This window comes from Arachis hypogaea, chromosome 15 (genome assembly GCF_003086295.3).
Source record: "Arachis hypogaea cultivar Tifrunner chromosome 15, arahy.Tifrunner.gnm2.J5K5, whole genome shotgun sequence".
Classification (NCBI taxonomy): domain Eukaryota; kingdom Viridiplantae; phylum Streptophyta; class Magnoliopsida; order Fabales; family Fabaceae; genus Arachis; species Arachis hypogaea.
In genome coordinates, this window is record NC_092050.1 from 43,980,572 (window position 1) to 44,052,660 (window position 72,089).

The 72,089-nt window shown below is 38.5% G+C and overlaps 4 non-coding genes across 4 annotated transcripts; all 4 read left to right on the plus strand.

Annotated features, from left to right (window-relative positions):
* Positions 1-16,033: 16,033 nt before the first annotated feature.
* On the plus strand, positions 16,034-16,141 carry LOC112753914 (small nucleolar RNA R71). The gene has a single exon (XR_003178275.1). It is a non-coding gene; the product is annotated as a small nucleolar RNA R71 (small nucleolar RNA).
* Positions 16,142-24,871: 8,730 nt separating this feature from the next.
* Positions 24,872-24,979, plus strand: LOC112753673 (small nucleolar RNA R71). The gene has a single exon (XR_003178047.1). It is a non-coding gene; the product is annotated as a small nucleolar RNA R71 (small nucleolar RNA).
* Positions 24,980-46,753: 21,774 nt separating this feature from the next.
* LOC112752396 (small nucleolar RNA R71) lies at positions 46,754-46,861 on the plus strand. Its single transcript, XR_003176835.1, has one exon. It is a non-coding gene; the product is annotated as a small nucleolar RNA R71 (small nucleolar RNA).
* A 5,985-nt stretch (positions 46,862-52,846) lies between these two features.
* On the plus strand, positions 52,847-52,954 carry LOC112752990 (small nucleolar RNA R71). The gene has a single exon (XR_003177394.1). It is a non-coding gene; the product is annotated as a small nucleolar RNA R71 (small nucleolar RNA).
* The last annotated feature ends 19,135 nt before the right edge of the window (positions 52,955-72,089 follow it).

A 72,089-nucleotide genomic window follows, 5' to 3' on the forward strand; every position in this document is an offset into this window, starting at 1 on the left:
GATCAAGCATTTGATCGATGAAGGACAGTGGGTAGTGGTCCTTACGAGTAGCCTGGTTGAGGCGCCTATAATCAATGCACACCCTCCCGGAGTTCTGCACTCTAGTTTCCATGAGTTTCCCATGCTCATTCTTTATTGTTGTGACGCCAGACTTCTTTGGTACCACCTATACTGGGCTGACCCATTCACTATCCGAGATTGGATAGATGATGTCGGCTTCAAGCAGTCTGGTCACTTCTTTCTTGACAACCTCTAGAATGGTGGGGTTCAACTGCCTTTGAGGTTGACAAACAGGCCTTGCTCCCTCTTCTAAAAATATACGGTGCTCACAGACTTGAGGGCTGATGCCTACTATATTCGCCAAGCTCCACCCAATAGCTCTCTTGTGTCTTTTCAGCACACAAAGCAACTGCTCCTCCTATTGGGAAGTTAGTTCCCTTGCAATAATAACTGGGAGCTTCTGATGATCCTCAAGGTAAGCATACTTGAGGTGGGATGGAAGGGGCTTCAACTCCACTTTTAGCTCATGGCTTGGCACTTGATCATCTGGAGCCATTGGAGGTGGCAAGGTGTCTTTATCTTGTTCAGAGGGCTTCCCCACACTTGCACCTTGCTCCATGTGCGTCTCTTCTACTTCTTCTTGGTGAACTGCAGCTACTGTCTCATCAATAATGTCGCACTGGAAGATGGAGTGATCTTCCGAAGGGTGCTTCATAGCTTCATCTAGGTTGAAGCTCACTGCTCTGCCATCTATCTCAAAAGAGTAAGTTCCTGAGAAGGCATCCAATTTGAACCTTGAAGTCTTCAGAAATGGCCTTCCAAGCAGGATGGAGGATGGTCTTCCTGAGTCATTAGGGGGCATCTCCAAAATGTAGAAGTCGATAGGGAATGTCAACCCCTTAATGCTCACCAACACATCTTCAGCAATCCCTACCACTGAGATTATGCTCTTATCTGCCAAAAAAAAATGTGTTGCCGACCTTTTCAAGGGTGGAAGCCTCAAGGCATCATATACAGATAATGGCATAATACTAACACATGCACCTAAATCACACATGTAGTCAAAAAATTATACACCCTCTATAGTAATAATAAATGCATGGGCCCGGATCACCACATTTTTTCGGTATAACACCCATTAAAGCAGAAATAGAGCTGCCTAGAGGAATAGTTTCTAAATCATGTATTTTATATTTATTCATGCATAAATCTTTTAGAAACTTAGCAAACTTAGGTACCTGGCGAATGGCATAAAAAAGGGGAATAGTTACCTCAATCTTTTTGAAGATCTCTACCATCTTGGGGTCTAGCTCCATCTGCTTCCTAGGTTTCCTAGCATGGTGTGGAAAAGGAATGGGAATGGCTTCTCTTGTAACTTCATCTTCCTTTGGTACTCCATTCCTTGGTTGAGCCGCTTCTTCTTCAACTATGTCTTGTACTTCATCATCTTCTTCAGCATCCTCTACCTCAACAATGTCTTCAACAAGAATGTCTTCTTTTGAGCTCGGCTCCTCATGACTTCTCTCTTGCAGTGTGGCTCTGGATCTCAAATTAATGGCATTAATTCCACCTTTGGGGTTGGGTAAAGGTTGAGAAGGAAGTGCATTGGAGCTTGAAGGTTGATTGTCGGGGGTAGATAATGATTCCATCCGGGAGACGAGAGCTTGTAAAGTAGAGTTCAGACCATTTATGGTAGAGTTAATTGTGTTCTGAATGTCTTTTTGTCCTTGCGCAATAGAGCGAAGCATCTCGACATTGGAAGAGGAAGAGGGGTAAGTAATTTGAGGGGCTTGCTGTTGGTTATTTTGTGGTGCCTGGGCTTGCCTTTGGTGAGGTGCTCGGTAAGGCTGGCCTTGGTTTTGCTATTGGTAAGGAGGGTTCTGTTGATATCGGTTCTACTGATTGTTATTGTTGTTCCACCTCTGATTTCCACCGTTGTCTCTGCCTCCTTGATTGTAGTTGTCCCTCCATCCTTGGTTGGAATTATCTCTCCACCCTTGGTTGGAATTATCTCTCCATCTCTGGTTGGAGTTATCTTGCCAACCTTGATTATAGTTCTCACCTTGGTTTTAATTACCGCCTTGTTGATAATTCCCTTGATTTGGGCGGTTATAGTAGTTGCTAGTAGCTGCCAAGGTTTGTCTTCTTGTTGGAGTTGGGACATTCATCAGTGTAATGAGAATAACAGGCACATATTCCACACACTCTCTGAGGAACCAACTGTTGACACTGTTGTTGTGGAGGAGGTTGAGGTTGTTGTTGATTCAGCTGTAGCTGCTTCAGTATGTTGGTCATCTCTCCCAGAGTCTGTGTGAGAGCAGCAGTCTCACTACTAGAGGAAATCTCCGTAATAGCCTTGGGATGGTTGTTCCTGTGCCTTGCATTCTGGGTAGACTCAGCTAGATCAGCGATCAGTTGCCACGCCTCTGTCGCCGTGTTGTACTTAGTCAGAGAGCCATTACTCGCAGCATATAATATAGTCTTGTCTTGAGGCTTCATGCCTTGTGTGAAATAGCTAATCAACAGTAACTGGTTAATCTTGTGGTGGGGACATGAGTCTAGAAGATTCCTGAAGCGTTTCTAATACTCATAAAAAGTCTCTGATTCGCCTTGGATAATGCAGGAAATTTCTTTCCTCAATCTATCTGTAACTTCAGCCGGAAAGTACTTGTCCGGAAATTCTCTTCTGAGCAGATCCCAATTAGTAACAACTTCTTCAGGTTGAGTGTAGAACCACTCCCTTGCCTTCTCTCAAGAGAAAATGGGAAGGCATATAGCCAAATAGTAGTCTCATCTGCACCATGACGACTAGTAGTTGAGTAGGCTGTCTGAAAATCTCTGAGGTGCTTGATAGGCTCTTGAGCAGGTAAGCCATGAAACTCAGGCAGTAGATTGATTAGCGCAGTCTTCAGTTCAAAATCTACAGCAAGATTTGGGTGACGCGCTTGATACGGTTGCAATGTAAATTCCGGAGCTCCTGCTTCTTGGAGAGTAATCCTTCTGGCCTCCGCCATATTACCTGCGTGTAAATCAACAGAATCAGGAGAAGAGGAGCTTGTTTCTTCCTCAAATGGCGCTTCAGATTTGCCCTCAAATAAGACTGGTGAATTGGTAATAACCACTTCACCACCCTCAGAGGCTAACCGACGCCGAGCTCGCCTAATATGTGAAATAGTTCTTTCAATTTCAGGATCAAATGTGGCTAAGCTTAGATCAGGTAGTGAACGCGTCATTCAATGAAAGAAACATACAGCTCATGGTAATAAAATAAGATATATTAAGAAAAATTAAACTAAAAATAGAATAAAAAATGCAAAAATGCAAATATAAAAATATTTACACCAACCAATAATTTAGCACACTGTTGTAACTCCCCGGCAACGGCGCTAAAAAATGACGTGCAAAAAATATCCGATTAAGAATTTATAATAAGAACAGCGTTGCAAGTACAGTTCTTAACCGATGAAAATTTCGCTTATCAATTTAAAAAGATTTGTCACAATTTAAGAACAAAATACTGGGAGTAGAATTCCAAGGTCGTCTCCCAACGAGTTGACAAAAGAGTGCAATTTATTGGTCAGGAAATTCTCCGAGAAATTTTAGAGGAGAACGGGAAAATAAAATAATTATTAATGAAAGCAATAAAATTTAATAAGAGATTTTATATATTTGAAATAGAAAGCCTTGATTGGGAGAGATTAATCGGAATTTCTATCCTTATTCAAATTCCTCAAGTATAATAGTAAGAGGTTGTTATTCTACTTAGTTATCCTTTACTTAATAAAGGAAATTCAAGTAACCAACCAACTCTGATTCACAAGTCCTAATCCTCTCCTAGGGAAGGATTAGAGTAAGTGACTAGAGAGTCAGCCAACAACTTCCAATTACAAATTAACACTTGAGTATTCCAACTCAAGGGTTTTCTATCAATCAACTCCCAAGTCAAGTTGGAAGTCTACTCCATTGATATGAGTGCCATTTTCATAAACATAAAAAGGGAGTGAAAAGAAGACATGGTAATTCAAATAAAGTAATAACAGAAAATTAATTAAAGGTAAAAATAACTCTTTGCATTAATAATTTCCAAAATCGAAGATATCCATATGTAACTCTGAACAAACTGAATGGAAAGTAAAAGAGTAAGGAAATAAGAAAGCAAACTATAATGATAGAGACTTCAAATAGAGGTAGTAACTCTTCTCAATATCCAAATCAAAAGCATAAAACTATAAATCTATGAATGTGAAGAACCCTAGAGGAACTAGTAGTTTTCTCTCTAGGATTCCAAACTAAAAACTAAAAATTGTGTTAGACTGAATGTATGTTGAGTCTCTGCTTGTTCCCTGGCTCTAGTCTGTGTTTTTTGGCCGAAAACTGGGTCAAAAGCCAGCCCAAAATCACCCCCAGTGTTTTCTGTAATTTCTGCACGTGACGCACGTCACGCGTACGTGTCGATAGTCTTCTACGCGTGTCACGCGTGCGCGTCAGTCACGCGTACGCGTCGATATACGACTTCACTGGTCATGCATACGCATCGCTTTGAAAAGCTCCAAGTCATGCGCACGCGTGAGCATGCGTGCACGTCGATCCTTGCTGGTCATCTCCTTCATTTCTTGTGTTCCTTCCATTTTTACAAGCTTCCTCTCCATCCTTCAAGCCATTCCTGCCCTATACAGCCTGAAAATACTTAACGCATGGATCACGTCATCGAATGGTATAAAGAGGAATTAAAAATAAACAATTTAAAGGCTCAGGAAGCAAGTTTTCAACCATAGAACAAAATTGGGAAGGATTTGTAAAACCATGCAAATTGTATAAATAAGTGTGTAAAGAATTGATAAAAACCACTCAATTTAGCACAAGATAAACCATAAAATAGTGGTTTATCACCACTCTCTGTAATGGAGAAGTTGGGAATCTTTAAGGTACAAGCTGCAAGAATCTCACTAGAGATGGCAGACAGGTCAATGAAGAAAGCTTATGGTCGTGTAGAGGATGTCTTAGTAAAGGTTGAGAACCTTTACATCCCTGCAGATTTCATAATCTTGGATATTGGGGAGGAAGAGGATGAATCCATCATCCTTGGAAGACCCTTGCTAGCCACTGCCAATGCCATCATTGATGTAGCAAAGGGTGAGCTGATTCTACAGTTATGGGAGGACCACATCTTGTTCAAGATGCCTAACCCTAACTCTCCCTCTGACAATAGAGAAACAGTTGTGCAACACTTAGCGTTCCAACCCTCTCTCTCAGTATAGAGATATACAGAGCCCCCAGACACCAACTCTAAGTTTAGTGTGGGGCAACCATTATCAAGCTTTGAGTTGAATGGCAGTAAGAAAGTGCCCAAGGGCTGGAGGGATAAGGAAATCCCCACTGAAAGGCTCTCACCTGGCATGAGAGTTGTCTTCAGAAACAATCAAGTCATTCCACACACTGTGAATAAGATCCTGTCTCTGGAACATGTGGAACTTATGCATGAGAGCACAGGCAAGAAGTTCATTGTAAGGGGCGAAATTCTGAGACCCTATCCATCTCCGTAAGGAGCTAACCGTCAAGCTAGTGACATTAAAGAAGCACTTGTTGGGAGGCAACCTATCAATAATTAATATTTTCTTGTTTTTCTTTGAGTTTATTTAAGTTATTTCAGTTTAATTTTCATATTTGTTTAAGTTTGTGATCATGTGTAGTAGTTAGAACAGAAACAGAAATAGCCAGAGCTAGAAACAGAACACCCTGGAGCAGAAATACTGCTGCCGTTAAATGCCAGCCAGGGAGCCTGAAGCTACCGTTGAACGCCAGTCAGGGGGCAGAACCTGGGCGTTCAACGCCCCAACAGAGGCACAGACCTGGCGTTGAACGCTAGGAAGGAGGTCCCTCAAAGGCGTTCAACGCCCACAAGGGGGCAAAGAACCTGAATTCCCTAGCCTCTCAGGATTAGTGGATCCCACAGAATCTCCACCTATCCCATTGTCTTTTCACTTTTCCTCACAAACTCTTCCCTATAAACCCTAACCCAATCACATCCATATCACTTCCCAAAACCATCATAACTCCCACCAACCCCCACCCACTTTAAATTCAAAATTTCCCACCCAATTCCCACCCATTCATTCGAACCCTACCCTATTCCACTCCTATAAATACTCGTTCTTCCTACCCTTCATACACACACCGTTCATACCCTAAAGCCCACTTGGCCGAATCCTTCTGATGTGAGGATTTATACCGGTTCGGAATTTAACAAAATAATTTCGTTGTGAGCATAGCCCAAGCGGACAATCGATCCTCAAATCAAAGTTTATATTTTGGTTGTCACAAATCTAACCCAATAAAAGTAACCGAGAGTATTAGTCCCAGGTCGTTCTCCCTAGGAATTGCAATCGAGTGCCTAATTATTGGTTATGAAGTTCAAGGGGGTTGGGTTGATAAAAGGGCAAGAAAATAAAGAAAACAACTAAAGAAAGCAATTAATAAAGAGAGACATTCATGGTAAGGATTGAGAATCAAGACTTTCTATCCTAGTCATTAATTGTCATACAATGATTAACAAGAGCTAATCCTATTTAGTCATCTCTAATATAGGAAGAAGGTATAATGTTATCTTCACATTGAGAGAAAGTCAAATAAGACTAGTTAATCTCAATCCAAAAGTACTAATCAACTTACTTCTTGGATTAGCAAGAGATTAGAGTCAATGGAAACAATATTAACTAACAACTCTAGATCACCAATATAAGTTGGATATTAATGACTCAAGATTGCTTAATTTCTCTTTCCAAGCCAAGAATGCTCAAAAGCTACTCTAAACCTAAGCCAAGCATTTTATCAAATACTTAGAAGGCATAAAAGGAAGACATAGTAAAATTGCAAGAGATGTAAATCTACAACTACCCAATGCAAGAAAAGTAAGAATAACAACTCAATTAAATAATAAAGGAACATAAAACATAAATTCCATTAAATGAAATGGGAAATTAACAAGAGTGTTCATAAACTAAAAAGTAACCAAAATGAGAAATTAACAAGAAGAAATAGGGAAATTGAAGGAAACCAACAAGTAAACATAAGGGAAACTAAATCAAAACAAGAAATTAAACCTAAATCTAAGATGAAAATAAACTAAGAACCCTAATTTCTAGAGAGAAGAATGAGCTTCTCTCTCTAGAACTAACCAAAAGCATGCTTCCTAACCTAAACTAATTGCTCCCCTCTTGATCCATCTTGAATTCTGCATGAAATAGCCTCAGAAATGAGTTGGACTAGGGCCTGGGAAGCTCAGAAATCGCCCCCAGTGAATTCACTTTAATGAGGTCACGTGATCAACGTCACGCGTGGGTGAAGCGTACACGTGAGGGGTTGGAAACTTGGGGGTCACGGGTACGTGTGGTTGGGTGCTCTATTTTTCTAAATGTTTTTCAAGTTCTAGCACCAAACTAAACATTCCAAACCTCCAAACAGCTATCAAAACACCATAAAACCTTATTTAACATACTAGACTACTAAATAAACTAAACAAACAAAACTAAACATGAAATTAAACTTATTTTACCACTATATACAAAAAAGAAAAATGAAAAGATGCTACCATGGTGGGGTGTCTCCCTCCTATCACTTTTATTTATTGTCCTTAAGTTGGATTTATGCGGAGCTTTCATTGTCAAGGTGGGTTGTGCTTGTATTCTTCCTTGAACTCCCACCAATGGTTGAATCTCCAATAAGCTCCATCATTCAAAATTAGTAGCTCCAAGCTTTGATGGAGTTCCACACAAGCTAAGGGCTCCCAAAATTGATCCACATCTTGTAATCTGGGATCCCAATCCTTGTTTTCACACCCGTCTTCAAATTGATCATCATGATTCCCTCCGGGTGGTAGGCGAGCCGAATTCTCAATGAAGTCTCCAAACAACTTCCTAGACCCAAGCAATCTAGCTCTACACTAAACCTTGTAATCAAACTTTGAACATGCAACCATCATGAACCAAGAGTGATGTTTCCAACTACTAACCATCTCCCTTTTGCTCTTTAAGCCACAAAGAGCTCTAAGTTGACCATCCGTCTCAAGCAAACCATATTCAAGTGGGATAATAAAGCTAAGAGTAATGATTTTTACCCCCTCAAATGAAGGATTGGATGGCAACTTAGGTAGAGAGGTTCGCAATGATCTTGATAAAGCACGTTCCACTCCCGTCCATCCTTTTCTAGGGGCTTTGATGCACGAAATTGTGATCATCAATGGCGCCAACAACTTGGTACGCACAATTGTAATCTCAACTCTTTATCACAACTTCGCACAACTAACCATCAAGTGCACTTGGATCGTCCAAGTAATAAACCTTACGTGAGTAAGGGTCGATCCCACGGATATTGTCGGCCTGAAGCAAGCTATGGTCACCTTGTAAATCTTAGTCAGGTGGATTCAAATGGTTATGGTGAATTGATAATAAAAACATAAATAAAATATAAACTAGGATAGAGATACTTATGTAATTCATTGGTGAGAATTTCAGATAAGCGTATATAGGTGCTTTCATTCCTCCTGAACCTCTGCTTTCCTGCTGTCTTCATCCAATCATTCCTACTCCTTTCTATGGCAAGCTTTATGTAGGACATCACCGTTGTCAATGGCTACATCCCATCCTCTCTGTGAAAATGGTCCAATGCGCTGTCACTGCATGGCTAATCATCTGTCGGTTCTCGATCATACTAGAATAGGATTTACTATCCTTTTGCGTCTGTCACTACGACCAGCACTCGCGAGTTTGAAGCTCGTCACAGCCATCCCTTCCCAAATCCTACTCAGAATACCACAGACAAGGTTTAGACTTTTCGGATCTCAGGAATGGCCGTCCATGGGTTCTAACTTATACCACGAAGATTCTAATATCTCAGACTCGGTCCTCTGTATTAGATATCTAAGAGATATTCATTCTAGCTTGTTTGCATGTAGAATGGAAGTGTTTGTCAGGCACGTGTTCATAAGTGAGAATGATGATGAGCGTCACATAATCATCACATTCATCATGTTCTTGGGTGCGAATGAACATCTTAGAATAGGAATAAGCTTGAATTGAATAGAAAAACAATAGTACTTTGAATTAATTCATGAGGAACAACAGAGCTCCACACCTTAATCTATGGTGTGTAGAAACTCTACCGTTGAAAATACATAAGTGATGAAGGTCCAGGCATGGCCGAATGGCCAGCCCCCATAAAGGTCTAAGATAGCATAAAACTGATCAAAGATCTGATCCGAAGATGTAAATACAGTAGTAAAAAGTCCTATTTATACTAAACTAGTTACTAGGGTTTACAGAAATGAGTAAATGATGCAGAAATCCACTTTTGGGGCCCACTTGGTGTGTGCTTGGGCTGAGCATTGAGATTTACATGTGTAGAGGCTTCTCTTGGAGTTGAACGCCAGTTTGTAACCTGTTTCTGGCGTTTAACTCCACTTTGCAACCTGTTTCTGGCGTTTAACTCCAGAATGCAGCATGGAACTGGCGTTGAACGACAGTTTGCATCGTCTAAACTCGGGCAAAGCATAGACTATTATATATTGCTGGAAATCCCTGGATGTATACTTTCTAACTCAATTGAGAGCGCACCATTTGGAGTTCTGTAGATCTAGAAAATCCACTTTGAGTGTAGGGAGGTCAGAATCCAACAGCATCTGCAGTCCTTCTTCAACCTCTGAATCTGAATTTTGCTCAAGTCCCTTGGTGTACGAAATTTTGACCATTAATAATGGCGCCAAAGACTTCGAGCTCTCAAATGTGAATCACACTTTGTCACAATTCCGCACAACTAACCAGCAAGTGCCCTGGGTCATCCAAGTAATAAACCTTACGTGAGTAAGGGTCGATCCCACAGAGACTGTCGGCTTGAAGCAACCTATGGTCACCTTGTAAATCTCAGTCAGGCTAATTCAGATGGTGATGGAGAATTGATAATTAAAAGATAAATAAAACATAAGATAAAGATAGAGATACTTATGTAATTCTTTGGTTGGAATTTCACCTAAGCGTATGAAGATGCTTTGTTCCTCCTGAACCTCTGCTTTCCTATTGCCTTCTTCCAATCATTCATACTCCTTTCCATGGCAAGCTTTATGTTGGGCATCACCGTTGTCAATGGCTACTTCCTGTCCTCTCAGTGAAAACGTTCCAAATGCGCTGTCACCGCACGGCTAATCATCTGTCGGTTCTCGATCATGTCGGAATAGGATCCATTGATCCTGTTGCGTATGTCACACGCCCCACAATCGCGAGTTTGAAGCTCGTCACAGTCATCCCTTCCCAGATCCTAGTCATAATACCACAGACAAGGTTTAGACGTTCCAGATCTCAGGAATGGCCGCCAATAATTCTAGCCTATACCACGAAGGTTCCAATCTTAGATTAGAAACCCAAGAGATATGAATTCAAGCCAGTGCTAGTAGAACAGAGGTGGTTGTCAGGCACATGTTCATATGTGAGAATGATGATGAGTGTCATGGATCATCACATTCATCAAGATAAAGAAAGAATGAATATCTTGGAGAAGAAATAGACTTGAGTTGAATAGAAAAATAATAGTACTTTGTATTAAATCATGAAGAACAGCAGAGCTCCACACCTTAATCTATGGTGTGTAGAAACTCCACCGTTGAGAATATATAAGAACAAGGTCTAGGAATGGCCAGCCTCCCAAAGAGGGTTCAATCATCAAAACATGATTCCAGGATGATCAAAAGATGTAAATACAATAGCAAAAGGTCCTATTTATAGAGAACTAGTAGCCTAGGGTTTACAGAAATTAGTAATTAATGCAGAAATCTTCTTCCGGGCCCACTTGGTATGTGCTTGGCCTGAGCATTGAAGCTTCCATGTGTAGAGACTTTTCTTGGAGTTAAACGCCAGCTTTTGTGCCAGTTTGGGCGTTTAACTCCATCTTTTGTACCAGTTTTGGAGTTAAACGCCAGAATTCTTGAGCTGACTTGGAATGCCGGTTTGGGCCATCAAATCTTGGCCAAAGTATAAACTATTATACATTGCTGGAAAGCCCAGGATGTCTACTTTCCAACGCAATTAAGAGCGCGCCAATTGGCTTTCTGTAGCTCCAGAAAATCCACTTCAAGTGCAGGGAGGTCAGAATCCAACAGCATGTGCAGTCCTTTTTCAGCCTCTGAATCAGATTTTTGCTCAGGTCCCTCAATTTCAATCAGAAAATACCTGAAATCACAGAAAAACACAAACTCATAGAAAAGTCCAGAAGAGTGATTTTTATTTAAAAAATAATAAAAATATAATAAAAACTAATCAAAATATACTAAAAACATACTAAAAACAATGCCAAAAAGCGTATAAATTATCCGCTCATCACAACACCAAACTTTAATTGTTGCTTGTCCTCAAGCAACTGAAAATCAAATAGGATAAAAAGAAGAGAATATACAATGAATTCCAAAAACATCTATAAAGATCAGTATTAATTAGATGAGCGGTGCTTTTAGCTCTTTGCTTCTGAACAGTTTTGGCATCTCACTTTATTCCTTGAAGTTCAGAATGATTGGCATCTATAGGAACTCAGAATCCAGATAGTGTTATTGATTCTCCTAGTTAAGTATGTTGATTCTTGAACACAGCTACTTTATGAGTCTTGGCCGTTGCCCAAAGCACTTTGTTTTCCAGTATTACCACTGGATACATAAATGCCACAGACACATAACTGGGTGAACCTTTTCAGATTGTGACTCAGCTTTGCTAGAGTCCCCAATTAGAGGTGTCCAGGGTTCTTAAGCACACTCTTCTTTTTGCTTTGGACCTCGACTTTAACTGCTCAGTCTCAAGTTTTCACTTGACACCTTCACGCCACAAGCACATGGTTAGGGATAGCTTGGTTTAGCCGCTTAGGCCAGGATTTTATTCCTGTGGGCCCTCCTATCCCCTGATGCTCAAAGCCTTGGATCCTTTTTATCACCCTTGCCTTTGGTTTAAAGGGGTATTGGCTTTTTTTGCTTGCTTTTCTTTTCTTTTTTTTTTTTTGCAAGCTTTTCACTGCTTTTTCTTGCTTCAAGAATCAATTTTATGATTTTTCAGATCATCAGATAACATTTCTCCTTTTCCCATCATTCTTTCAAGAGCCAACAATTTTAACATTCATAAACAACAAATTCAAAAATATGCACTGTTCAAGCATTCATTCAGAAGAACAATAGTATTGCCACCACATCAAAATAATTAAACTGTTTTAAAATTCGAAATTCATGCACTTCTTTTTCTCTTTTAATTAAAAATATTTTTCATTTAAGAAAGGTGATGGATTCGTTTTCATAGCTTCAAGGCATAGACACTAAGACACTAATGATCATGTAATAAAGACACAAACATAAACATAAAGCACAATTTTCGAAAAACAGAAAATAAAGAACAAGGAAATTAAAGAACGGGTCCACCTTAGTGATGGCGGCTTGTTCTTCCTCTTGAAGATCTTATGGAGTGCTTGAGCTCCTCAATGTCTCTTCCTTGCCTTTGTTGCTCCTCTCTCATAGTTCTTTGGTCTTCTCTAATTTCATGGAGGAGGATGGAATGCTCTTGGTGCTCCACCCTTAGTTGTCCAATGTTGGAACTTAATTCTCCTAAGGAGGTGTTGATTTGCTTCCAATAGTTTTGTGGAGGAAATTGCATCCCTTGAGGCATCTCAGGGATTTCATGATGAGGAAATTCCTCATGCTCTTGGTGAGGTTCTCTCACTTGCTCCATCCTTTTCTTAGTGATGGACTTGTCCTCATCAATAAGGATGTCTTCCTCTATGTCAATTCCAGCTAAATTACAGAGGTGACAAATGATATGAGGGAAGGCTAACCTTGCCACAGTAGAGGACTTGTCCGCTACCTTGTAGAGTTCTTGGGATATAACCTCATGAACTTCTACTTCTTCTTTAATCATGATGCTATGAATCATGATAGTCCAGTCTATAGTAACTTCAGATCGGTTGCTTGTAGGAATGATTGAGCGTTAGATGAACTCCAACCATCCCCTAGCCACGGGCTTGAGGTCATGCCTTCTTAGTTGAACCGGCTTTCCTCTTGAATCACTCTTCCATTGAGCGCCCTCTTCACATATATCCATGAGGACTTGGTCCAACCTTTGATCAAAGTTGACCCTTCTAGTGTAGGGGTGTGCATCTCCTTGCATCATGGGCAAGTTGAATGCCAACCTTACATTTTCCGGACTAAAATCCAAGTATTTCCCTCGGACCATTGTAAGCCAATTCTTGGGGTCCAGTTTTACACTTTGATCATGGTTCTTGGTGATCCATGCATTGGTATAGAACTCTTGAACCATTAAGATTCTGACTTGTTGAATAGGGTTAGTGAGAACTTCCCAACCTCTTCTTCGGATCTCATGTTGGATCTCGGGATATTCGCCCTTTTTGAGCTTAAAAGGGACCTCGGGGATCACCTTCTTCTTGGCCACAACTTCATAGAAGTGGTCTTGATGCACCCTTGAGAGGAATCTCTCCATCTCCCATGACTCGGAGGTGGAAGCTTTTGCCTTCCCTTTCCTCTTTCTAGAGGTTTCTCCGGCCTTTGGTGCCATTAATGGTTATGGAAAAACAAAAAAAGCTTTAGCTTTTACCACACCAAACTTAGAAGGTTGCTCGTCTTCGAGCAAAAGAAGAAAGAAGAGAGTAGAAGAAGAAGAAATAGAGGAGATGGAGTGGGCTATGTGTTTCGGCCAAGGGGGATAGGTGGTGTGTATGTTGTGTGAAAATGACGGAGTGAAGATGGGTTTATATAGGTGAGGGGTTTTTTAGGGAAGAGGTATTGAGGTGATTGGTGAATGGGTGAAGAAGAGAGAGAGAAGTGGGGTAGGTGGGGATCCTGTGGGGTCCACAGATCCTGAGGTGTCAAGGATTTTGCATCCCTGCACCATGTGGCGTGTGAAACGCCCCTTGTTACCAATCCTGGCATTAAACGCCAGGCTGCTGCCCATTTCTGGCGTTTAACGCCAGCTTCTTGCCCATTCCTGGCGTTAAACGCCAGTCTGGTGCCCATTTCTGGTGTTAAACGCTCAATGGTGCCAGATTGGGCGTTTAACGCCCATTCTGCTACCCTTACTTGCGTTTAAACGCCAGTAAGTTTCTCCTCCAGGGTGTTCTATTTTTCATTCTGTTTTTCCTTCTGTTTTTGCTTTTTCAATTATTTTTGTGACTTCACATGATTATTAACCTACAGAAAACATAAAATAACAAAATAAAATAGAAATTTAACATAGATAAGTAAAGATTGGGTTGCCTCCCAACAAGCACTTCTTTAATGTCAATAGCTTGACAGTGGCTCTCATGGAGCCTCACTGATGTTCAGAGCAATGTTGGAACCTCCCAACACCAAACTTAGAGTTTGAATGTGGGGGTTCAACACCAAACTTAAAGTTTGGTTGTGGCCTCCCAACACCAAACTTAGAGTTTAACTGTGGCGCTCTGTTTGACTTTGTATTGAGAGAAGTTCTTCATGCTTCCTCTCTATGGTGACAGAGGGATATCCTTGAACTTTAAACACAAGGGAGTTTTCATTCACTTGAATGATCAATTCTCCTCTGTCAACATTAATCACAGCTTTTGCTGTGGCTAGGAAGGGTCTGCCAAGGATGATGGATTCATCCATACACTTCCCAGTCTCTAGGATTATGAAATCAGCAGGGATGTAATGGCCTTCAACTTTTACCAAGACATCCTCTACAAGTCTATAAGCCTGTTTCTTTGAATTGTCTGCCATCTCCAGTGAGATTCCTATAGCTTGTACCTGAATGATCCCTAGCTTCTCTATTACAGAGAGAGGCATGAGGTTTATGCTTGACCCTAGGTCACACAGAGCCTTCTCAAAGGTCATGGTGCTTATGGTACAAGGTATTGAGAACTTTCCAGGATCTTGTCTCTTCAGAGGTAATCTCTGCCTAGTCAAGTCATCCAGTTCTTTGATGAGCAATGGAGGTTCATCCTCCCAAGTCTCATTACCAGACAACTTTGCATTTATCTTCATGATTGCTCCAAGGGACTTAGCAATTTGTTCTTCAGTAACATCTTCATCCTCTTCAGAGGAGGAATACTCATCAGAGCTCATGAATGGCAAAAGTAAATTCACTGGAATCTCTATGGTCTCAGTGTGAGCCTTAGATTCCCATGGTTCCTCTTTAGGGAACTCCATGGAGGTCAGTAGACATCAATTGAGGTCTTCCTCAGTGGAGATCATTGCCTCTTCCTCCTCTCCAAGTTCGGCCATGTGGGTTGTGGTTATGGCCTTGCACTCTCTTTTTGGATTCTCTTCTGTGTTGCTTGGGAGAGTACTAGGAGGGAGTTCAGTAATTTTCTTACTCAGTTGACCCACTTGTGCCTCCAAATTTCTAATAGAGGACCTTGTTTCAGTCATGAAACTTTGAGTGGTTTTGATTAGATCAGAGACAATGGTTGCTAAGTCAGAGTGGCTTTGCTTAGAATTCTCTGTCTGTTGCTGAAAAGATGATGGAAAAGGCTTGCTATTGCTAAACCTGTTTCTTCCACCATTATTGTTGTTGAAACCTTGTTGGGGTCTTTGTTGATCCTTCCATGAGAGATTTGGATGATTTCTCCACGAAGGATTATAGGTGTTTCCATAGGGTTCTCCCATGTAATTCACCTCTTCTATTGTTGGGTTCTCAGGATCATAAGCTTCTTCTTCAGAGGAAGCGTCCTTAGTACTGCCTGTTGCTGCTTGCATTCCAGACAGACTCTGAGAAATCATATTGACTTGTTGGGTCAATATTTTATTCTGAGCCAATATGGCATTCAGAGTATCAATCTCAAGAACTTCTTTTTTCTGAGCTATCCCATTATTCACAGGATTCCTTTCAGAACTGTACATGAATTGGTTATTTGCAACCATTTCAATGAGTTCCTGAGCTTCTGCAGGCGTCTTCTTCAGATGAAGAGATCCTCCAGCAGAGCTATCTAATGACATCTTGGATAGTTCAGACAGACCATCATAGAAAATACCTATGATGCTCTATTCAGAAAGCATGTCAGAAGGACATCTTCTGATCAATTGCTTGTATCTCTCCCAAGCTTCATAGAGGGATTCACCTTCCTTCTGTCTGAAGGTTTGGACTTCCACTCTAAGCTTGCTCAATTTTTGAGGTGGAAAGAACTTTGCCAAGAAGGCATTAACTAGCTTTTCCCAAGAGTTCAGGCTTTCTTTAGGTTGTGAATCCAACCATGTCCTAGCTCTGTCTCTGACAGCAAAAGGAAAAAGCATAAGTCTGTAGACTTTAGGGTCAACCCCATTGGTCTTGACAGTGTCACAAATTTGCAAGAATTCAGCTAAGAACTGATGAGGATCTTCCAATGGAAGTCTATGAAACTTGCAATTCTGTTGCATTAGAGAAACTAATTGAGGCTTAAGCTCAAAGTTGTTTGCTCCAATGGCAGGGATTGAGATGCTTCTCCCATAGAAGTCGGGAGTAGGTGCAGTAAAGTCACCAAGCACCTTCCTTGCATTGTTGGCATTGTTGTTTTCGGCTGTCATGGTTTCTTCTTCCTTGAAGAGCTCTGTTAGGCCCTCTAAAGAGAATTGTGCTTTAACTTCTCTTAGCTTTCTCTTCAAGGTCCTTTCAGATTCAGGATCATCTTGAACAAATATGCCTTTATCTTTGCTTCTGCTCATATGAAAGAGAAGAGAACAAGAACGTAGGGAATCCTCTATGTCACAGTATAGAGATTCCTTGAGGTGTTAGAGGAAAAGAAGAATAGAAGGAGGAGGTAGATGGAAGAGAATTCGAACATATAAAGAAGGATAGAGTTCGAATTTCACCTTGAGGAGGAGTGTTAGTCCCTTAAATAGAAGGATGTGAGAAGAGGGGAAGAATTTTCGAAAATTAAAGTAAAAGATTTTGAAATAATTAAAAGAAAATTTTGAAAATTTGATTGATGATTTTCGAAAACTAAAATTGGGAAAGAAATTAAGTGATTTTTGAAAAAGATTTTGAAATTAGAAATCAAGAAGATATGATTGAGAGTTAATTTTGAAAAAGATGTGATTGAAAAGATATGATTGAGAAGATATGATTGAAAATCAAATTAAAAAGAGAAAGTTTTAAAATTAAAGTTGATTACTTGACTAACAAGAAATTAAAAGATATGATTCTAAAATTTAAAGTTTGATCATCTCTTAATAGGCAAGTAATAACTTGAAAATTTTTGAAGTAAATCATTAAATTTAGCAAGGATTTTCGAAAATAGTAATAAATAAAAAATGGAAAGAAATTGATTTTGAAAAATTATGAAGATTTGAAAAAAATTTGAATTAAAAACAAAATCTTCCCTCTTGTGTCATCCTGGCGTTAAATGCCCATAATGGCATCCATTCTGGCGTTTAACGCCCAAAATCCTACCTTTTTGGGCGTTAAACGCCAGTTTTCCTTCTTCACTGGTTGTTTTGAACGCCCAGCTTTTTCTGTTTGATTCCTCTGCTGAATGTTCTGAATCTTCAATTCTATGTATTATTGACTTGAAAAGACATAGTTTTGAAAATATTTTTGGATTTTTAATGATGAGAAACAATAAAAATTTTAACTAAGATCAAATAAACAATGCATGCAAGACACCAAACTTAAATATTTTCATATAAGAGACACTAACAAATTGAGAATGCATATGAGAAACAACAAAACTCACAAAACAAGAGAATTTAAAGATCAGAGCACTGAAATCATCAAGAACAACTTGAAGATCAATGAAGAACATAATGCATATATTCGAAAAATGCAAGAAGAATAAAAATATGCAATTGACACCAAACTTAAAAATTGATACTAGACTCAAACAAGAAACATAAAATATTTTTGATTTTTATGGTTTTATAAATTTTTTTTTGTGATTTTCGAAACTTATATGGAAAAGAAAATAAAGAGATTCAAAACTTTTAATAAGAATTCTTGGAATCATGCAATGTTAGTCTAAAGCTTCAGTCTAAAAAGATTAGACATGTTTGGCTAAGCTTCAGCAGGACATTACATTCAGCAACTAAATTGATGAGAATCAATCAGCTTTTGTGATGATAAGAACATCACCTTGAAACTCTAGAATTCATTCTTAAAAATTCTGAAAAGTACCTAATCTAAGCAACAAGATGAACCGTCAGTTGTCCAAACTCGAACAATCCCCGGCAACGGCACCAAAAACTTGGTGCACGAAATTGTGATCATCAACAATGGCGCCAAAGACTTGGAGCTCTCAAACATGAATCACACTTTGTCACAATTCCGCATAACTAACCAGCAAGTGCACTGGTTCGTCCAAGTAATAAACCTTACGTGAGTAAGGGTCGATCCCACGGAGACTGTCGGCTTGAAGCAAGCTATGGTCACCTTGTAAATCTCAGTCAGGCTAATTCAGATGGTGATGGAGAATTGATAATTAAAAGATAAATAAAACATAAGATAAAGATAGAGATACTTATGTAATTCTTTGGTTGGAATTTCAGATAAGCGTATGAAGATGCTTTGTTCCTCCTGAACCTCTGCTTTCCTATTGCCTTCTTCCAATCATTCACACTCCTTTCCATGGCAAGCTTTATGTTGGGCATCACCGTTGTCAATGGCTACTTCCTGTCCTCTCAGTGAAAACGTTCCAAATGCGCTATCACCGCACGGCTAATCATCTGTCGGTTCTCGATCATGTCGGAATAGGATCCATTGATCCTTTTTGCGTCTGTCACACGCCCCACAATCGCGAGTTTGAAGCTCATCACAGTCATCCCTTCCCAGATCCTACTCAGAATACCACAGACAAGGTTTAGACATTCCGGATCTCAGGAATGGCCGCCAATAATTCTAGCCTATACCACGAAGGTTCCAATCTTATATTAGAAACCCAAGAGATACGCATTCAAGCCATTGCTAGTAGAACAGAGTTGGTTGTCAGGCACATGTTCATATGTGAGAATGATGATGAGTGTCATGGATCATCACATTCATCAAGTTGAAGAACGAATGAATATCTTGGAGAAGAAATAGACTTGAGTTGAATAGAAAAACAATAGTACTTTGTATTAATTCATGAAGAACAGCAGAGCTTCACACCTTAATCTATGGTGTGCAGAAACTCCACTGTTGAGAAAACATAAGAACAAGGTCTAGGCATGGCCGAATGGCCAGCCTCCCAAAGAGGGTTCAATCATCAAAACATGATTCCAGGATGATCAAAAGATGTAAATACAATAGCAAAAGGTCATATTTATAGAGAACTAGTAGCCTAGGATTTACAGAAATCAGTAATTAATGAAGAAATCTTCTTCCGGGCCCACTTTGTGTGTGCTTAGGCTGAGCATTGAAGCTTCCATGTGTAGAGACTTTTCTTGGAGTGAAACGCCAGCTTTTGTGCTAGTTTGGGCGTTTAACTCCAGCTTTTGTGCCAGTTTTGGAGTTAAACGCCAGAATTCTTGAGCTGACTTGAAACGCCGGTTTGGGCCATCAAATCTTGGGCAAAGCATGAACTATTATAGATTGCTGGAAAGCCCAGGATGTCTACTTTCCAACGCAATTGAGAGCGTGCCAATTGGGCTTCTGTAGCTCCAGAAAATCCACTTCGAGGGCAGAGAGGTCAGAATCCAACAGCATCTGCAGTCCTTTTTCAGCCTCTGAATCAGATTTTTGCTCAGGTCCCTCAATTTCATCTAGAAAATACCTGAAATCATAGAAAAACACACAAACTCATAGTAAAGTCTAGAAGAGTGATTTTTATTTAAAAACTAAAAAAAATATAATAAAAACTAATTAAAATATACTAAAAACATACTAAAAACAATGCCAAAAAGCGTATAAATTATCCGCTCATCATCCCTCAATTTTAGCCAGAAAATACCTGAAATCATAGAAAAACACACAAACTCATAGTAAAGTCCAGAAATGTGAATTTTAATTAAAAACTAATAAAAATATACTAAAAACTAATTAAATTATACTGAAAACTGTGTAAAAACAATGCCAAAAAGCATATAAATTATCCGCTCATCACAACACCAAACTTAAATTGTTGCTTGTCCCCAAGCAACTGAAAATCAAATAGGATAAAAAGAAGAGAATATACTATAAATTCCAAAATATCAATGAAACTTAGCTCCAATCAGATGAGCGGGACTTGTAGCTTTTTGCCTCTTGAATAGTTTTGGCATCTCACTTTATCCATTGAAGTTTAGAATGATTGGCATCTATAGGAACTTAGAATTCAGATAGTGTTACTGATTTTCCTAGTTCAGTATGTTGATTCTTGAACACAGCTACTTTATGAGTCTTGGTCGTGGCCCTAAGCACTTTGTTTTCCAGTATTACCACCGAATACATAAATGCGACAGACACATAACTGGGTGAAACTTTTCAGATTGTGACTCAGCTTTGCTAAAGTCCCTAATTAGAGGTGTGCAGGATTCTTAAGCACACTCTGTTTTTGCTTTGGACCTCGACTTTAACCGCTCAGTCTCAAGTTTTCACTTGACACCTTCACGCCACAAGCACATGGTTAGGGACAGCTTGGTTTAGCCGCTTAGGCCAGGATTTTATTCCTTTAGGCCATCCTATCCACTGATGCTCAAAGCCTTGGATCCTTTTTATTTACCCTTGCCTTTTGGTTTTAAGGGCTATTGGCTTTTTGCTCTTGCCTTTTGGTTTAAAGAGCTTTTGGCTTTTTCTGCTTGCTTTTTCTTTTTCTATTTTTCTCTCTTTTTTTTTGCTATTTTCTTTTTTTTCTTTTCTCTCTTTTTTTTCTGCAAGATTTTGTATTCACTGCTTTTTCTTGCTTCAAGAATCATTTTTATGATTTTTTAGATTATCAAATAACATTTCTCCTTTTTTCCTTATTCTTCAAGATCCAACATATTTAACATTCATAAACATCAAATTCAAAAGACATATGCACTGTTCAAGCATTCATTCAGAAAACAAAAAGTATTGTCACCACATCAAAATAATTAAACTAGTTTCAAGGATGAATTCGAAACCATGTACTTCTTGTTCTTTTGTAATTAAAATATTTTTCATTCAAGAGAGGTGATGGATTCATATTCATAACTTTAAGGCATAGACACTTAGACACTAATGATCATGTAGTAAAGGCACAAACATAAATAACACATAAGGCTCAAAAACCGAAAAATAGAAAATAAATAGACAAGGAGATTATAGAATGAGTCCACCTTAGTGAGGGTGGCGTCTTCCTCTCCTTGAAGAACCAATGGTGATCTTGAGCTCCTCTATGTCTCTTCCTTGTCTTTCTTGCTCCTCCCTCAAAGCTCTTTGATCTTCTCTAATTTCATGGAGGATGATGGAGTGCTCTTGGTGCTCCACCCTTAGTTGTCCCATGTTGGAACTTAATTCTCCTAGGGAAGTGTTGATTTGCTCCCAATAATTCTGTGGAGGAAAGTGCATCCCCTGAGGCATCTCAGGGATTTCATGGTGAGGAATTTCCTCATGCTCATGTTGAGGTCCATGATCTCTTATTTGCTCCATCCTTTTCGTAGTGATGGGCTTGTCCTCTTCAATGAGGATGTCTCCCTCTATGTCAATTCCAGCCGAATTGCAGAGGTGGCAAATGAGGTGAGGAAAGGCTAACCTTGCCCAAGTGGAGTACTTGTCAGCCACCTTGTAGAGTTCTTGAGGTATAATCTCATAAACTTCCACCTCTTCTCCAATCATGATACTATGGATCATGATGGCCCGGTCTATAGTAACTTCAGACCGGTTACTAGTAGGAATGATTCAGCGTTGAATGAACTCTAGCCATCCCCTAGCCACTGGTTTGAGGTCATGCCTTCTTAATTGAACCATCTTGCCTCTTGAGTCAATTTTCCATTGAGCTCCTTCCTCACATATGTCTATGAGGACTTGGTCCAACCTTTGATCAAAGTTGACCCTTCTTGTGTAGGGGCGTGCGTTCTCTTCCATCATTGGCAAGTTGAACGCCAGCCTTACATTTTTCGGACTGAAATCTAAGTATTTCCCCCGAACCATGGTGAGCCAATGATTTGGATTCGGGTTCACACTTTGATCATGGTTCCTAGTGATCCATGCGTTTGCATAGAACTCTTGAACCATTAGGATCCCGACTTGTTGAATAGGGTTGGTGAGAACTTCCCAACCTCTCCTTTGGATCTCAAGTCGGATCTCCGGATACTCATTCTTTTTGAGCTTGAAAGGAACCTCAGGGATCACTTTCTTCTTGGCCACAACTTCATAGAAGTGGTCTTGATGGACCTTTGAGATGAATCTCTCCATCTCTCATGACTCAGAGGTGGAAGCAATTGCCTTCCCTTTCCTCTTTCTAGAGGTTTCTCTGGTCTTAGGTGCCATAAATGGTTATGGAAAAACAAAAAGCTATGCTTTTACCACACCAAACTTAAAATGTTTGCTCGTCCCCGAGAAAAAGAAGAAAGAAAGTAGTAGAAGAAGAAGAAAATGGAGGAGATGGGGGAAGAAGATGTAGTCGGCCAAGGAGAAAAAGAGAGGGTTGTGTTGTGTGAAAATGAAGAAGGAGTGAGGGGTTTATATAGGAGTGAGGGGGGTGTAGGGTTCGGCCATTAGGGTTGGGTTTGGGAGGGAAATTATTTTGAATTTTGAAGGTAAGTGGGGTTTATGGGGAAGAGAGGATGGATGTGAGTGGTGAAGAGGTAATGGGAAAGAGTGATTGAGGTGATTGGTGAAGGGTATTTGGGAAAGATAGTTATGAAAAGGTGTGAAGAGGAGAGAAGAAAATGTGGGGATCCTGTGGGGTCCACAGATCCTGTGGGGCCAAGGACTTAACATCCCTGCTCCAATTAGGCGTGTAAAATGCCCTTGCTGTGCAATCCTGGCGTTTAACGCTAGGCTGCTGCCTGTTTCTGGCATTAAACGCCCAAATGTTGCTTGTTTCTGGCGTTAAACGCCAGACAAATGCTTGTTTCTGGCGTTTAAACGCCATACTGTTCTCCTCTAGGGTGTGCTGTTTTTAATGCTATTTTTTTCATTTTGTTTTTGATTTTTTAGTAGTTTTTGTGACTCCACATGATCATCAACCTAATAAAACATGAAATAACAAAGAGAAAATAAAATAGATATGATTAAATAACATTGGGTTGCCTCCCAACAAGCGCTTCTTTAATATTAATAGCTTGACAGTGAGCTCCCATGAAGCCTCACAGATAATCAGAGCAAGGTTGGAACCTCCCAACACCAAACTTAGAGTTTGAATGTGGGGGTTCAACACCAAACTTAGAGTTTGGTTGTGGCCTCCCAACACCAAACTTAGAGTTTGACTGTGGGGGCTTTGATTGACTCTGCAATGAGAGAAGCTTTTCATGCTTTCTCTCCATGGTTACAGAAGGAGATCCTTGAGTTTTAAACACAAGGCTGTCCTCATTCAGTTGAAGGACTAACTCTCCTCTGTCCACATCAATCACAGCTCTTCCTGTGGCTAGGAAGGGTCTTCTAAGGATGATGGATTCATCCTCATCCTTCCCTGTGTCTAGGATTATGAAATCAGCAGGGATGTGAAGGCCTTCAACCTTTACTAACACGTCCTCTACTTGTCCATAAGCCTGTTTTCTTGAGTTGTCTGCCATCTCTAATGAGATTCTAACAACTTGCACCTCAAAGATTCCAAGTTTCTCCATTACAGAGAGTGGCATGAGGTTTATCCCTGACCCAAGGTCACATAGAGCCTTCTCAAAGGTTATGGTGCCTATGGTACAAGGTATTAAGAACTTTCCAGGATCCTATTTCTTCTGAGGCAATGTCAATTGATCCAGATCACTCAGTTCATTGGTGAGCAAGAAAGGTTCATCTTCCTAAGTCTCATTACCAAATAATTTGGCATTCAGCTTCATGATTGCACCAATGTACTTGGCAACTTGCTCTTTAGTAGTGTCTTCATTCTCTTCAGAAGAAGAGTACTCATCAGAGCTCATGAAGGGCTGAAGGAGGTTTAATGGAATCTCTATGGTCTCTAGATGAGCCTCAGATTCTTTTAGGTCCTCATTGAGGAACTCCTTATTGATCACTGAGCATCCCAGGAGGTCTTCCTCACTGGGATTCACGTCCTCTCCCTCCGTTGTAGGTTCGGCCATGATGGTTAAATCTATGGCCTTGCACTCTCTCTTTGGATTCTCTTCTGTATTGCTTGGGAGAGCACTAGGAGGGATTTCAGTGACTCTTTTACTCAGCTGGCCCACTTGTGCCTCCAAATTTCTAATGGAGGATCTTGTTTCATTCATGAAACTCAAAGTGTCCTTAGATAGATCAGAGACTATATTTGCCAAGCTAGATGGATTCTGCTCAGAATTCTCTGTCTGTTGCTGAGTGGATAATGGAAAAGGTTTACTATTGTTAAACCTGTTTATTCCACTATTATTAAAGCCTTGTTAAGGCTTTTGTTGATCCTTCCATGAGAAATTTGGATGATTTCTCCATGAGGGGTTATAGGTGTTTCCATAAGGTTCACCCATGTAATTCACCTCTGCTATTGCAGGGTTCTCAGGATCATAAGCTTCTTATTCAGAAGATGCCTCTTGAGTACTGTTGGATACAGCTTGCATTCCATTCAGACATTGAGAAATCATATTGACTTGCTGAGTCAATATTTTGTTCTGAGCCAATATGGCATTCAGAGCATCAATTTCAAGAACTCCCTTCCTCATAGGCGTCCCATTACTCACAGGATTCCTTTCAGAAGCGTACATGAACTAGTTATTTGCAACCATGTTAATGAGTTCATGAGCTTCTGCAGGCGTTTTCTTTAGGTGAATGGATCCACCTGCAGAATGGTCCAATGACATCTTTGATAATTCAGACAGACCATCATAGAATATATCCAAGATGGTCCATTCTGAAAGCATGTCAAAAGGACACTTTTTGGTCAGTTCCTTGTATCTCTCCCAAGCTTCATAGAGGGATTCACCTTCCTTTTGTCTGAAGGTTTGAACATCCACTCTAAGCTTACTAAGCTTTTGAGGAGGAAAGAACTTGGCTAAGAAAGCCGTGACCAGCTTATCCCAAGAGTTCAGGCTATCCTTAGGTTGAGAGTCCAACTATATTCTAGCTCTGTCTCTTACAGCAAACGGGAAAAGCATAAGCCTGTAGACCTCGGGATCAACCCCATTGGTCTTAACAGTATCACAGATCTGCAAGAATTCAGTTAAGAACTGAAAAGGATCTTCTGATGGAAGTCCATGGAACTTGCAGTTCTGTTGCATCAGAGAAACTAATTGAGGTTAAGCTCAAAGTTGTTTGCTCCAATGGCAGGAATTGAGATGCTTCTTCCATGTAAATTGGAATTTGGTGCAGTAAAGTCACCAAGAATCTTCCTTGCATTGTTATTATTTTCGGCCACATCTCCTTCTTTTTCAAAAATTTCTGTCAGATTTTCTCCAGAGAGTTGGGATTTAGCTTCTTCTTCAGAGTCCTCTCAGGTTCAGGATCAGCTTCAACAAGAATGTTCTTATCCTTGTTCCTGCTCATATGAAAAATAAGAGAACAGAAAATATGGAATCCTCTATGTCACAGTATAGAGATTCCTTATGCAAGTATAAGAAGAGAAGAATATAAGAAGGAGAAGAGGATAAACTCGAACACAAAGAGGAAGATGGGGTTCAAATTTTTGGGTGGAAGAGAAGTGTTAGTAGATGAATAAATAAATAGAAGGAGATGAGAGAGAGGGAATTTCAAAAATCAATTAAAATAAAAATAAAATTTAAAGTTAAATTTCAAAAATTAAAATTGAAATCAAATTAAATTGAAATTAAAACAATTAGTTAATTAAACAGGAAATTTGAAAAAGAGGGAAGGGATTTTTAAAAATTAGAGAGGGAGTTAGTTAAGTAGTTTTGAAAAAGATAAGAATCAAACAAAAAGTAAAGTGGTTAATTGAAAAAGATTTGAAAATCAAATTTGAAAAGATAAAAAGTTAGAAAAGATTTTGAAATTAAATTTTGAAAAATATGTGATTGAAATTTATTTTGAAAAAGATTTGAAAAAGAATTTTAAAAAGATTTGATTTTGAAAATTAAAGTTGATTACTTGACTAACAAGAAACAAAAAGATTTGATTTTAAAATTTAAGGATTGAACCTTTCTTATTAGGCAAGTAACAAACTTAATATTTTTGAATCAATCACATTAATGGTTAGCATTGAATTCGAAAATATGGAATAAAAATAAGAAAAAGATTTTGAAAATTATTTTGAAGTTTTCGAAAATATGAAAGACAAAAAATTGAAAAGGATTTGATTTTTGAAAAAGATTTGAAAAAGATAAAATTTTTAAATTGAAAATTTGATTTGACTCATAAGAAACAACTAGATTTTAAAAATTTTGAAAAAATCAAATCAAATTTTCGAAATTTATGAGTGAAATAAGAGAAAGATATTTTTTTGATTTTTGAATTTTAACAAGGAAAGAGAAAAACACCAAAAAGACTCAATGCATGAAAATTTTGGATCAAAACAAAGGAAACATGCAAGAACACTTCGAATGCAAAGATGAACACCAAGAACACTTTGAAGATCATGATGAACATCAAGTATGTATTTTTGAAAAAAATTTTAATAAAAGAAAACATGCAAGACACCAAATTTAGAAATTTTTAATATTTAGACACTAAAAATTCAAGAATGCATATGAAAAACAAGAAAAGACACAAAACAAGAAATTTTAAAGATCAAACAAGAAGACTTATCAAGAACAACTTGAAGATCATGAAGAACAAGAAAGAAACTCAATGCATGTGTTTTCGAAAAATTTTTAAGAAAAATAAAAGGATGCAATTAACACCAAACTTAAAATTTGACACAAGACTCAAACAAGAAACACAATATTATTTTTGATTTTATGATTTTATTAATTTTTTTGGATTTTTCGAAAATTATTTTGGAAAAACGAAAAAGAAGAAAATTTTTTTGTATTTTTCGAAAATAAGAAATAAAAAGCTTAAAATTAAAATAAAATTACCTAATCTGAGCAACAAGATGAACCGTCAGTTGTCCAAACTCGAACAATCCCCGGCAACGGTGCCAAAAACTTGATGCCCGAAATTGTGATCATCAATGGCGCCAACAACTTGGTACGCACAATTGTAATCTCAACTCTTTATCACAACTTCGCACAACTAACCAGCAAGTGCACTGGGTCGTCCAAGTAATAAACCTGATGTGAGTAAAGGTCGATCCCACAGAGATTGTCGGCCTGAAGCAAGCTATGGTCACCTTGTAAATCTCAGTCAGGTGGATTCAAATGGTTATGGTGAATTGATAATAAAAACATAAATAAAATATAAACTGGGATAGAGATACTTATGTAATTCATTGGTGAGAATTTCAGATAAGCGTATAGAGGTGCTTTCATTCCTCCTGAACCTCTGCTTTCCTGCTATCTTCATCCAATCATTCCTACCCCTTTCCATGGCAAGCTTTATGTAGGGCATCACCGTTGTCAATGGCTACATCCCATCCTCTCTGTGAAAATGGTCCAATGCGCTGTCACTGCATGGCTAATCATCTGTCGGTTCTCGATCATACTGGAATAGGATTTACTATCCTTTTGCGTCTGTCACTACGACCAGCACTCGCGAGTTTGAAGCTCGTCACAGCCATCCCTTCCCAAATCCTACTCGGAATACCACAGACAAGGTTTAGACTTTCTGGATCTCAGGAATGGCCGTCCATGGGTTCTAACTTATACCACAAAGATTCTAATATCTCGGACTCGGTCCTCTGTATTAGATATCTAAGAGATATTCATTCTAGCTTGTTTACATGTAGAACGGAAGTGTTTGTCAGGCACGCGTTCATAAGTGAGAATGATGATGAGCGTCACATAATCATCACATTCATCATGTTCTTGGGTGTGAATGAACATCTTAGAATAGGAATAAGCTTGAATTGAATAGAAAAACAATAGTACTTTGCATTAATTCATGAGGAACAGTAGAGCTCCACACCTTAATCTTTGGTGTGTAGAAACTCTACCGTTGAAAATACATAAGTGATGAAGGTCCAGGAATGGCCGAATGGCCAGCCCCCATAAAGGTCTAAGATAGCATAAAACTGATCAAAGATCTGATCCGAAGATGTAAATACAATAGTAAAAAGTCCTATTTATACTAAACTAGTTACTAGGGTTTACAGAAATGAGTAAATGATGCAGAAATCTACTTCTGGGGCCCACTTGGTGTGTGCTTGGGCTGAGCATTGAGCTTTACACGTGTAGAGGCTTCTCTTGGAGTTGAACGCCAGTTTGTAACCTGTTTCTGGCGTTTAACTCCACTTTGCAACCTGTTTCTGGCATTTAACTCCAGAATGCAGCATGGAACTGGCGTTGAATGCCAGTTTGCGTCATCTAAACTCGAGCAAAGTATGGACTATTATATATTACCGGAAATCCCTGGATGTCTACTTTCCAACTCAATAGAGGTCGCGCCATTTAGAGTTCTGTAGCTCCAGAAAATCCACTTTGAGTGCAGCGAGGTCAGAATCCAACAGCATCTGCAGTCCTTCTTCAACCTCTGAATCTGATTTTTGCTCAAGTCCCTCAATTTCAGCCAGAAAATACTTGAAATCACAGAAAAACACACAAACTCATAGTAAAGTCCAAAAATGTGAATTTTAATTAAAAACTAATAAAAATATACTAAAAACTAATTAAATTATACTGAAAACTGTGTAAAAACAATGCTAAAAAGCATATAAATTATCCGCTCATCAGGCTTCCACCACTTGACAATGTGCTTCATGCTCTACCTCTTGCCAAGCTTCTTTAATTTCAAGTGCTTTCTCACTAATTTCTTCTAGCTCTTTCCCATCACTCAAATCATAGATAGGAGGTTGAGTGAAATCTACCTCGTCATCAATTCCAAGTTCAATAGGGAATGATTCATCAAGCTCAAAAGGATCATATGTTGATGTGGAATCATCATAAATAGGGGAACTTGTTGCTTGCCACACTTCTTCCAATTCTTCAATCACATCATGCCTTGGAGGTTGTGCACTAGTCTCCTCAATATCTCCTTTAAACTCCATGGAAGAAGGTTCTTCAACTTGAGATTCCTCTTTGGATTCAACATCTCCTAAATCTTCAACCACTTCTTCCTCTTCTCTAACAATCTCGGCTTCCTCCTCTTGTTGCAGTTCTTGCTTTAACTCCTCTTCTCCACCTTGAAGCTCTAAATTCTCCTTCTCATTGTGCTCCTCAACTAATCCTCTACATTCAACAATAAGGGTGTCTTGGATAGTTGTGCACAATGAGGCCAATTGGCTCATCACTTCGGTTAAGTTAGCCACGACCTCCCCTTGCTTTTGGCAACGAGTTAGAAGTTCTTATTATTCTTGCAATAGAGGTTGGAGAGATTGGTCCAATGAAGGTGGTGGTGGAAGAGAGGGTTCATTGTTTAAGGGAAAGATATTGTAGTTGGAAGGTGGTTCATATCGGTGAAAATCTTGAGGTGGTGTATACAGAATTTGTGGTTGTTGGGAGTATTGGTGTTGGAAATGTGGTGGTTTTAGGTATGGTTCATATGGTGGTTGGTATGGAGGATATGAGTTAAGATCATATGGAGGTTAATGGTGGTATGAGGCTTGTGAGTGAGGTGGATAACAATGTTGAGCAAGGGGTTCATAAGCATATGGTGGTTGTGATTGATAACCACAAGGAGGTCTACCACGCACATTAGATTGGTATGCATCATGGTATGGCTCTTGATTATAGTACATTGGTGGGGGTTGTTGCCATGAAGGTTGATCAAATGCTTGAGGCTCCTTGATGTGAGAATTATTGTTGGTTTAGAATTAATCAAAATAAGAATCACTTCGTTAATAGCATAGTCCAAACCCACAATGAACTCTCACAATCAAAGTTTAAATCAAAGAATTATCACAATTCAAATCAAATAACCAAGAGTATTTAAACTCCCGGGTCATTCTCCCTAGGAATTGCAATTAAGTGTTCCATTATTGGCTATGAGGGATTTTGGGGGTTGATTATAAGAGGCAAGAAATTAAAGTGCAAGGAAAAAAATAGACATGCAAGAAATTAATACTCAAAGCAAGTAAATTAAAAATGGAATGCAAGTGGCAAAAAGGACTCTTGGCAAAGATTGGGGAATTGAGGATTCCTATCATAATCATAGACCACAAACATGATAATTGCTAAGAATTAATCCCAGTTAGTCTATCCTAACATCGAGAATAAGTCAAAAGGGCATAATTGATCTCAATCCACAAGTCCTAATCAACTCACTAATTAACTTAGTGAAAGACTAGCGTTAGTTGAAACCAAACCAACTAACAATTCCAATCACAATATCGAATGGACATCTATGACTCAAGGTCACCTAATTATCCAATTCCAAGCCAAGAGTGTGAAAAACTAGGCAAAAGCTAAAAGAGACATTTTATCAAACACCTAGCCTGCATAAAAGGGAAAATATCATAAATTGCAATAAAAATAAATTCTATAACTATCAATTGTAATAAAATGATAATAACAACTCAAATAAGCATTAAAGAAACATAAAACATCAAAATTGCATTAAATGAAATTAAGAGTAACAAGAGTGTTCATAAAACTAAAGTGGCATGAAAGTAAAATTAACAAAGGAAACTAAGAGATTAAAGGCAATAAGACATGAAAATGTAAATGAAACTACAAAAAAACATGAATTAAAGAGAGAAATTAAAGAGAGAAAAAAGCTAAAAACCCTAATTATAGAGAGAAAGGGGAGCTTCTCTCTCTAGAAAACTAACTAAAACATATAAAAACCTAAAACTAAGTGCTCCCCCCTTCATCCCTCTTCAATTTGGCTTGAAATAACTTTAAAAATGAGTTGGATTGGGTTTTGGGGGCCCAGAAATCGCCCCGAGCGGTTTGCAATTAATGAGCTCACGTGCCAAGACCTGTGCGGATGCACAGATGTGTGCGTCCGCACACATGCTATTTTATGACTTGTGCGTCCGTACACTTAGACTTATGTCCACTATAGTAAATTGTATATCATTTTAAATCCCCAGACGTTAGCTTTCTAATGCCGCTGGAACTGCCTTATTTGGACCTTTGTAGCTCAAGTTATGATCACTTTAGTACCGAGAGGTCAGGGCTGGCAGCTTTAAAAATCCTTCATTTCTTGAATTCTCCCATTTTGCATACTTTCCTTCCACTTCTTTAATCCATACTTGCCTTGTAAACCTGAAATTACTCAACAAACACATCAAGGCATCAAATAGAATTAAAGTGAATAAAATTTAGCAATTATAAAGCTTAAAAAGTATGTTTTCACTTTCAAGCACAATTTAGGAGAAATTATGAAACTATGCTATTTCAATGGATAAATGCAAGAAAAGTTGATGAAATCCACCCAAATGGAGCAAATAAACACCATAAAATGTGGATTCATTACATTCCCACACTTAAACAATGGCATGTTCTCATGCTATACCAAAGGAAGTGAAGAAGGAGAATCAACAATTATTCAATGTAACTAACTATATGCAATCTACCTATATGTATGTAACTATTATACCTTATACTATCTAACTATATATATGTATTTAATTAGTCCAAGTAAATCAATATCCAGGAAAGCATCTATATAAAATCAAGGGCTAAAGCAATCATAACCAAATCACATTCACAATTGAATTGAGTCATATAAAAGAATTTAAGCAAACTTGCAAGATAAGCAATAATCATAGGTGAAAATATGGAATTGAGTGATTGAACCCTCACCGGATATGTATAAGCACTCTAATCACTCAAGTGTTTAGGGTCAATCTACTCAATTCTGCTCTAATCATGCTTTATAAAGTTTGTTCTTCATCTAACCAATCAACACAAATTTAATGTACATATGCAAAAATCATGAGGTCTTTTCAAGGTTGTAATGGGGCTAAGGGCAAAGGTAAGGATATATATGTGGTTAATTGAGCTTGCATTTGAATCTTTGATTAACCTAAGTTCTCACCTAACACATACACAACCTATACAATTTTAATGTCAAGCCTAGCTACCCGTAATCTCACTTTTACATATACACACACTCATGCATTAATTGTAATTCATCACATATGCATTGATTATTATTGAATTTCTCATGGGGTAATTTTATCCCCTTTTTCATTATTTCTTTTTTTCTTTTCTTTTTTTTCTTTTCTCTTTTTTTTTTCAAGAACACATATATATATATATACCAACATATCAATGCATATGGTTTCTATAATATTACATGAGTATGCACCCCAAATTTTCAGGATTTTTCAACAAGAATAAAACACCTATTCATCAACCAAAGTTTCCACATTTTCCCCACACTTAAACATCACACACTCTCACTAACTTAAGCTACTCAAAGATTCAAATAAAGTACATTTCATTGTTTTTCACTTAAGGTTAATGATGTGGCAAAATAAAGAATAAAAAGGGGGCATTCATAGACTCAAAGTGGCAAATAAAGGTGAATAAAATGGTAGGCTATTTGGGTTAAGTGAGCTATAAAGAAATAATGGCCTCAATCACATAATTGTATAAATATACATTAAACAATGGATATATAGAATTAAACAAATCAAAGATTGCAATCATAAAGAAGAGCAACACACAAGAATGAAATAAGTGGTCCAATGATGTAACCACACAATAAGGCTCAAAAACTCACAAGTTGTATGTTCTTTAACTCAAAAACCATATGTATAAATCATGCAAGTTTCAATGAAAATTTTGAACTCAATTCAATTTGAATTTCTATGCCCTATATACAAAAGATAAGCTTCTTGGAAATTTCATTAATTGACTAGCATTTATTCTATATATGTATATAATGTGATTGGATGAAAAAGGTCAAAAATCCTAAGTTTAATTCCTAATTTCAATCAAACCAAAATAGCAAGTATATAGGAAATCAAACTAGGTGCAATCATCACATCATCCAAATCACAATCAAGAGTAAAAACCAAAAAGAACATGTACAAGCCAAAATTAAGAGCAAATTATCAAAATATGCATAACTACTATATAATACTAAGTTATGTACAAGCAAAATTAAAAAGTGCAATAAACTAAGTAAAAAGTTTCTCAAAAGGATAAAATATATACAAAGTACCAAAAAACATAAAAAAGAAATTACACTAAGTGTTCGGAAATGAAGATTGTCACCCATAATGTGCTTGCTGAAGATGCACAACCTCCTCACACTTAAAATGCAGCACCGTCCTTGGTACTCATGATCATGCGGAGTGGAAAGAGTCGTCACTGGGTCATCTCCACCTTTAGTTGGTGGGTTAGGCGATAGAGTGGCTGCAAGAGTGATGGTGGTGCTGAAAAGGAAAGAGCTAAGTCATAAAACAACATATGAAGTGAACATATAATAAAAATTTAAATAGAAGCATACATGAGAATCAAATTAAATCAAACACAAATAGCTTCCAATCAAATTCAGGACATGGAGGAAGCTAACTTGCTTGTTTATCAAAGAATAAAAGAAGGAAGGAACATTCTTACTATGCACAAAGAGAAAGAAAACAGTTAAAAGTTGAAGGTTAATGTTAGTTGAAAAATAAAAAAAAAAGTTAAAAGTTAAAAGTTATGTTAGTAAAAAGGAAAATGGTTAATTGAAAAAGAAAAGAAAATTCAAAGTTAGGTGAAGGAAAAGAAAAAGTTAGATGAAAAAGAAAAAAAAAGTTAAATGTTATGTAAAAAGAAGGGGAAAGTTAGTAAAAGAAATGGAAGAAAAATCAAAAGTTAGGTGCATAGTCACAAGTTCCTTAATTCCAAAAAGTTTCAAAAATGTCAAAACAAGCAAGTTTGTATTCACTTCTCAATAATTCAAAATGCCAAAACAAGTGATGCACATGTATGTGTAGACCACATAATCAAGTAAATATCAATCACAAGTAAATTGGCATAATTTGAAGCAATTTGGTAGTGTTGGCAAAGTGAAAAATATTGAGAACAAGTTAAGCAAGGACCATTCAAACACCAAATTATAATGAATCATGAAAGTCACAAGTTGAAACAATAATTTAAAACCTCATGATCTATGTGACTTAATGTAAGTTAGGCATGAATAGAATGAATCAAATTAGCCACATAGATTAAAAACCTTCAAACTTGTGACTTTATACAAAAGAGGCTCAAATTTTCCAAAGAATTTCAAGTTTATGGTCAATTTAAAAAATTCACTTAAGGCATATTCAATGCTCAAGAAGAACACACAATTTAAAAGAAGCAAAGAAGTTAAAGAATTGACCAAAACTTGTAAGGAAGCTCTTAAGGAAATTTCCAAAACCATTTAGCAAACAAAATTCTATTAACACAGAAATCTGTCAAATAGACTCTTGTTGCCCCAAATAACACAATGTCACTTAATGAAATACGGTTAGGAAAAATTCGACAGCATTTTAGCAGTAAATTGGCCTATTTCCTCAAACTCAACTAATCAATCCAAATGCCATATGAATGCATTACAATTAAACACAAAAACCAAATATGGATCCACATGAATTGAGCAACTATGCTAACAAATAGCAACGAAACATCAATAATCAATTCAAACCAAGCCAACCAGCATCGAGCATCATTCTTTCTTTGGACAATGAACAAAAGTAATGGTCTAAACTAACAGGGGCAACATTGAGTTCAATAATCATTCCAGAAGCAGCATGAGTTCAAATAATTAAGCATAATTGAATCAAACAATGAAGTTCAAATTGAAACAAAAACTCAGCAGCAATCACAATTGAAATTTATAATAGCCTTCAGCAAGAATAAAGCAACAAAAACACTATGCAGCTTCAAGAGACCAATTTCAAACAAAGAAAGTTTTCCATTCCCAAACACCAGCAGTAATATCTCAGAAGTTCCACAGAAAATCGGTCAAACAACTAACCAAATGAACTCAACAGCAATTTAACAATCAATTCAATCAGAAAAATCAAATCAGAATCAGTGATTTCACATCATAAACAGCAACCCGAACAGTAATATTCATCAGCAAACAGAACTTTTCCAACACTTGCAGCTAAAATCAAAATCCAATAAACTAAACTAACCTATCCTAACAACCTAGAATCCACTAAACAGAAATCAGAATCTAACTAAGTAACTAGAATTAGAACCAGATTAAAGAAACCAAAACTAACTAACAAAATTTGAAAAAGAATCAGAAACAGAGTTCAATGGAAACCTGAAATGCTGAACAAACATTCGAAACAGGAATGGAGAGGAAGAGGAGTGGCCTCGGTTGTTCTAGGTGGAGTCCTAGCGGCGAACAGGGAGGCGAAAGAGAAGCTCGCCGTCGTGTTGGTCCGGAGAAGAGGAGGTTGTTGCAAGGGATGGAGAACAGGGGAAAGAAAGGCGCGGCGGAAGCAGGGTAGCGGCGATTAGGGTTGCTGGCGGCGCTGCGGTCCTGGGCTCGCGAAGAAAGGAGAAGAGGGTTGGTGGTTTTGATTTAGTTCTGCGCTGGAGAAGGGGACAGGATCGCACAGAGGGGATGGAGTTGCAGTGACACGCAGCGTCACTGGGTGGTTGGTGCACGAAATTGTGATCATCAATGGCGCCAACATCTTGGTACGCACAATTGTAATCTCAACTCTTTATCACAACTCCGCACAACTAACCAGCAAGTGCACTGGGTCGTCCGAGTAATAAACCTTACGTGAGTAAGAATCGATCCCACGGAGATTGTCGGCTTGAAGCAAGCTATGGTCATCTTGTAAATCTCAGTCAGGCGGATTCAAATGGTTATGGAGGATTGATAATTAAAAGATGATAAAACATAAAATAGGATAGAGATACTTATGTAATTCATTGGTGAGAATTTCAGATAAGCGTATGAAGATGCTTTGTTCCTCCTAAACTTCTGCTTTCCTATTGCCTTCTTCCAATCATTCATACTCCTTTCCATGGCAAGTTTTATGTTGGGCATCACCGTTGTCAATGGCTACTTCCCGTCCTCTCAGTGAAAATGTTCCAAATGCGCTATCACCGCACGGCTAATCATCTGTCGGTTCTCGATCATGTTGGAATAGGATCCACTGATCCTTTTGCGTCTGTCACTACGCCCAACAATCGCGAGTTTGAAGCTCGTCACAGTCATCCCTTCCCGGATCCTACTCAGAATACCACAGACAAGGTTTAGACTTTCCGGATCTCAGGAATGGCCACCAATAATTCTAGCTTATACCACGAAGGTTCTAATTTGAGATTAGAAACCCAAGAGATACACATTCAAGCTTGTTTGCATGTAGAACGAAAGTGGTTGTCAGGCACGCGTTCATAGGTGAGAATGGTGATGAGTGTCACATAATCATCACATTCATCATGTTCTTGAGTGCGAATGAATATATTGGAGAAGAAATAGACTTGAGTTGAATAGAAAAACAATAGTACTTTGCATTAATTCATGAGGAACAGCAGAGCTCTACACCTTAATCTATGGTGTGTAGAAACTCCACCGTTGAAAATACATAAGAACAAAAGGTCTAGGCATGGCCGTGAGGCCAGCCTCCCAAAATGTGATCAAGAGATCAAAAAGTATATACCTCTCTATATAAATACAATAGAAAAAGCTCCTATTTATAGAAAACTAGTAGCCTAGGGTTACAGAAATAAGTAATTAATGCAGAAATCTTCTTCCGGGCCCACATGGTGTGTTCTTGGCCTGAGCATTGAAACTTTCATGTGTAGAGACTTTTTTTGGAGTTAAACGCCAGCTTTTGTGCCAGTTTGGGGGTTTAACTCCAGCTTTTATGCCAGTTCTGGCGTTTTGACACCAGAATTTCTATGCTTATTTTGAATGCCGGTTTGGGCCATCAAATCCTGGGCAAAGTATGAACTATTATATATTGCTGGAAAGCCCAGGATGTCTACTTTTCAACGCAATTGAGAGCGCACCAATTGGGCTTTTGTGGCTCCAGAAAATCCACTTCGAGTGTAGGGAGGTCAGAATCCAACAGCATCTGCAGTCCTTTTTCAGCCTCTGAATCAGATTTTTGCTTAGGTCCCTCAATTTCAGCAAGAAAATACCTAAAATCATAGAAAAACACACAAATTCATAGTAAAGTCCAGAAATGTGATTTTTATTTAAAAACTAATAAAAACATAATAAAAACTGATTAAAATATACTAAAAACAATGCCAAAAAGCGTATAAATGATTCGCTCATCATAACACCAAACTTAAATTGTTGCTTGTCCCCAAGCAACTGAAAATCAAATAGGATAAAAAGAAGAGAATATACAATGAATTCCAAAAACATCTATGAAGATCAGTATTAATTAGATGAACGGGGCTTTTTAGCTTTTTGCTTCTGAACAGTTTTGGCATCTCACTTTATCCTTTGAAGTTCAGAATGATTGGCATCTATAGGAACTCAGAATTCAGATAGTGTTATTGATTCTCCTAGTTCAGTATGTTGATTCTTGAACACAGCTACTTTATGAGTCTTGGCCGTGACCCAAAGCATTTTGTTTTCCAGTATTACCACCGGATACATAAATGCCACAGACACATAACTTAGTGAACCTTTTCAGATTTGACTCAGCTTTGCTAGAGTCCCCAATTAGAGGTGTCCAGAGCTCTTAAGCACACTCTTTTTGCTTTTGGACCACGACTTTAACCGCTCAGTCTCAGGTTTTCACTTGACACCTTCACGCCACAAGCACATGGTTAGGGACAGCTTGGTTTAGCCGCTTAGGCCAGGATTTTATTCTTGTGGGCCCTCCTATCCACTGATGCTCAAAGCCTTGGATCCTTTTTATTTTACCCTTGCCTTTTGGTTTAAAGGGCTATTGGCTTTTTCTGCTTGCTTTTTCTTTTTCTTTTCTCTCTTTTTTTTCGCATATATATTTTTTTTCTGCAAGCTTTTCACTGCTTTTTCTTGCTTCAAGAATCAATTTTATGATTTTTCAGATCATCAAATAACATTTCTCTTTTTCCCATCATTCTTTCAAGAGCCAACAATTTTAATATTCATAAACAACAAATTCAAAAATATGCATTGTTCAAGCATTCATTCAGAAGACAAGAATTATTGCCACCACATCAAAATAATTAAACTGTTTTAAAATTTGAAATTCATGTACTTCTTTTTCTTTTTCAATTAAAAACATTTTTCATTTAAGAAAGGTGATGGACTCATTTTCATAGCTTTAAGGCATAGACACTTAGACACTAGTGATCATGTAATAAAGACACAAACATAAATAAACATGAAGCATAAAAATTCGAAAAACAGAAAATAAAGAACAAGTAAATTAAAGAACGGGTCAACCTTAGTGATGGCGGCTTGTTCTTCCTCTTGAAGATCTAATGGAGTGCTTGAGCTCCTTAGTATCTCCTCCTTGCCTTTGTTGCTCCTCTCTCATAACTTTTTGATCTTCTCTGATTTCATGGAGGAGGATGGAATGCTCGTGATGCTCCACCCTTAGTTGTCCCATATTGGAACTTAATTCTCCTAGGGAGGTGTTAATTTGCTCCCAATAGTTTTGTGGAGGAAAATGCATCCCTTGAGGCATCTCAGGAATTTCATGATGAGGAATTTCCTCATGTTCTTATCCATGAGTGGGATCTCTTGTCTGCTCCATCCTTTTTTTAGTGATGGGCTTGTCCTCATCAATGAGGATGTCTTCCTCTATGTCAATTCCAGCTGAATTGCAAAGGTGACAAATGAGACGAGGGAAAGCTAACCTTGCCAAAGTAGAGGACTTGTCCGCCATCTTGTAGAGTTCTTGGGATATAACCTCATGAACTTCTACTTCCTCTCCAATCATGATGCTATGGATCATGATAGCCCGGTCTATAGTAACTTCAGACCGGTTGCTAGTGGGAATGATTGAGCGTTGGATGAACTCCAACCATCCCCTAGCCACGGGCTTGAGGTCATGCCTTCTTAGTTGAACCGGCTTCCCTCTTGAATCTCTCTTCCATTGAGCGCCCTCTTCACAAATGTCTATGAGGACTTGGTCCAACCTTTGATCAAAGTTGACCCTTCTAGTGTAGGGGTGTGCATCTCCTTACATCATGGGCAAGTTGAATGCCAACCTTACATTTTCCGAACTGAAATTTAAGTATTTCCCTCGGACCATTGTAAGCCAATTCTTGGGGTCCGGGTTCACACTTTGATCATGGTTATTGGTGATCCATGCATTGGCATAGAATTCTTGAACCATTAAGATTCTGACTTGTTGAATGGGGTTGGTGAGAACTTCCCAACCTCTTCTTCGAATCTCATGTCGGATCTTCGGATATTCACCCTTTTTGAGTTTGAAAGGGACATTGGGGATCACCTTCTTCTTGGCCACAACTTCATAGAAGTGGTCTTGATGCACCTTTGAGATGAATCTCTCCATCTCCCATGACTCGGAGGTGGAAGCTTTTGCCTTCCCTTTCCTCTTTCTAGAGGTTTCTCCGGCCTTTGGTGCCATAAATGGTTATGGAAAAATAAAAAGAAATACTTTTACCACACCAAACTTAGAAGATTTTCTCGTCCTCGAGCAAAAGAAGAAAGAAGAGAGTAGAAGAAGAAGAAATGGAGGAGATGGAGGTCGGTTGGTGTTTCGGCCAAGGGGGAAAAGTAGTGTTTAAGTTGTGTGAAAATGAGGGAGTGAAGATGGGTTTATATAGGAGTGGAGAGAGGGTTAGGGTTCGGCCATATAGGGTGGGTTTGGGAGGGAAAGTGGTTTGAATTTGAATGGTGAGGTAGGTGGGGTTTTATGATAGATGGATGCGGATTGGTGAATGGTTTATTGAGAATAGGGTAGGATTTGATAGGTGAGGGGTTTTGGGGAAAAGGTATTGAGTTGATTGGTGAAGGGTATTTGGGGAAGAGTATTATGAAAAGGTGTGAAGAAGAGAGAGAGTGAGTTGAGGTTGGTGGGGTTCCTGTGGGGTCCACAGATCCTAAGGTGTCAAGGAATTCTCATCCCTGTACCAATTAGGCGTGCAAAATGCCCTCTGCTGCCAATCCTGGCGTTAAACGCCAGGTTGCTGCCCATTTCTGGCGTTTAACACCAGCTTCTTGCTCTTTTCTGGTGTTAAACGCTAGTCTAGTGCCCATTTCTGGCGTTAAACGCCCAGAATGGTGCTGGTGCATGAAATTGTGATCTCAGGCAACGGTGCCAAAAACTCTGTACGCACGTCTTAATAAATCGTTTTTCATTCACAACTTCGATACAACTAACCAGCAAGTGCACTGGGTCATCCAAGTAATAAAACCTTACGTGAGTAAGGGTCGATCCCACGGAGATTGTTGGTATGAAGCAAGTTATGGTCATCTTGTAAATCTCAGTCAGGCGGATAATAATTGATTATGGAGTTTTCGAAAATAAATAATAAATAGACAGAAAATAAAGATAGAAATACTTATGTATATCATTGGTGAGAATTTCATATAAGTGTATGGAGATGCGTTCGTTCCTCTGAACTTCTGCTTTCCTGCTGTCTTCATCCAATCAATTTTACTCCTTTCCATGGCTGGCTTTATGTAAGGACATCACCATTGTCAATGGCTACTTTTCATCCTCTCTGTAAAAATGGTCCGATGCACTGTCACTGCATAGCTAATCATCTAGAGGCATCACCGTGGTCAATGGCTGCATCCCATCCTCTTGTGAAAATGGTCCAAATGCTCTGTCACGGCACGGCTAATCATCTGAGGTTCTCGATCATACTGGAATAGGATTCACCCTCCTTTTGCGTCTGTCACTACGCCTAGCACTCGCGAGTTTGAAGTTCGTCACAGTCATTCAATCCCAGAATCCTACTCGGAATACCACAGACAAGGTTTAGACTTTCCGGATTCTCATGAATGCCGCCATCAATCTAGCTTATACCACGAAGATTCTGATTAAGAGATCCAAGAGATAATCATCCAATCTAAGGTGGAATGGAAGTGGTTGTCAGGCACGCGTTCGTGGGGGAATGATGATGATTGTCACGTTCATCACATTCATGTTGAAGTGCCAATGAATATCTTAGAAGCGGAATAAGTTGAATTGAATAGAAAAACAGTAATACTTTGCATTAATTCATGAGGAACAGCAAAGCTCCACACCTTAATCTATGGAGTGTAGAAACTCTACCATTAAAAATACATAAGTGAAAGGTTCAGGCATGGCCGAATGGCCAGCCCCCATGATCTAAGAACTAGACGTCTCAAGATGTCTAATACAATAGTAAAAAGTCCTATTTATACTAAACTAGTTACTAGGGTTTACAGAAGTAAGTAATTGATGCATAAATCCACTTTCGGGGCCCACTTGGTGTGTGCTTGGGCTGAGCATGAATGTTACACGTGCAGAGGCTCTTTCTGGAGTTGAACGCCAGGTTGTAACATGTTTTTGGCGTTCAACTCTGGTTCGTAACGTGTTTCTGGCGTTTAACTCCAGACTGCAGCGTAGAACTGGCGTTCAACGCCCTTTTACGTCATCTAAACTCGGCCAAGGTATAAACTATTATATATTGCTGGAAAGCCCTGGATGTCTACTTTCCAACGCAATTGGAAGCGTGCCATTTTGACTTCTATAGCTCCAGAAAATCCACTTTGAGTGCAGGGAGGTCAGAATCCAACTGCATCAGTAGTCCTTCTTCAACCTCTGAATCTGATTTTTGCTCAAGTCCCTCAATTTCAGCCAAAAAATACCTGAAATCATAGAAAAATACACAATCTCATAGTAAAGTCCAAAAATGTGAATTTAACATAAAAACTAATAAAAACATCCCTAAAAGTAACTAGATTCTACTAAAAACATACTAAAAACAATGCCAAAAAGCGTATAAATTATCCGCTCATCACAACACCAAACTTAAATTGTTGCTTGTCCCCAAGCAACTGAAAATCAAATAGGATAAAAAGAAGAGAATATACTATAAATTCCAAACTATCAATGAAACATAGCGGGACTTGTAGCTTTCTGCCTCTTGAATAGTTTTGGCATCTCACTTTATCCATTGAGGTTCAGAATGATTGGCATCTATAAGAACTCAGAGTTAAGATAGTGTTATTGATTCTCCTAGTTCAGTATGTTGATTCTTGAACACAGCTAATTTATGAGTCTTGGCCGTGGCCCTAAGCACTTTGTTTTCCAGTATTACCACCGGATACATAAATGCCACAGACACATAATTGGGTGAACCTTTTCAGATTGTGGCTCAGCTTTGCTAAAGTCCCCAATTAGAGGTGTCCAGGGTTCTTAAGCACACTCTTCTTTTGCTTTGGACTTTGACTTTAACCGCTCAGTCTCAAGTTTTCACTTGACACCTTCACGCCACAAGCACATGGTTAGGGACAGCTTGGTTTAGCCGCTTAGGCCAGGATTTTATTCCTTTAGGCCCTCCTATCCACTGATGCTCAAAGCCTTGGGATCTTTTTTATTTACCCTTGCCTTTTGGTTTTAAGGGTTATTGGCTTTTTGCTCTTGACTCTTGGTTTTAAGAGCTTTTGGCTTTTTCTGCTTGCTTTTTCTCTCTTTTTTCTATTTTTTTTGCTATTTTTTTTTCTGCAAGCTTTGTTCTTTGCTGCTTTTTCTTGCTTCAAGAATCATTTTTATGATTTTTCAGATTATCAAATAACATGTCTCCTTGTCATCATTCTTTCAAGAGCCAACATATTTAACATTCTAAAACAACAACTTCAAAAGACATATGCACTATTCAGGCATTCATTCAGAAAACAAGAAGCATTGTCACCACATCAATATAATTAAACTAAGTTCAAGGATAAATTCGAAACACATGTACTTCTTGTTCTTTTGAATTAAAACAGTTTTCATTTAAGAGAGGTGATGGATTCATAGGACATTCATAACTTTAAGACAAAGTTACTAAAGACTAATGATCATGTAATAAGACATAAACATGGATAAGCACTTAACATAAAGAAAACGAAAAATAGAGAAATGTAAGAACAAGGAATGAATCCACCTTAGTGATGGTGGCGTTTCTTTCTTGAGGAACCAATGATGTCCTTGAGCTCTTCTATGTCTCTTCCTTGTCTTTGTTGCTCCTCCCTCATTGCTTTTTGATCTTCTCTAATTTCATGAAGGATGATGGAGTGCTCTTGATGTTCCACCCTTAATTGTCCCATGTTGGAACTTAATTCTCCTAGGAAGGTGTTGATTTGCTCCCAATAGTTTTGTGGAGGAAAATGCATTTGAGGCATCTCCGGGATCTCATGGTGATGAGCTTCATGCGTCTCTTGAGCTCCATGAATGGGCTCTCTTGTTTGCTCCATCCTTTTCTTAGTGATGGGCTTCTCTTCCTCAATGGGAATGTCTCCTTCTATGTCAATCCCAGCCGAATTGCATAGATAGCAAATGAGGTGAGGAAAAGCTAACCTTGCCATAGTGGAGGACTTGTCAGCCACCTTGTAGAGTTCTTGAGGTATAATCTCATGAACCTTCACCTCTTCTCCAATCATGATGCTATGGATCATGATGGCCCGGTCTATAGTAACTTCAGACCGGTTGCTAGTGGGAATGATTGAGCGTTGAATGAACTCCAACCATCCTCTAGCTACAGGCTTAAGGTCCAGTCTTCTCAGTTGAACCGGTTTGCCTTTTGAGTCAATCTTCCATTGAGCTCCTTCCACACATATGTCCATGAGGACTTGGTCCAACCTTTGATCAAAGTTGACTCTCTTTGTGTTGGGGCGTGCGTTCTCTTCCATCATTGGCAAGTTGAACGCCAACCTTACATTTTTCGGACTAAAATCTAAGTAATTCCCCCGAACCATGGTGAGATAATTCTTTGGGTTCGGGTTCTTACTTTGATCATTGTTCCTTGTGATCCATGCATTAGCATAGAACTCTTGAACCATTAGAGTTCTGACTTGTTGGATGGGGTTTGTTAGAACTTTCCAACCTCTTCTATGGATCTCATGTCGGATCTCCGGATACTCATTTCTCTTGAGTTTGAAAGGGACCTCGGGGATCACCTTCTTCTTGGCCACAACATCATAGAAGTGGTCTTGATGAGCTTTGGAGATGAATCTTTTCATCTCCCATGACTCGGAGGTGGAAGCTTTTATCTTCCCTTTCCCTTTTCTAGAGGATTCTCCGGTCTTGGGTGCCATCAATGGTAATGGAAAAACAAAAAGTTTATGCTTTTACCACACCAAACTTAGAATTTTGCTCGCCCTCGAGCAAGAGAAGAAAGAATAGATGATGAAGAAGAAGAAAATATGGAGGAGAGGAAGGAAAGGTGTATTCGGCCAAGAAGAGAAGAGAGGGTTGTGTGGTGGGAAAATGAGGAAGAATGGAGGGCTATATATAGGGAAGGGAGGGGGGGTAAGGTTCGGCCATAAGGGTGGGTTTTGGGTGGGAAATTGATTTTGAATTTTGAAGTTAGGCGGAGTCTATGAGGTAGGTTTATGGGGAAGAGTGGATGATGTGAGTGGTGAAGTGGTGATAGGGAAGAGAGATTGAGGTGATTGATGAAGAGTTTTGGGGAAAAGTGTTTATTGGGAAGAGAGGATGACATTGAGAAGAGGGAAGAGAGTGAGTGGAGGTAGGTGGGGATCCTGTGGGGTCCACAGATGCTGAGTTGATCCTGTGGGGTCCACAGATCCTGAGGTGTCAAGGATTTGCATCCCTGCACCCATTAGGCATGTAAAATGCCTTTGCATGCAATTCTGGCGTTTAAACGCCGAATTGATGCTTGTTCTGGGCGTTCAACGCCCAGATGCTTGTTTCTGGCGTTCAGCGCCATATCTTCTTCACTGTGCATTTCTGGCGTCTGGACGCCAGGATGCTGCTTGTTTCTGGCGTTCAACGCCAGATCCATGCTCTGTTATGGCGTTGAACGCCAGCCAGATGCTCCTTACTGGCGTTTAAACGCCAGTAAGATCCTCCTCCAGGGTGTGATTTTTTTTCTGCTGTTTTTGATTCCATTTTCAATTTTTATATTTATTTTGTGACTCCACATGATCATGAACCTAATAAAACATGAAATAACAATAAAAATAAAATTAGATAAATAAAAATTGGGTTGCCTCCCAACAAGCGCTTCTTTAATGTCAATAGCTTGACAGTGGGCTCTCATGGAGCCTTACAGATGTTCAGAGCATTGTTGAGACTCCCCAACACCAAACTTAGAGTTTGGATATGGGAGTTCAACACCAAGCTTAGAGTTTGGTTGTGGCCTCCCAACACCAAACTTAGAGTTTGACTGTGGGGGCTCTGGTTGACTCTGTTTTGAGAGAAGCTTACTGTGCCTCTTTTCCATGTTTACAGAAGGATGACCTTGAGTTTTAAACACAAGGGAGTCCTCATTCAATTGAAGGACTAGTTCGCCTCTGTCAACATCAATCACAGCTCTTGCTGTGGCTAGGAAGGGTCTTCCAAGGATGATGGATTCATCCTCATCCTTCCCAGTATCTAGGACTATGAAATCAGCAGGGATGTAAAGGCCTTCAACCTTTACTAACACGTCCTCTACTTGTCCATAAGCCTGTTTTCTTGAATTGTCTGCCATCTCTAATGAGATTTTAGCAGCTTACACCCCAAAGATTCCCAATTTCTCTATTACAGAGAGGGGCATGAGGTTTATCCCTGAACCAAGGTCACACAGAGCCTTTTCAAAGATCATGGTGCCTATGGTACAAGGTATTAGGAACTTTCCAGGATCCTGTTTCTTCTGAGGCAATGTCAGTTGATACAAATCACTTAATTCATTGGTGAACAAGGGAGGTTCATCTTCCCAAGTCTCAATACCAAATAATTTGGCATTCAACTTCATGATTGCACCAAGGTACTTGGTAACTTGCTCCTTAGTAACATCCTCATTCTCTTCAGAAGAGGAATACTCATCAGAGCTCATGAATGGCATAAGGAGGTTTAATGGAATCTCTATGGTCTCTAGTTGAGCCTCAGATTCCTTTGGTTCCTCAAAGGGAAACTCCTTATTGATCACTGGACGTCCCAGGAGGTCTTCCTCCTTGGGATTCACGTCCTCCCCTTCTTCCTTGGATTCGGCCAAGATGGTTATATCAATGGCCTTGCACTCTCCTTTTGGATTTTCTTCTGTATTACTTGGGAGAGTACTAGGAGGGATTTCAGTGATCTTCTTACTCAACTGGCCCACTTGTGCCTCCAAATTTCTAATGGAGGACCTTGTTTCATTCATGAAACTTACAGTGGCCTTAGATAGATCAGAGACTAAGTTTGCTAAATTAGAGGTATTTTGTTCAGAGTTCTCTGTCTGTTGCTGAGTGGATGATGGAAAAGGTTTACTATTGTTAAACCTGTTTCTTCCACCATTATTAAAGCCTTGTTGAGGCTTTTGATCCTTCCATGAGAGATTTGGGTGATTTCTCCATGAGGGATTATAGGTGTTTCCATATGGTTCACCCATGTAATTCACCTCTGCTATTGCAGGGTTTTCAGGATCATAGGCCTCTTCTTCAGAAGATGCCTCTTGAGTACTGTTGGATGCAGCTTGTATTCCATTCAGACTCTGAGAAATCATATTGACTTGCTGAGTCAATATTTTATTCTGAGCTAATATGGCATTCAGAGTATCAATTTGAAGAACTCCCTTCTTTTGAGGCGTCCCATTACTCACAGGATTCCTCTCAGAAGTGTACATAAACTGGTTGTTAGCAACCATGTCAATGAGTTCTTGAGCTTCTGCAGGCGTTTTCTTTAGGTGAATGGATCCACCTGCAGAAGTATCCAATGACATCTTAGCTAATTTAGACAGACCATAATAGAATATATCCAGGATGGTCCATTCTGAAAGCATGTCAGAAGGACACTTTTTGGTCAGTTGCTTGTATCTCTCCCAAGCTTCATAGAGGGATTCACCTTCTTTCTGTCTGAAGGTTTGAACATCCACTCTAAGCTTACTAAGCTTTTGAGGAGGAAAGAACTTGGCTAAGAAAGCCGTGACCATCCCAAGAGTTCAGGCTATCTTTGGGTTGAGAGTCCAACCAGATTCTAGCTCTGTCTCTTACAGCAAAAGGGAAAAGCATGAGCCTGTAGACTTCAGGATTTACTTCATTAGTCTTAACAGTATCATATATCTGCAAGAATTCAGTTAAGAACTGAAAAGGATCTTCAGATGGAAGTCCATGAAACTTGCAGTTCTGCTGCATCAGAGAAACTAATTGAGGTTTCAGCTCAAAATTGTTTGCTCCAATGGCAGGAATGGAGATGCTTCTTCCATGTAAATTGGAATTAGGTGCAGTAAAGTCACCAAGCATCCTCCTTGCATTATTATTATTTTCGGCTGCCATCTCCTCTTCCTGTTCAAAAATTTCTGAAAGGTGCTTGCTAGATTGTTGTAATTTAGCTTCTCTTAGTTTCCTCCTCAGAGTCCTTTCAGGTTCTGGATCTGCTTCAACAAGAATATTTTTGTCCTTGCTCCTGCTCATATGAAAAAGGAAGGAACAGGAAAATAATAATAAGGATCCTTTTTACCACAGTATAGAGGTCCCTGTGTGAGTAGAAGAAAAGAAGAAGAAAATAATGTAATGTAAGGAAAGAAACACAAGGGTGAGGAGAGCAGAGATGTGAGATGAAGAGAAGTGTTAGTAGATGAATAAATAAATAGAAGGAGATGAGAGAGAAAGAGAATTTTCGAAAATTATTTTTGAAAAATGGTTAGTGATTTTCGAAAATTAAAAGAAGAAATAAATTAAAATTGAATTTTGAAACAATTAGTTAATTAAAAAGAATTTTTGAAAAAGAGGGAGATATTTTCGAAAATTAGAGAGAGAGGGTTAGTTAGGTAGTTTTGAAAAAGATAAGAAACAAACAAAAAGTTAGTTAGTTAGTTGACACAAATTTGAAAATCAATTTTGAAAAGATAAGAAGATAAGAAGTTAGAAAAGATATTTTAAAATCAAATTTTTGAAAAAGATATGATTTTGAAAAAGATAAGATAAAAAGATATTTTTGAAAAGATATGATTGAAATTAGTTTTGAAAAAGATTTGATTTTTAAAATCACAATTAATGACTTGATTCACAAGAAATCACAAGATATGATTCTAGAACTTAAAGTTTGAATCTTTCTTAACAAGTAAGTAACAAACTTGAAATTTTTGAATCAAAACATTAATTGTTGATGATATTTTCGAAAATTATGAGATAAAATTAAGAAAAATATTTTTGAAAAATATTTTTAAAATTTTCAAAAATAAATAAGAAAAATGAAAAAGATTTGATTTTTGAAAAAGATTTTGGAAAAGATAAGATTTTTAAATTGAAAATTTGATTTGACTCATAAGAAACAATTGAATTTTTAAAAATTTTTAAAAAAGTCAATCCAAATTTTCGAAATTTATGAGAGAAAAAAGGAAAGATATTTTTTTTATTTTTGAATTTTTAATGATGAAAGAGATAAACATGAAAAAGACTCAATGCATGAAAATTTTTAGATCAAAATGATGAATGCATGCAAGAATGCTATGAATGTCAAGATGAACACCAAGAACACTTTGAAGATCAAGATGAACACCAAGAACTTATTTTTGAAAATTTTTATATGCAAAGAAAACATGCAAGACACCAAACTTAGAAATCTTTCATGTTCAGACACTATGAATGCAAAAATGCACATGAAAAACAAGAAAAGACACAAAACAATAAAATATGAAGATCAATCAAGAAGGTTTATCAAGAACAACTTGAAGATCATGATGAATGCAATGCATGAATGCAATTTTCGAAAAATGCAAGATGAGTATGCAATTGACACCAAACTTGAAATTGAATCAAGACTCAAACAACAAACACAAAATATTTTTGATTTTTTTATGATTTTGTGAATTTTTTGTATCTTTATTTTATATTTTTCGAAAATTAGTGTGAAAAAGAAAAATAAGGATTCCAAAATTTTTAATATGAATTCCAGGAATCTTGCACTCTTATTCTAAAGCTCCAATCTGAGGGTTAGACATGGCTTAATAGCCAGCCAAGCTTTAGTATGCTATTACATGCATTGAAGTGATTAGTTGAATCCTCAGTCCAAAGGAATTTGGACATGGCTTTACAGCCAGCCAGGATTCTACATGCTTCCTGAAACTCTAGAATTCATTCTTAAAAATTCTGAAGAAAAATATATTCTTGAAAACAAAGGGAAAAATTTTGAAAGATTTTTGAAAATTTTTTTTTGAAAACTTTTTGAAAATAAAATAAGCAGAAAATTACCCAATCTGAGCAACACGATGAACCGTCAGTTGTCCAAACTCGAACAATCCCCGGCAACGGCGCCGAAAACTTGGTGCACGAAATTGTGATCTTAGGCAACGGCGCCAAAAACTCTGTACGCACGTCTTAATAAATCGTTTTTCATTCACAACTTCGATACAACTAACCAGCAAGTGCACTGTGTCGTCCAAGTAATAAAACCTTACGTGAGTAAGGGTCGATCCCACGGAGATTGTTGGTATGAAGCAAGCTATCGTCATCTTGTAAATCTCAGTCAGGCGGATAATAATTGATTATGGAGTTTTCGAAAATAAATAATAAATAGACAGAAAATAAAGATATAAATACTTATGTATATCATTGGTGAGAATTTCAGATAAGTGTATGGAGATGCGTTCGTTCCTCTGAACTTCTGCTTTCCTGCTGTCTTCATCCAATCAATCTTACTCCTTTCCATGGCTGGCTTTATGTAAGGACATCACCATTGTCAATGGCTACTTTTCGTCCTCTCTGTGAAAATGGTCCGATGCGCTGTCACTGCATGGCTAATCATCTGGAGGCATCACCGTGGTCAATGGCTGCATCCCATCCTCTTGTGAAAATGGTTCAAATGCTCTGTCATGGCACCGCTAATCATCTGAGGTTCTCGATCATACTGGAATAGGATTCACCCTCCTTTTGCGTCTGTCACTACGCCCAGCACTCGCGAGTTTGCAGTTCGTCACAGTCATTCAATCCCAGAATCCTACTCGGAATACCACAGACAAGGTTTAGACTTTTCGGATTCTCATGAATGCCGCCATCAATCTAGCTTATACCACGAAGATTTTGATTAAGAGATCCAAGAGATAATCATCCAATGTAAGGTGGAATGGAAGTGGTTGTCAGGCACGCGTTCGGGGGGGAATGATGATGATTGTCACATTCATCACATTCATGTTGAAGTGCGAATGAATATCTTAGAAGTGGAATAAGTTGAATTGAATAGAAAAATAGTAATACTTTGCATTAATTCATGAGGAACAGCAGAGCTCCATACCTTAATCTATGGAGTGTAGAAACTCTACCGTTAAAAATATATAAGTGAAAGGTTCAGGCATGGCCGAATGGCCAGCCTCCATGATCTAAGAACTAGACGTCCCAAGATGTCTAATGCAATAGTAAAAAGTCCTCTTTATACTAAACTAGTTACTAGGGTTTACAGAAGTAAGTAATTGATGCATAAATCCACTTCCGGGGCCCACTTGGTGTGTGCTTGGGCTGAGCTTGAATGTTACACGTGCAGAGGCTCTTTCTGGAGTTGAACACCAGGTTGTAACGTGTTTCTGGCGTTCAACTCTGGTTCGTAACGTGTTTCTGGCGTTTAACTCTAGACTGCCGCGTAGAACTGGCGTTCAACGCCCTTTTACGTCGTCTAAACTCGGCCAAAGTATAAACTATTATATATTGCTGGAAAGCCCTGGATGTCTACTTTCCAACGCAATTGGAAGCGCGCCATTTTGAGTTTTGTAACTCCAGAAAATCCACTTTGAGTGTAGGGAGGTCAGAATCCAACAGCATCAGCAGTCCTTCTTCAACCTCTGAATCTGATTTTTGCTCAAGTCCCTCAATTTCAGCCAGAAAATACCTGAAATCACAGAAAAATACACAAACTCATAGTGAAGTCCAGAAATGTGAATTTAACATAAAAAATAATAAAAACATCCCTAAAAGTAACTAGATTCTACTAAAAATATACTAAAAATAATGCCAAAAAGCATATAAATTATCCGCTCATCAGGTGCCAGACTGGGCGTTTAACGCCCATTCTGCTGCCCTAACTGGCATTTAAACGCCAGTAGCCTTCTCCTCCGGGGTGTGCTATTTTTCATTCTGTTTTTTAATTTATTTTTGCTTTTTCCATTATTTTTGTGACTTCCCATGAATATCAACCTATAGAAAACATAAAATAACAATGGAAAAAAGAAATTTAACATAGATAAGTAAAAATTGGGTTGCCTCCCAACAAGCACTTCTTTAATGTCAATAGCTTGACAGTGGGCTCTTATGGAGCCTCACAGATACTCAGAGCATGGCCTCCCAACACCAAACTTAGAGTTTGAATGTGGGGGCTCTGTTTGACTCTGCATTGAGAGAAGCTTTTCATGCTTCTTCTCCATGATTACAGAGGGAGATCCTTGAGATTTAAATACAAGGGAGTCCTCATTCACTTGAAGGACCAATTCTCCTCTGTCAACATCAATCACAGCTTTTGCTGTGGCTAGGAAGGGTTTGCCAAGGATGATGGATTCATCCATACACTTCCCAGTCTCTAGGATTATGAAATCAGCAGGGATGTAATGGTCTTCAACCTTTACCAAGACATCCTCTACAAGTCCATAAGCTTGTTTCCTTGAATTATATGCCATCTCTAATGAGATTCTTGCAGCTTGAACCTCAAAAATTCCTATTTTCTCCATTACAGAGAGAGGCATGAGGTTTATGCTTGACCCTAGGTCACACAGAGCCTTTTCAAAGGTCATGGTGCCTATGGTACAAGGTATTGAGAACTTTCCAGTATCTTGTCTCTTTAGAGGTAATTTCTGCCTAGTCAAGTCATCCAGTTCTTTAATGAGGAATGGGGGTTCATCTTCCCAAGTCTTATTACCAAATAACTTGGCATTTAGCTTCATGATTGCTCCAAGGTACTTAGCAACTTATTCTTCAGTAATATCTTCATCCTCTTCAGAGGAAGAATACTCATCAGAGCTCATGAATGGTAGAAGTAAATTCAATGGAATCTCAATGGTCTCTATATGAGCCTCAGATTCCCATGGTTCCTCATTAGGGAACTCCATGGAGGCCAGTGGACGTCCATTGAGGTCTTCCTCAGTGAAGATCACTGCCTCTTCCTCCTTTCTAGGTTCGGACGTGTGGGTTATGGTGATGGCCTTGCACTCTCCTTTTGGATTCTCTTCTGTATTGCTTGGAAGAGTACTGGGAGGGAGTTCAGTAACTTTCTTGCTCATCTGACCCACTTGTGCCTCCAAATTTCTAATAGAGGACCTTGTTTTAGTCATGAAACTTTGAGTGGTTTTGATTAGATCAGAGACAATGGTTGCTAAGTTAGAATGGCTCTTAGAATTCTCTGTCTGTTGCTGAGAAGATGATGGAAAAGGCTTGCTATTGCTAAACCTATTTCTTCCACCATTATTTTTGTTGAAACCTTGTTGAGGCCTCTATTGGTCCTTCCATGAGAGGTTTGGATGGTTTCTCCATGAAGGATTATAGGTGTTTTCATAGGGTTTTCCCATGTAATTCACCTCTTCCATTGCTGGGTTCTCAGGATCATAAGCTTCTTCTTCAGAGGAAGCCTCCTTAGTACTGCCTGGTGCTGCTTGCATTCCAGACAGACTCTGAGAAATCATATTGACTTGCTGAGTCAATATTTTGTTCTGAGCCAGTATGGCATTCAAAGTATCAATCTCAAGAACTCCTTTCTTCTGATTTGTCCCATTATTCACAGGATTCTTTTCAGAGGTGTACATGAATTGGTTATTTGCAACCATTTCAATGAGTTCTTGAGCTTCTTCAGGCGTCTTCTTCAGATGAAGAGATCCTCCAGCAGAGCTGTCCAATGACATCTTGGACAGTTCAGATAGACCATCATAGAAGATACCTATGATGCTCCATTCTGAAAGCATGTCAGAAGGACACCTTCTGATCAATTGCTTGTATCTTTCCCAAGCTTCATAGAGGGATTCACCTTCCTTCTGTCTGAAGGTTTGGACTTCCACTCTAAGCTTGCTCAATTTTTGAGGTGGAAAGAACTTTGCCAAGAAGGCATTAACTAGCTTTTCCCAAGAGTTTAGGCTTTCTTTAGGTTATGAATCCAACCATGTTCTAGCTCTGTCTCTTACAGCAAAGGGAAAAAGCATAAGTCTATAGACCTCGGGATCAACCCCATTGGTCTTGACAGTGTCACAGATTTGCAAGAATTCAGCTAAGAACTGATAAGGATCTTCCAATGGAAGTCCATGAAACTTACAATTTTGTTGCATCAGAGAAACTAATTGAGGCTTAAGCTCAATGTTGTTTGCTCCAATGGAAGGGATTGAGATGCTTCTCCCATAAAAGTCGGGAGTAGGTGCAGTAAAGTCACCAAGCACCTTCCTTGCATTGTTGGCATTGTTGTTATTTTCGGCTGCCATGTCTTCTTCTTGTTTGAAAAGTTCTGTTAGGTCCTCTATAGAGAGTTGTACTTTGGCTTCTCTTAGCTTTCTCTTTAAGGTCCTTTCAGGTTCAGGATCAGCTTCAACAAGAATGCCTTTGTTCTTGCTCCTGCTCATATGAGAAGAGAGGAGAAGAAAATATGGAATCCTCTATGTCACAGTATAGAGATTCCTTAAGGTGTCAGAGGAAAAGAAGAATAGAAGGAGGAGGTAGAGAAGAGAGAATTCGAACTTATCAAGGGAGATAGAGTTCGAATTGCATATTGAGGAGGAGTGTTAGTCCTTAAAAGAAGAGGAGAAGAATTTTTGAAATTAAAGTAAAAGATTTTGAAATAATTAAAAGAAATTTTGAAGATTTGGTAATTGATTTTCGAAAACTAAGATTGGAAAAGAAATTAAGTGATTTTTGAAAAAGATTTTGAAATTAGAAATAAAAAAGATATGATTGAAACTTAATTTTGAAAAAAGATGTGATTGAAAAGATATGATTGAGAAAATATGATTGAGAATCAAATTTAAAAGAGAAAGTTTTAAAATTAAAGTTGATTATTTGACCAACAAGAAATTAGAAGATATGATCCTATAATTAAAACTTTTGATCCTTTCTTAATAGGCAAGTAATAACTTGAAAATTTTGAATTAAATTATTAATTGTAGCAAGGATTTTTGAAAATAATAATAAATAAAAAAATGGAAAGAAATTGATTTTGAAAAATTATGAATATTTGAAAAAGATTTGAATTAAAAACAAAATCTTCCCTCTAGTGTCCTCCTAGCGTTAAACACCCAGAATGGCATCCATTCTGGCGTTTAACGCCCAAAATGCTACCTCTTTGTGCGTTTAACGCCCAGCCAGGTACCCTGGCTGGCGTTTAAATGCCAGTTTTCCTTCTTCACTGGGCGTTTTGAACGCCCAGCTTTTTCTGTGTAATTCCTCTGCTGAATGTTCTGAATCTTCAATTCTCTATGTTATTGACTTGAAAAGACACAATTTTAAAATTTTTTGAATTTTTTTTTATGATGAGACACAATAATAAAAAGGATGCAACTAAGATTAAATAAACAATGCATGCAAGACACCAAACTTAGAAGTTTGTATATTAAGGGCCATAACAAATTGAAAATGCATATGAAAAACAACAAAAGATACAAAATAAGAGAAATTAAAGATCAGAGCTATGGAATCATCAAGAACAACTTGAAGATCAATGAAGAACATAATGCATGTAATTTTCAAAAAAATGCAAGAAGAATAAAGACATGCAATTGACACCAAACATAAAAATTGATACTAGACTCAAACAAGAAACATAAAATATTTTTTGATTTTTATGGTTTTATAAATTTTTTGTGATTTTTCGAAAATTGAGTGGAAAAGAAAATAAAGGGATTCAAAACTTTTAATAAGAATTCCAGGAGTCATTGCAATGTAAGTCTAAGACTCCGGTCCAAGAATTAGACATGGCTTACTAGCCAGCCAAGCTTTCAGTGAAAGCTTCATTCCAAAACACTAGACATGGCCAATGGCCAGCCAAGCTTTAGCAGATCATTGCTTTCAACAGCAAGATTGATAGAAATCATCAAGCTCTTGTGATGATAAGTTGAAACCTCGGTCCAATAAGATTAGACATGGCTTCACAACCAGCCAGACTTCAACAAATCATCATGAAGCTCTAGAATTCATTCTTAAAAACTCTAAAGAACAAAATAGAAAAACTTTTTTTTTTGTATTTTAAAAAAAAATTTTTGAAAATAAAAAGTAAAATTACCTAATCTAAGCAACAAGATGAACCGTCAGTTGTCCAAACTCGAACAATCCCCGGCAACGGCCCCAAAAACCTGGTGCACGAAATTGCGATCATCAATGGCGCCAACATCTTGGTACGCACAATTGTAATCTCAACTCTTTATCACAACTCCGCACAACTAACCAGCAAGTGCACTGGGTCGTCCAAGTAATAAACCTTACGTGAGTAAGGGTCGATCCCACGGAGATTGTCGGGTTGAAGCAAGCTATGGTCATCTTGTAAATCTCAGTCAGGCGGATTCAAATGGTTATGGAGGATTGATAATTAAAAGATGAATAAAACATAAAATAGGATAGAGATACTTATGTAATTCATTGGTGAGAATTTCAGAGAAGCGTATGAAGATGCTTTGTTCCTCCTCTCAGTGAAAATGTTCCAAATGCGCTGTCACCGCACGACTAATCATCTGTCGGTTCTCAATCATGTTGGAATAGGATCCATTGATCCTTTTGCGTCTGTCACTACGCCCAACAATCGCGAGTTTGAAGCTCGTCACAGTCATCCCTTTCCAGATCCTACTCGGAATACCACAGACAAGGTTTAGACTTTTCGGATCTCAGGAATGGCCGCCAATAATTCTAGCTTATACCACGAAGGTTCTAATTTGAGATTAGAAACCCAAGAGATACACATTCAAGCTTGTTTGCATGTAGAACGGAAGTGGTTGTCAGGCACGCCTTCATAGGTTAGAATGGTGATGAGTGTCACAAAATCATCACATTCATCATGTTCTTGAGTGTGAATGAATATCTTGGAGAAGAAATAGACTTGAGTTGAATAGAAAAACAATAGTACTTTGCATTAATTCATGAGGAACAGCAGAGCTCCACACCTTAATCTATGGTGTGTAGAAACTCCACCGTTGAAAATACATAAGAACAAAAGTTCTAGGCATGGCCGTGAGGCCAGCCTCCCAAAACGTGATCAAGAGATCAAAAAGTATATACCTTTCTATATAAATACAATAGAAAAATGTCCTATTTATAGAAAACTAGTAGCCTAGGGTTACAGAAATAAGTAATTAATGCAGAAATCTTCTTCTGGGCCCACTTGGTGTGTGCTTGGCCTAAGCATTGAAGCTTTCACATGTAGAGACTTTTCTTGGAGTTAAACGCCAGCTTTTGTGCCAGTTTGGGCGTTTAACTCCAGCTTTTATGCCAGTTCTGGCGTTTTGACGCTAGAATTTCTATGCTGACTTTGAACGCCGGTTTGGGCCATCAAATCTTGAGCAAAGTATAGACTATTATATATTACTGGAAAGCCCAGGATGTGTACGTTCCAACGCAATTGAGAGCTTGCCAATTGGGCTTTTGTAGCTCTAGAAAATCTACTTCAAGTGCAGGGAGGTCAGAATCCAACAACATCTGCAGTCCTTTTTCAGCCTCTGAATCAGATTTTTGCTCAGGTCCCTCAATTTCAGCCAGAAAATACCTAAAATCACAGAAAAACACACAAACTCATAGTAAAGTCCAGAAATGTGATTTTTATTTAGAAACTAATAAAAACATAATAAAAACTAATTAAAATATACTAAAAATAATGCCAAAAAGTGTATAAATTATCCGCTCATCAGTGGTGTTGAGCACGGCAGTTCAGGAAGGTGCTGGCATTGGCGGATTGCTGGCGAGAAACTGGAGAACAGGGCTGGAGTGCAGCAGTTTTTGCACCAGAAGCTGGCACTAAGGAGCGTGGCGTCTGTTCGGTGGCAGAGGAGAGGAGAGTTGGGCAAGGGGAAAGAGAAGAGATGTGAGAGAGGAGGAAGAAGAGATGGGGTGAGGGGCACGGCGACTGCGGCAGTCGCCAGTGGTTGGAGGTGGGTGGACGGTGATGGAGGCAAGATGGTGGGTGTTGGATGGCTCAGAGAAGACAAAAGGGAAAGGGCTTCGTTGGCTCAGGGAAGGGCTGGGGAAAGAAGAAGCTGCATTGTGTTTGAGAAGAAGCAAAAAGAAAAGAAGAAGGAGAAGAGGAAGGGGAGAGGAGGGGAATGCGGATGCACCAACTCTAAGGGCGCTTCTAGCAGAGGGGCGTGAATTGGGGGTGCGTACACATCAACATCCGTGCGTACGCATAGACATGAAAATGGGCCATTGTGCATATGCACACGCTGTGCGAATGCTGCGAGCAGAGGTCTTGAATTGAAGTGTCCGTGCGCACGCATATGTGTGTATGCACTGTTGATTTTTTTTTTTCAAAACAGAAATTCACCTAACATTCCAAAATGTATATAAACAAGAAATTAATAAAAATATGCAATTATTTACATTAATTTTAAAATTAATCCAAAATTTTATCTTCTAAATCAAAATCATGGACTATTTACAAACAAAAATCTACCCAAAACTATTTCAATCATCCAAAAACTAATTCAAAATTTTAAACATGCAATTCAAGTCAAAAAGACAATTTAAACAAGATTACTAACTATTCACATATGAATTTTAAAACAAAAATTTATTAAAGCAAGCTAACAACCAAGAGACATATTTACAAGCAAACACAAGCAACCAATTAAAAAAAACTATTCACATATTCACATATTAACAACAGCCAACACTATAACACCATTGCGATTCCCCGGCAACAGTGCCAAAAACTTGATAGTGAGAATTTATGTTGATCTAGAATTTCACAAAAATAGAGAATCTCGTTGCAAGCATAGTCTAGACCAATAATTAACTCTCACAATCAAAGTTTAAATCAAAGAACTATCAGTGTTCAAATCAAATAACCAAGAGTATTTAAACTCTTGGGTCGTTCTCCCTAGGAATTGCAATGAAGTGTTCATGTTATTGGCTATGAGGGATTTTGGGGGTTGATTATAAGAGGCAAGAAATTAAAGTGCAAGGAAGTAAATAGACATGCAAGAAATTAAAGCTCAAAGCAAGTAAATTAAAAATGGAATGCAAGTGGCAAAAAGGACTCTTGGCAAGGATTGGGGAATTGAGGATTCCTATCATAATCATAGACCACAAACATGATAATTGCTAAGAATTAATCCCAATTAGTCTATCCTAACATCGAGAATAAGTCAAAAGGGCTTAATTGAACTCAATCCACAAGTCCTAATCAACTCACTAATTAACTTAGTGAAAGACTAGCATTAGTGGAAACCAAACCAACTAACAATTCTAATTACAATATCGAAGGGATATCTATGACTCAAGGTCACCTAATTATCCAATTCCAAGCCAAGAGTGTAAAAATCTAGACAAAAGCTAAAAGAGACATTTTATCAAATACCTAGCCTGCATAGAAGGGAAAATATCATAAATTACAATAAAAATAAATTCTATAACTATCAATTGTAATAAAATGATAATAACAACTCAAATAAGCATTAAAAAAACATAAAACATCAAAATTACATTAAATGAAATTAAAAGTAACAAGAGTGTTCATAAAACTAAAGTGGCATGAAAGTAAAATTAACAAAGAAAACTAAGAGATTAAAGGCAATAAGACATGAAAATGTAAATGAAACTATAATAAAACTTGAATTAAAGAGATAAATTAAAGAGAGAATAAAGCTAAAAACCCTAACTCTAGAGAGAAGGGGGAGCTTCTCTCTCTAGAAAACTAACTAAAACATGTAAAAATCTAAAACTAAGTGCTCCTCCCTTCATCCCTCTTTAATTTGGTTTGAAATAGCTTCAGAAATGAGTTGGATTGGGTTTTGGGGGCCAAGAAATCGCCCTAAGCAGTTTGCAATTAATGAGCTCATGTGCCAGGACCTGTGCGGACACACAGATGTGTGCGTCCGCACACTTAGACTTATGTCCACTATAGTAAATTGTATATCATTTTGAAGCCCCGGACGTTAGCTTTCCAATGCCGCTGAAACTGCCTCATTTGGACCTCTATAGCTCAAGTTATGATCACTTTAGTACCGAGAGGTCAGGGCTGGCAGCTTTACAAATCCTTCATTTCTTGAATTCTCCCATTTTGCATGCTTTCCTTCCACTTCTTTAATCCATACTTGCCTTGTAAACCTGAAATTACTCAACAAACACATCAAGGCATCAAATGGAATTAAAGTGAATAAAATTTAGCAATTATAAAGCTTAAAAAGCATGTTTTCACTTTCAAGCACAATTTAGGGAGAAATTATGAAACTATGCTATTTCAATGGATAAATGCAAAAAAAGTTGATGAAATCCACCCAAATAGAGCAAATAAACACCATAAAATGTGGATTCATCACTCCTTCCACCTTTGATTGTCCCATCCTTGATGCATATCCTCATTGTACTTCCATTCCCTACAACATAGTTAGAACTAAACTCATAGCCAAAAGGATGAGAATTCATAGTAGCAAGAGAAAATGGAAACAAAAACTAACAAGAAACAAAGAAAACCAAATACTAAGACTAGTAAAATCAAGCAAACCAACAAAAGAGCAAACTATTCACAATATTAACATATATACAATAACCAATAACAAGTACACATTGCAATTCCCCGGCAATGGCACCAAAAACTTGATGTGAGGATTTATACCGGTTCAGAATTTAACAAAATAATTTCGTTGTGAGCATAGCCCAAACCGACAATCGATCCTCAAATCAAAGTTTAGATTTTGGTTGTCACAAATCCAACCCAATAAAAGTAACCGAGAGTGTTAGTCCCGAGTTGTTCTCCCTAGGAATTGCAATCGAGTGCCTAATTATTATTTATGAAGTTCAAGGGGGTTGGGTTGATAAAAGGGCAAGAAAATAAAGAAAACAACTAAAGACAGCAATTAATAAAGAGAGACATTCATGGCAAGGATTGAGAATCAAGACTTTCTATCATAGTCATTAATTGTCATTCAATGATTAACAAGAGCTAATCCTACTTAGTTACCTCTAATATTGGAAGAAGGTATAATATTATCTTCACATTGAGAGAAAGTCAAATAAGACTAGTTAATCTCAATCCATAAGTCCTAATTAACTTACTAATTGAATTAGCAAGAGATTAGAGTCAACGAAAATAACATTAACTAACAACTCTAGATCACCAACATAAGTTGGGTATTAATGACTCAAGATTGCCTAATTTCTCTTTCCAAGCCAAGAATGCTTAAAAAGCTACTCTAAACCTAAGCCAAGCATTTTATCAAACACTTGGAAAGCATGAAAGGAAGACAAGGTAAAATTGCAAGAAATGTAAATCTACAACTACCCAATGCAAGAAAAGTAAGAATAACAACTCAATTAAACAATAAAGGAACATAAAGCATAAATTACATTAAATGAAAAGGAAAATTAACAAGAGTGTTCATAAACTAAAAAGTAACCAAAATGAGAAATTAACAAGAGAAAATAGGGAAATTGAAGGAAACCAACAAGGAAACATAAGGGAAACTAAATCAAAACAAGAAACTAAACATAAATCTAAGATGAAAATAAACTAAGAACCCTAATTTCTAGAGAGAAGATGGAGCTTCTCTCTCTAGAACTAACCTAAGGCATGCTTCCTAACCTAAGAACCCTTGACACATCTTGAATTCTGCATGAAATAGCCTCAGAAATGAGTTGGACTTGGGCCTGGTAAGCTTAGAAATTGCCCCTAGCGAATTCACTTTAATGAGGTCACGTGATCAGCATCACGCGTGCGCGTGGACGATGTGTGTGCGTCACTGGCATATTTCCTTCTCATGCGTATACGTGGGTAATGTGTGCGTGTGGCCATGAGTGTTCTTCTCACACGTATGCATGGGTGACGCGTGCACGTGGCCTTCAATTCTCCAAATTCTCATTTCTTCATGAATTCTCCACTTTGCATGCTTTTCTCTTCACTTCTTCCATCCAATAATTGCCTTATGAATCTGAAATCACTCGACAAACATATCAAGGCATCGAATGGAATGAAAGTGAATTAAAATTATCAAATTTAAGGCCCAAAAAGCATGTTTTCACTTTTAAGCACAAATTTAGGGGGAATTACAAAACCATGCTATTTCATTGAATAAATGTGAGATAAGTTGATAAAATCTCCTAAATTAAGCACAAGATAAACCACAAAATTGGGGTTTATCAGCTCCCCTCCTCCTTTCTCTACCAATTCTCTCATTCTTCTACTCTTTTCTTCATATTTTGCTCGAGGACGAGCAAAGCTTTTAAGTTTGGTGTTGGAAAAGCCTTGCTTTTTGCTTTCCATCCACACTTATGGCAGCCAAAGTTGGAGAATCCTCTAGAAAGGGGAAAGGGAAAGTAGTTTCTTCCACCTCCGAATCTTGGGAGATAGAAAGATTAATCACCAAAACTCATCAAGACCACTTCTATGAAGTAGTGGCAAAGAAGAGGGTGATTCCTGAAGTCCCCTTTAGGCTAAAAAAGAATGAGTACCCAAAGATCCGAAGAAAAATCCGGAGGAGAGGTTGGGAAGTCCTAACCAACCCTATCCTAGAAGTTGGGATTTTGATGGTGCAAGAGTTCTATACTAATGCATGGGTTACTAAAATCCATGACAATAGTGTGAACCCAAATCCCAAAAATTGGAGCACCATGGTCCGAGGGCGACCCTTGGATTTCAGCCCGAAAAGTGTAAGGTTGCGCTCCATTTGCCAATGATGCAAGGAGACCCACATCCTTACACTAGGAGAGTCAATTTTGACAAGAGGCTGGACCAAGTCCTTTCAGACATTTGTGTGGAAGGAGCTTAGTGGAAAAGGGATGCTCAAGGCAAGCCTATCCAACTGAGAAGGCTTGACCTCAAGCCCGTAGCTAGGGGATGGTTGGAATTTATCCAACGCTCTATCATCCCTACTAGCAATCGGTCAGAAGTGACCATTGACAGAACCATCATGATTGATTGCATCATGATTGGAAGTGAGGTGGAGGTGCATGAGGTATTACCTCAAGAGTTGTACAAAAAAGCTGAAAAGCCTTCCCTTTTAGCAAGGTTGGCCTTCCGCCACCTTATCTATCACCTATGCAATTCAGCTGGAATTATCATAGAAGGAGACATTCCTATTGAAGAGGACAAGCCCATAACTAAATGAAGGATGGAGCAAACTAGAGAGCCAACACATGGGCCACAGCAAGAGCATGTGGAGCTGCCTCAACAAGTAAACCCTGAGGTGCCTCAAGGGATGCATTTTCTTCTCCCAAGGCTATTGGGACCAATTGCACACTTCTCTAGGGGAACTAAGCTCCAACATAGATCAACTAAGGATTCGACATCAAGAGCACTCCACCATCCTCCATGACATAAGAGAAGATCAAAGAGCCATGAGGGAAGAAGAAAGAGTTATGAGGGAAGAACAACAGAGGCAGGGGCGTGACATAGAGGAAATCAAGCACTCCATTGGATCCTCTAGAAGGAGTAGTAGATGCCATCACTAAGGTGGATTCGTTTCCTTTAATCCTCTGTTGCCTATGTTATTTTTCTGTTTTCTATTTTTTTATTTTATTGTCTGTTTCTAGTGCATGATCATCTGTGTTTATGTCTTAAAGCTATGAAATATCCAATGCATCTCTCACCTTGCTTAAAAGAAAAATTATTTTATTGAAAAAGAAAAGTAAGATGCATGAATTTCGAGTTATATATTAAGAATAGTTCAATTATTTGATGTGGTGGCATTGCTTTTGTTTTCTGAATGTATGAATGAACAGTGTATATTTGATGTTGGAGTTAAGAATGTTGGCTCTTAAAAGAATGAGGATAAAAGTGAAGTATTATTGGTAATCTGAAAAATCCAAAAATTGATTCTTGAAGAAAGAAAAAGCAGTAAAAAGCAAGAAAAAGAAAAAAATATGCAAAAAAAAGAAATAAAAAGCAGAAAAAGCCAATAGCTCTTTAAACCAAAAGGCAAGAGCAAGGATCCAAGGCTTTGAGCATCAATGGTTAGGAGGGCTTAAAAGAAATATCTTAGCCTAAAAAGTTCAAATGAGCTGCTTCCCTAACTATATGCTTGTGGTGTGAAGGTGTCAAGTGAAAAATTTGAGACTGAGCAGTTAAAGTCGTGAAAGCAAAGAGTGTGCTTAAGAGCTCTGGACACCACTGGCTGGCGATTCTAGCAAAGCTGAATCACAATCCGAAAGGGTTCACCCAGTTAAGTGTCTATGGCATTTATGTATCCGGTGGTAATACTGGAAAACAAAGTACTTAGGGTCACGGCCAAGACTCTAAAGAAGCTGTATTCAAGAATAAAAAGAACATAACTAAGAGAATCAATAGTATCATCTGGATTCTAAGTTCCTAAAGATGCTAACTATTCTGAACTTCAATGGAAAGTGAGATGCCAAAACTATTCAGAAGCAAAAAGCTACTAGTCCCGCTCATCTAATTGAAATTGAGCTTCATTGAGAACTCTGAGATTTATTGTATCATTCTCTTTTTTTTATCCTACTTTGTTTTTGGTTGCTTGGGGACAAGTGATAGAAAGAATTATTGTCGGTATAGAAATTTCTCTTATAGAAAAGGAATTTCTTCGTTGTAAGCATAGTTCCAAACCAACAAATAATTCGCACATCAAATTTAAAAGTTTTTTGGTTGTCACAAGTACAAACCCCAATAAGAATTAACCGAAGTATTTAAACCTCGGGTCGCCTCACAAGGAATTGCAATGAAGTGGTCAATTATTGGCTATGAAGAAATATGGGGGGTTTGATTTGGTAAAAGTAAAAGAGAATAAATGGCAAGAAAATAAAGGAAACAACTAAAGAAAGCAATTAATAAAAGAGAGACATTCATGGCAAGGATTGAGAATATAGGCTTTCTATCCTAGTCACTGGTGCATGAATTGTAAATCACACTTTTCACAACTCGTACCACTAACCAGCAAGTGCATTGGGTCGTCCAAGTAATACCTTACGTGAGTAAAGGTCGATCCCACGGAGATTGTCGGCTTGATGCAAGCTATGGTTATTTTGTAATTCTTAGTCAGGAGATCAATGATAAGAGTGATTATATTTATGAAGAGTAAAAAGCATAAATTAAATAGTACTTGTTATGCAGTAATGGAGAACAGATTGAGGTTTTGGAGATGCTCTATCTTCTGAATCTCTGCTTTCCTACTGTCTTCTTTTTCACGCATGCAAGGCTCCTTCCATGGCAAGCTGTAGGTTGGTGGATCACCATTGTCAATGGCTACCATCTGTCCTCTCAGTGAAAATGGTCCAAATGCGCTGTCACCGCACGGCTAATCATCTGTCGGTTCACACTCATGTTGGAATAGGATCCATTGATCCTTTTGTGTCTGTCACTACACCCAGCACTCGTGAGTTTGAAGCTCGTCACAGTCATCCCCTCCCAGATCCTACTCGGAATACCACAGATAAGGTTTAGACTTTCCGGATCTCAGGAATGGCCGCCAATAATCCTAGCCTATACCACGAAGACTCTGATCATGAACCTAGAGGCTAAGAGATACACACTCAATCTAAGGTAGAATGGAAGTGGTTGTTAGGCACGCGTTCATAGGTTGAGAATGATGATGAGTGTCGCGGATCATCATATTCATCACGATTAAGTACAAGCGAGTATCTTAGAATAGAAACAAGCGTGATTGAATAGAAAACAGAAGTAATTGCATTAATTCATCAAGACACAGCAGAGCTCCTCACCCCCAATCATGGAGTTTAGAGACTCATGCCGTAGAGATACAATGTAAAACGTGAAAATGTCATTAGGTGCAAAATAAATCTCTAAAAGTTGTTTAAATACTAAACTAGTATCCTAGGTTTACAGAAAATGAGTAAACTATGATAGATAGTGCAGAAATCCACTTCCGGGGCCCACTTGGTGTGTGCTGGGGCTGAGACTTGAGCTTTACACGTGCCTAGGCTGTTTCTAGAGTTAAACGCCAGGTTTTAACCTGTTTTGGGCATTTAACTCTAACTTGTAACCTGTTTCTGGCGTTTAACGCCAGAATAGGGCAGAAAACTGGCGTTGAACGCCAGTTTGCGTCGTATAAACTCGGGCAAAGTATGGACTATTATATATTGCTGGAAAGCCCTAGATGTCTACTTTCCAACGCAATTGAGATAGCGCCATTTAGACTTCTTTAGCTCTAGAAAATCCACTTTGAGTGCAGGGAGGTCAGAATCCAACAGCACCTGCAATCCTTTTTCAGCCTCTGAATAAGATTTTTGCTCAGGTCCCTCAATTTCAGCCAGAAAATACCTGAAATCACAGAAAAACACACAAACTCATAGTATAGTCTAGAAAAGTGATTTTTATTTAAAAACTAATAAAATTATACTAAAAACTAATCAAATCATACTAAAAACTATGTAAAAACGATGCCAAAAAGCGTATAAATTATCCGCTCATCACAACACCAAACTTAAATTGTTGCTTGTCCCCAAGCAACTGAAAATCACATAGGATAAAAAGAAGAGAATATACTATAAATTCCAAAATGTCAATGAAACTTAGCTCCACTCAGATGAGCGGGACTAGTAGTTTTTTGCCTCTTGAATAGTTTTGGCATCTCACTTTATCCATTGAAGTTCAGAATGATTGGCATCTATAGGAACTTAGAATTTAGATAGTGTTATTGATTCTCCTAGTTCAGTATGTTGATTCTTGAACATAGCTACTTTATGAGTCTTGACCGTGGCCCTAAGCACTCTGTTTTCCAGTATTACCACCAGATACATACATGCCACAGACACATAACTGGGTGAACCTTTTCAGATTGTGACTCAGCTTTGCTAAAGTCCCCAATTAGAGGTGTCCATGGTTCTTAAGCACACTCTTTTTTTTATTTGGACCTTGACTTTAACCGCTTAGTCTCAAGTTTTCACTAAACACCTTCACGCCACAAGCACATAGTTAGGTACAACTTGGTTTAGCCACTTAGGCCAGGATTTTATTCCTTTAGGCCCTCCTATCCACTGATGCTCAAAGCCTTGGATCCTTTTTATTACCCTTGCCTTCTGGTTTTAAGGGCTATTGGCTTTTTGCTCTTGCCTTTTGGTTTGAAGAGCTTTTGGCTTTTTCTGCTTGCTTTTTTTTTTTCTCTTTTTTTTCGCAAGCTTTTGTATTCACTGCTTTTTCTTGTTTCAAGAATCAATTTTATGATTTTTCAGATTATCAATAACATTTCTCCTTTTTCATCATTCTTTCAAGAGCCAACATATTTAACATTCATAAACCACAATATCAAAAGACATATGCACTGTTCAAGCATTCATTCAGAAAACAAAAAGTATTGTCACCAAATCAAAATAATTAAACTAATTTCAATGATGAATTCGAAACCATGTACTTCTTGTCCTTTTGTAATTAAAACATTTTTCATTTAAGAAAGGTGATGAATTAATATGATGTTCATAACTTTAAGGCATAGACTCTAATCTTTATTTATTATTTAACGGAAATAATATAAACTAGGCATAAAAGCATACACTTAGCAATAAAAGAAAAGAAACTAAAGACATAAAGACAAATGACTCTAATTTTAATACTCATATACTCTTAAAATAGATAAAAGGTTATCACAGAGTTAGGACTCAACAACCTTTGCTTTGGGAGGTAGATGCCTCTTTAGTCTGTGGGGTGCTTGGCCCTTCAAGAGATAGGTTCTGGCGCTTCAGTTCTTTCAATTCACGCCCTTGCTCTTATTGTTCCCTAAGCAGTTTGCAGAGCATGCTGTTTTGATTTTGCTGTTCTTCCTTCAGTTGATCCATAGCTTCTTGCAATTTGGTGATAGATGCTTCTAGGCACCCCTAGTATTCAAATTGAGGAATTTCCAGGAGGAACTCCTGTGCTCTCCTCTTGATGGGGTCGTCCTGCACTTGTCCTTCCATTGACTTTTTGGTGATTGGTTGCTCAACTGAAATATACTCATCTACTCCCATTTTTACTCCAGCATCTTTACATAACAGGGAGATCAAGCTTGGATAAGCCAATTTGGCATTTTTGGAGTTCTTGTTTGCAATTTTGTAAAGCTCATAAGAAATCAGCTGATGAACTTCCACTTCTTTTTCCAGCATAATGCAATGAATCATCACTGCTCTTTTGATGGTGACTTCAGAGCGGTTGCTAGTGGGCAGTATAGAGCGCCCAACGAAGTCCAGCCAGCCTCTGGCGACTGGTTTGAGATTTCCTCTTTTGAGTTGGTTTGGGATACCCTTTGTGTTGGTTGTCCATTTGGCTCCAGGGAGGCATATGTCCTCTAGGATTTTGTCCAAGCTCTGATTTGGTCTCATCATTCTCCTATTAAAGGAGTCTGGGTCATCTTGCAGTTGAGGCAGCTTAAAGATCTCAATTATTTTGTCAGGGTGGGTGTGAACAATCTTCCCTCTAACCAGAGTTTGATAGTCATAGAATGCAGTTCCAGCTATTCTCTGCCTGTCTGTTTGCCACAGATTAGAGTAGAATTCCTGAGCCATGTTTTTTCCCACCTTTGTTTCAGGATTAGCTAGGACTTCCCAGCTCCTGTTTCGAATTTGCTCTTGGATCTCCGGATATTCGTCTTCTTTCAGATCGAATTTAACTTCCGAGATCGCTGACCTTAGACCCATTATTTTGTAGTAATGATCTGAATGTTCTTTGGTTAAGAACTTCCCTTGATTCCAAAGTGGTTTTGGAATATTCTCTTTCTTGCCTCTTGAGTTGGTTTGTTTTCCCTTAGGAGCCATGATCTTGGTGGGTATTGGCTTAGTGATCACGGATAAACACACCAAACTTAGAGGTTTGCTTGTCCTCAAGCAAAAGAAAAGAAAGGAGAGGGATAGAGGGAAAGCCAAGTTCGAATTGTGGAAGAGAGGGGGAGGCCGAACGAGGATTTAAAGGGAAGGGGGTGGGTTTTCGAAAATTTTTGGAAAAGATATGATAGAAGATGTGATTTGGAAAAGATAAGTATGATAGGGAAAGATGTAATTTAAAATTGAAAAGATATGAAAGATATTTGAAAAAGATAGATTTGTTCTAAAAATATTGTGAAGATTTGAAAAAGATATTGATCAGTTTGAAAATTTTTTTGAAAAAGGTAGATATGTTTTGAGAAAGATTTGAGAAGAGGTTGAAGAAGAATTGAGAAAGATTTAATTTTAGGTTTAAGATATTTTAAAAATTTTTGGAAAAAGTTTGAAAAATGAAAGTATGGGAACATGTTTATGCAAGAAAAATGGATGGAGATATGAAATTTTGAAAAAAAATCAAGTTGGGAACAAAGACTTCTTCCCCTCCACAATCCTGGCGTTAAACGCCCAACTGCTGCTTGTTTTGGGCGTTTAACGCCCATCTGTAGCCTGTTTTGGGCGTTTAACGCCCAGCTGTTGCTTCTGGCTGGCGTTAAACGCTAGAAATCTTTCGTCACTAGGCGTTTTTTCTGAATGCCCAGGATGCTGCAGGTATGGCGTTAAACGCCCAGAATGGTGCCCATTCTGGCGTTTAACGCCCAAAAAGGTATCATTTCTGGCGTTAAACGCCCAGTAGATGCTTCTTTTGGGCGTTTAACGCCCAAATATACCTCTTACTGGCGTTTTCTTGCCAGTGAGCTCCTTCTCCCTGTTTTGTATTCTAAATCCTTCTGTAACCCTGTGAACTTATGCAATTGATTCTTTACCTTGAAGATTATTTATATTAAACTTGTGTAATTAAAAATAAATAAATAAATTAAAAGCTTTGCTAATGGCTGGGTTACCTCCCAGCAAGCGCTTCTTTATTGTCTTTAGCTGGACCTTGCTGAGCTTTTAATCTAGCCTCAGCCTTGAGCACTCTTGCTCAATATTGCCTTCAAGATAATGCTTGATTCTCTGTCTATTAACAATAAACTTCTTATTAGACTCAATGTCTTGAAGCTCCACACAGCCATATGGTGACACACTTGTAATCACATATGGTCCCCTCCACCGGGATTTCAGTTTCTCGAGAAATTGCCTGAGCCTAGAGTTAAACAGCAGAACCTTCTGTCCTGGTTCAAAGACTCTAAATGATAGCTTTCTGTCATGCCACCTTTTTGCTTTCTCTTTGTAAAGCTTGGCATTTTCAAAAGCAGTGAGTCTGAATTCCTGTAGCTCATTCAGCTGGAGTAACCTTTTTTCTCCGGCTAAATTGGCATCAAAGTTTAGGAATCTGGTTGCCCAGTAGGCCTTATGCTCCAGTTCCACGGGCAGATGACAGGCCTTACCATACACAAGCTGGTATGGAGAGGTCCCTATAGGAGTCTTGAATGCTGTTCTGTAAGCCCACAGAGCATCATCCAAGCTTCTCGCCCAATCCTTTCTACGGGTACTTACAGTCCGTTCCAGAATTCTTTTTTGTTCTCTATTAGAGACTTGAGCTTGCCCATTTGTCTGTGGATGATATGGAGTTGCCACCTTGTGGCTAATTCCATACCGGACCATAGCAGAGTAAAGTTGTTTGTTGCAGAAGTGAGTGCCCCATCACTGATTAGTGCTCTAGGGACACCAAACCTGCTAAAGATATATTTCTAGAGGAACTTCAGCACTGTCTTAGTATCATTAGTGGGTGTGGCAATGGCCTCTACCCATTTGGATACATAATCGACTACCACCAGAATATAAGTGTTTGAGCATGATGGTGGGAAAGGCCCCATGAAGTCAATACCCCATACATCAAACAACTCAATCTCCAAGATTCCCTGTTCAGGCATGGCGTAACCATGAGGCAGATTACCAGCTCTCTGGCAACTGTCACAGTTACGTACAAACTCTCGGAAATCTCTATAGAGGGTAGGCCAGTAGAAGTTGGTGGCTGTTCGCTCACCTCCGAAATGTCCTCCATATTGTGACCCATGGCAATGCCATAAGATCTTCTGTGCTTCTTCTCTAGGCACACACCTACGGATTATTCCATCTGCACATCTCTTAAAGAGATAGGGTTTATCCCACAAGTAGTACTTTACATCAGTAATTAATTTTTTCTTTTGTTGCCTGCTGTACTCCTTGGGTATAAATCTTGCAGCTTTATAGTTTGCAATGTCTGCAAACCATGGTGTTTCCTGAATGGCAAACAAATGCTCATCTGGAAAGGTTTCAGAGATCTCAATAGAGGGAAAGGACGCCCCTTCTACTGGTTCTATCCAGGACAGATGATCAGCCACTTGGTTTTCTGTCCCTTTTCTGTCTCTTATTTCTATATCAAACTCTTGCAGAAGCAATATCCATCTTATGAGCCTGAGTTTTGAATCCTGCTTTATAAGTAGATATTTAAGAGCAGCATGGTCAGTGAACACAATCACTTTTGATCTTACTAAGTATGATCTAAACTTGTCAATGGCATAAACCACTGCAAGCAATTCTTTTTCTGTGGTTGTGTAATTTTTCTTGGCATCATTTAAAACACGACTAGCATAATAAATGACATGTAGAAGCTTGTCATGCCTCTACCCCAATACTGCACCAATGGCATGGTCACTGGCATCACACATTAGTTCGAATAGTAATATCCAGTCTGGTGCAGAAATAACTGGTGCTGTGACCAGCTTAGCTTTCAGAGTCTCAAACGCCTGCTGACACTTTGTGTCAAACACAAATGACGTGTCAGCAGCTAGCAGGTTGCTCAGGAGTTTTTCAATTTTTGAAAAATCCTTTATAAACCTCCTATAGAATCCTGCATGCCCCAGAAAGCTTCTGATTGCCTTAACATTGGCAGGTGGTGGTAATTTTTCAATTACCTCTACCTTAGCTTGATCCACCTCTATTCCCTTGTTCGAAATCTTGTGCCCAAGGACAATCCCTTCAGTCACCATAAAGTGACATTTTTTCCAGTTTAAAACCAGGTTAGTCTCTTGGCATCTTTTCAGAACCAGTGTCAGGTGATCAAGACAGGAGCTGAATGAGTCTCCATATACTGAGAAGTCATCCATAAAGACTTCCAGAAATTTTTCTACTATATCAGAGAAAATAGAGAGCATGCATCTCTGAAAGGTTGCAGGTGCATTACACAGCCCAAAATGGCATCCTTCTATAGGCAAATACTCCAGATGGGCATGTGAATACTGTTTTCTCTTGATCTTGGGGATCTACTACAATTTGGTTGTAGCCTAAATAGCCATCCAAAAAGCAGTAATAATCATGACCCGCTAGTCTTTCTAGCATCTGGTCTATGAATGGTAAAGGAAAATGATCCTTTCTGGTGGCTGTATTGAGCCTTCTGTAGTCAATACACATGCGCCACCCTGTAACTGTTCTTGTAGGAACCAGTTTATTTTTTTTATTATGAACCACTGTCATGCCTCCCTTTTTGGGGACAACTTGGACAGGGCTCATCCAGGAGCTATCAGAAATAGGATAAATAATCCCAACCTCCAGTAGCTTGGTGACCTCTTTCTGCACCACTTCCTTCAAGGCTGGATTTAGCCACCTCTGTGGTTGAACCACTGGTTAAGCATCGTCCTCTAATAGGATCTTCTGCATGCATCTTGCTAGGTTGATGCCCTTAAAATCACTTATGGACCACCCAAGAGCTGTCTTGTGTGTCTGATAAACCACTATTTTATGGTTTATATTGTGTTTAATTGTGTGGTTTTATCATGATCCTTACCCACTTATTCATTAATTTAGCATGCATTTATATTTCCTTCCTAAAATTATTACATGATTGAAAACTGCTTCCTAGGGACTTTTAATTATACATTTTACTTCTCCTTTATTCCATTCGATGCCGTGATCTGTGTGTTAAGCGTTTCAGGCTTTATAGGGCATGAATGAGTTGGAGATTGAAAAGGAAGCTAACAAAAATGGAAGGAACACAAGAAATTGAGGAAACAACCAGCGAGAAGTGACGTGGCCGCATGGCTAACGCGACCGCGCGGAATGAAAAAAGCACAAGCGACGCAGAAGCGTGGACGACGCGAACGCGTGGCAGGGAAAAACGCGAATGACGCGTCCGCATGGATGACGCGATCGCGTGACATGTGCGATCTGCATAATCTGCAAAATTCGCTAGGGGCAATTTTGGACCCTATTTTGACCAAGCTTTCGGCCCAGAACAGCAGA